Genomic DNA, 72,089 nt, shown 5'->3' on the forward strand with positions numbered 1-72,089 from the left:
AAATATACACGCCGATTATTCCAACTCCTGGCGTATTTTGAAACTATATAGAAACTAGTGGTCGTTTATTGAATTTTTTTCCTATATCCCAGATTGAACGAAAAATAAGTCGATAATGAATTAATATAAAGGAGGCGAATACACTTATGAAATATTTATTATATCCTTTATACCATGGAATTAATATACATATATTTTTTAGTGTTACTAAAAAAAATTAAAGCACTCACCGCAAAAGTATAGTTTTTGGTAACAAAATCTTCCTAATTTTGAGAATCGTTTTTGAATTGTCCATGTAGATATTAAGATTAATCTTATTCTAAATAGTTAGTGAAGAATAAAGAGAAAAATCTGGAAACAAACTCCAGAATACCGAAGCACACTTGAATCAAGTGAAAGCAAGAAAAAAAAGATGGTGAAGTACTTGATACGACACGACAATAAATAAAAAAAAACGCATTTCGGGGAAAAATTATAGTGAAGAAGCTTTTTCCAACAAATGAATGTGAAATACAATGTTAGGTGTCACAAAAAGATACAAAAGTGTAGTTGTTAGACAAAGGTTACAATAAAACAAAGTAAGTATTACTCCATGCGTTTTTTTGTATTACGTTTTATCGATTTTGTTAATGTACTTAGGCTTCGTCGAAAATAGTTCATGAAGCTTCTTTACAATACTTTGTATAAAAATGTTGTACATCACGATGCAAACTACGTATGTTGATAGTAGTAAGTTAACCCTACCGTAAAAGTCGATAAAGTTGTTTGTTCGAAATAAGCTAGCCAAGCAAACAACGCCTCTATAGAGTAATACAAGTGTTTATATACAAGGATAGAAAGTCTAGTGTGCTGCGAAGGGTTGCATTAGCTTAGCCTGTACCCAAAAACTCACACATGTATTAGAATATAATACACGTGATAGGCGTAGAGTATATTTACAAGAGAAACTCGTTTTTCAAAGGTTTTATCTTGTTCCGTACACTCTTTAGGGTTTTCGCGTGATACGTTAACTTAAAAGGTTTTCCTTCCAAGTTAGAATTTTGTTTTCAAAGTATTTACGTTATTGGTTTTCCTCTGAGCATTTTCCCAACTGTCATGACGTATTCTCTTGACTGTAAAGTCAATATCGAACTAATGCCTGAATATATTTGGAAAAAAAGATACAAACACATCCTGGGAAAGCTCCACCGTGACGTTGATTAGTAATGAAACACCCTCAAAAAGTACTTTTTTGATACGTGTAATAATACTTTTTGTAAAGAGCAAAATAAATCATTTTGCGATACTACTTAATACAATTTACACACTTGAAAATGAAAACGTAAAAAGAAAATTTGGTTTATTAAAAAAGTAGTGCAAAAAGACAGAACTAATTATAAATAATTATCACAATAAAATTTATTGATAATATATTTTTACTTATCGTTGGAAGTCAGATACCTGAATTCTCTATAGTATCATAAACAGCTTTTTGTATATTAAAAGCATTGTTAACATTGTGGTATAGTAATATTACACCCTCCTTATCATTCGTTCTTCACTTTGTGTAATACCACTTTAAAAAGTACCACATATAAATTTATTACACAAAATGAACGATTAAAGATGAGTATTAAATTGTTAAGAGCAATTAAATCGGATATTTGTCAATCAGAACAGTTGATATTTGATGTCAATATTTAATGTCGATGTACTTTATAATGAGTACCACTGTGTACAAAGAAAATACTCTATAACGTGAAATTAAATAAATAAAAAAAGAGTTATTAAAGAACCGTTTAACTCACAAACTTTTAAGGAAATACAAAAATATTTTAAACTTTCCTCTAAAGATTAACAAATAATACAAGTTATCAAGAACGTGATTTTTGTTGATTTATAAATAATAATTAAATACATCTTTCTTCCATATATTGTCTTGTTATTTTTGACCATCTTCAATAATAATGTTGTACCCGTACTATACTAGATATATAGATATATAGCAATACATCGTAGATACCATATACATGGATAGGAACATGTGTAGATAATACGGACTAACTAACAATTTTTACGCGAAATACAAATACATGTGAAACATTGCTTTAGAGATAAATTGTCAAGAACCTGATTTTTGTTGTTTCTGAAATATAAATAAATTAAAATAATTCTTTCTTCCATATATTGATAGTTAATTGTTGGCCAATTCAGTCATAACATTATGCCCGTATATGCTACATATACGGTATACCTACCTCGTAGGTAGGCATATGTGTAGATAATAGGCGTCACCTACCCTGGCCGTGAGGATGTGAGAGCAAACCGCACGCTGAAAGGCGGTCTAATGTTTTTAGAAAACACAAGATGGATGAGTTCGGGTGTCAGCGCAGTCTACACTTGATACCCCGTGTGTGATTTATTATGGTTGAAATCTCGGATGGCGCGTGCTTCGGATATGCGCGAATACATTAGCGATTCCATCTCAAAAATACAATGCCGCAAACCTAAACCACTATTGATGGGTACCTTCGAGATGGGAATGTTAAACCGAAAAATAGGCAAATTTTAGAAAAAAAGGTAGAGGAAGCAGCGCAAACCCATTTGGACTCCTGTACTGCATATGTTGTTCAGAATTGTAAATCGAAATTTTAACTATGAAATCGTTTTATCGGTCAGAAATGGTTACTTTAATGTCGAGAAAAATTATTTTATAAAATGCATATTGATGTTGTGCATATTTGATAGTATTCCGTATCTTATGCTTTTTAATTGTACTTACATGATTCTGGTTATACTATTCTCTCTGCCTACCCTTGCGGAGAAGAGGCGTAACGGTTCTTTAGTTTTTGTTTTAAAGAGAGATATTTTAATGATTTATATTTGAAGCAGTATTTAATAACTATAAATAACTTTTAGTGATTTTAAAACAAAGTTACATTTTAATTAAAAATATATTTGTGTTTTTATTATTCACAAAAATTCTTCAATTTCATATTATTTCTGAGAGCCTAAACGAGTCATTGTTGAAAATAGATTTCAAATTGTGGTACAGTGGGTTCGAAGCTAGAAACTCTCAATAATTCACTACACTAACCACGAGACCACAACCCGTGACAGTAGCATTAAACTTTGAGAGTAGCGTATTGAAATAGTTATTTTTTACTATGATTATTGAAAAAAAATTAGGGATGTGTAAAAAGCATGAAATTTCTTTTACAAATATTTTCAATAGGCATATTTACTTTTCCCTATTTGTAACTGATTTTTCACGTAACATATTAAAGGTAAATAGCATCACAAAAGAAAGTAATTCGGTTGACATCGTCGAACCACTCAAATCTATTACAAGGAATATTTCGAAATTGAAAAATAAAATCTAAACGGCTAATGGATTCGTGCCTCGCTCGTTTCGCTCTCGGGAGTGACGTAGGAAACCTCTTACGGTGACGGGACGCGGATTGAAGAACATCCTTCTGTCCCAGTCATTTCCCGACGCTGCCTAACGGGAGGCAACATAAACAATGGCGGCGAGTGGCGCCGACATGTTTGTCCCCCGTATTTGTATACAGTGAGACCCCGTTTTAAGTTTTTTTAGGGACTGAAGAAAAAAAACTTAAATGGAGGGAAAATGTAAATGCGGGGTATTGAAAAAACATTTTAGTTTTTTTTGTAAAAATCGTGTAGATGAGATTTTATTTTCATAAAAAAAAAACAAATTCGAGGGAAAATTTAAATGGTGGATATTTAAAAAATTAAATTTCATACCCTTTTGCTCACCCGATGGTGCATAGGGCATTGCATCATATAAACGTAGTGTTATCTTGATCGTTGACACATGAAGGAAAGGCGATCAGCCTTCCGCTTCAGGTACAAGTCCAAAGTAATATTGAATGAATATTAGAGTGTAAAAAATTGTTATATTTATTTCACCCCAGTAGAAATCGAACCCGGGATCACCAGTATGGCAGCCAACCATTACACTACGGAGGCGAATAAAAATAAAGGAATTGTAAATATGCCTGTTTACTGTACATTTTATTGCATTATATTTTACATTTTGCCCGGTGTTTTCTTACTTGTAACTTTCTCATTTGTTTTTCAGTATCGTTTGAAATGATGTCTTATTTGGCAGTCGTGTTTGAAACCTTAAGGCCAAGTATTAGTTAAACTTTACTTTCTCTAAATCCTGGTAACATTTTACGGAAAAGATTTTTTTTTAATAATTTTTGCATTGAAAAAATAAGTTTTTCTTCGAAATAATTATATGGTTTTGAAAAGCAGAGTTATTAAAAATGAAGGAGTTTAAAAAAATAAATAAAATATTTTTTTCTTTATTTATTAAAAAAAACAGAGGGGTATCCAATATTAATTCATTAAAAAAATCGAGCTTAAGGTCACGTCGAGCCCTGAGCGCGGCTCTGCGCATTCTGATTGGAACGATCTGAGATCTGGGCCTTAATCCTATGTCCCCAAATGAGTAATGGAAATTACTCATCGGGAATATTGTATATGTGAATGTGTATGTAACATGTTTAAAAAAATAAATTTAAAAAATCCGGGGACGTAAAATCCGGGAATTACTGTATTCAGTTTTTCTCAGTTCGCGTCCGTGCATGCGCCATTAGTCTGAGAAATGTCTATGTGTGCCAACGTCAGAGTGCTCCGCTAAATCACGGCGTTATTTTCGTGCCCAATTTGATATGTGATATACAACGGTGGGGCGGGCTTCATAAGCAAAAAGCAAAATAAACATAACGGCGGACGTTTATTCCCGAATGTTTGTTTCTCGGGGCGGCTGCCAAATGCAGGGATGCCAAAGTCTCAGGCATCCGTTTCCTCAAGCCCCATCCAGACGGGCGCAGAAATGCCGACATATCCCGGGCAAACAACTCGACGTAATGCAAACACTTTCCGATTATTTCAAAATTATTTCATTTTCCATATTTACATTCCGCATAAACTAAAAACTACAATAAAACATGAAACTGGTTAAAAATATTTGTTTTACATCGCTTAGTATTATCATTTTTTAAAAAAATATTTTTTATTCCATCAGACACTGGATTATTCACCCCAAGGACGATATCGTAGTCGTACAGGGGAAAGTGACCAACTAACAAAATGTAAAATTTCTTGAAACATAGTTATTTAACTTTATAAAGTTTAAAAAAAAACATAAACGTTCATGAAGGCCATTTAAGTCACTTTTGATTGGCAAGAAAATAAACATCAAAGCAGTTGGTCATTTTTAACAAGTCAATATATTATAGTTCTATGTTTAAAATCACTTTTTATTTTCAACTGTTGATTAAAACATCTGTTGGTTTTCGAAACTAGTCGTGTATAATAAAATAAAACTTACAAGTGGTTTATTACAAATGCTGTTTTTTTAATGATCAACATGTCATTCTACAAAGATAATGCCGAATCAATAAATTATACATTTTTTAGTTATTCTATTAGAATTTAGTGTGGGAAAAAACTGAATCGCTGTCTACCAGTCTTTATGTTCGTCCAATAAGCTTTGCCCTTACTGCTTCTGGAAGGAATTGAGTAATTTTTCTGTCAAATGAGACGGCGGAGAAAAGAGTGTGTTTACGAATACATATTATACGGAGCTGGTGTTAAATTTCTCGAACTAATATCGAATACGTCTGTTAAACTACTTAGGAAAATGAGCAAGTCGGAAAGGAGATTTATAAAATGAAAGACGAAATTAGCTCGTGTGGACGAAGCGGGGGAAATATATGGTGTTAATGTATTGACTTGCGAACCACCCTGTTTCACTTTGCTAACTCGATTTTACCATATATTTAGGAGAGCTTTTCCAAAACATTTTTTTTATATTGCCAAATGTTCGTCACAATTATTCTTTAAAGACACACTTCACTTAAAAGCAATAAATTGAATATATTGTACAGGGTGAAAGTAACCTAGGTACTTACAAAACGTAAAATGTTTAGGAAGGCTATTTAAGTCACTTTTGCTAGACAAGAAAATAAACATCAACGCAGTTAGTCATTTTTAACAAGTCAATAATATTAAACTTCCAAGTTTAAAGTCCTTTGGGATTTTTTCAGGGCAATATTAAGCTAGTTAGATATCAAATAGTCAATGATCACGTTTTTGTAAAAAATGCTCTTGGTCACTTACTCCTGTATGACTACGATACATTTAATTTAATTACAATTTCTAACTTACCAACTAATCCTCAAGAGAGATGAGAACGCTGTACCACTCTAAATTTGTAATAAAAGATAATACAATATTTGCCTCTTTCACATTCATGCATACCCGCCAGTTATTCTCCGACCCCTTACCCTATCGCTTTCAAGAATGTATTTGAAATACTTGATCATGCCATGTTTTCCTCAGTTTTCCTCTGCTCCCATTTCCAACAACATTCGAGTTTTTTTAGTATTCTACGTGAAAGTATAACTATTACAATTTGACTACCGATATTAAGATTATTCGAATCACATACGTGATACATTTAAAGTGTAAAAATATTTTGAAAATGTAATTTATACTAAACTGAGACAGCTTAGTGAATGTATTAAAAAAATATCAGCACTGGTTCATGAATCACACTTGTTAGTTCAATCCCCACCCCTACAAACAGACATTATCGCCTAGTGTCACATATCTTGAGTCTAATTCTTAACACTAAGCTATGGCGCAAGTCACAAAACATATCGTAATCTACACATAAGTAAAATTTACAATATTTCTCAACATGACTAGCAAAGGGCTATTTCTTAATTTACAATATGCATAATGCATATAATACCTAAATCAGAGAATTATAATATCAAACGTGACGGTTATTACACACCAAGTATAAACATAAAGCTATTTATATTATAAAGAGAAACGTATAAAAATTATGAAAGTTGAATATCGTTTTCTTAAAACATGTTCAAAGGTATATCGTCAAGTGATGAAATTAAGTGACAAATGTGTAAAACTTATGTAAACTTGTGAAAAAGTATTGTAAAACGATATTGTACAACACACACACAGACAAATAGTATGTGTATATATATATATATATATATATATATATATATATATATATATATATATATATATACATATATATATATATATATATATATATTATATATATATATATATATATATATATATATATATATATATATATATATATATATATATATATATATATATATATATATATATGCATATACACGAATATTTGTATGATAGGTATACATAATTGTCATAAATTTTGTAAATATCACGATACTATGTAAACTAGATGAGTTAATTAATTTAGGAATTCTGTCATTTTCTCTACTGAGTTGATATATTTATGTTAGGTACGAACTAGTAGGTACATATATTGGTACTTACCAAGAATCAAACATTACAATTACCGTGACGTAGTTAGGTAGACTCTAGAGAGAGGAACTGGCGTCGCGGGTTCGATTCTCGCCAATTACAAAATTATTTCAATAAATATTTATTTTTTAATAGATCTAAGTATTCATGATGAATTTTTCATATTTCAATTCCCTATTCTTACTATCCTATCCAAAGATACTCCTGCGTATGCGTGCAGTACAAAATGTAAAATTTTCCTTTCACATAAAAAATATACAATTTCACAAAAATGTAAAACGTGTAAAAAAATGTAAATCAATCATGGTTGAAAAGTTAATATCACACAGCTAGTAAACCCTGTAAATACCCAGACTTACATATTTTCATCTCTAAAAATCCTTTATCACAGACATCAATAAAATATTTATAATTTATTTCAAACAAAACCTTTGCAATATTCACATTTAAAATAGTTCATTGTGGTAGGTACACTAATGTAACAATGGTTATTTCGAGTAATCCTTTATCAAAATAGCCTGAAACTCTTTAATAACTTCATAAAGTTACGTGAAAATATACCTTACCCCTATATAGCTTACACCGCTAAATTGGGTATGGTAAGATTTTACATATCCAATACCTCTCGGTTTTATTTGTGCAATTTCAAACTTTTCCTTCTATAGTAAGAATAAATTTCAATAATTGCCCTCTCTTCGTGAACTATTCAAACTGCATTTTGCGTTTCATTAGGGGGAATTTATGCATTTTAAACGGCATGTTTTGTACGGAAATAGTGGGTCGCTACGCCAGACTAGAGATGCTTTTCAGTGATCCACGAAGGCTAAAGAGTATTTCATTGATACAATCTGAAAAAAAATCAAGTGAAATAACGATGCATCTTTTTACACGGAACATGAGATTCATTAACTGATGTTATTATAGCCCAAATCAGAGTTCCTAATTTTATCAATTACTTCATTTTCAATATGTTAATGTATACAAAACAATAGGTACCTACATTTATACGGTTTATCATAGTCAATATTTATAATTTAAAGGTATTGTATAATCAATTTTTTCAGTTTCTTAATATTTTTATGGAATAATCCACAAAGCGTCCACTGGCCTGTCTGCAGGTAGGATAGTAAGGATGAAGATTAAAATTAAATACCAAATTAAAAAGGGCAATAAAATTATTGCCCCTATGATTACCTATAGGTTAGGTTATGATTTTAATTAAAAATTGTGTGCATTATATTATAAGTACGGAGTATTAATTCAACTTACGTTTAATTAGATTTAAGATAAACAAATGTTACAAAACTACACTTAATGTTAATACAATAATGTTAAACAGTGTATATTTTTGTGAATAAGTTAAAAGTCACAATATTTTGTACGAATGTCAATAAAATCTCAGATTACATAAAAATAGGGAATAAATTTTCCACCCCTGAATTTTACAAACGCTACCTGAATATGTACGAGTATATTCTTTATAAAACCCGGGACATGTATGATTTCGCCGACTTCCATTATATGTATTCCGATGTTATTTTGCGAATAACAAGCGAGATTCGAATATTCGCTCCCACCAGGGTAACAATGAGGGAATTTTTCAGCTCGTTGTTGGGTACTTTGTTATGTTAACGAACCACTTAGGGCGCTCTTACGGCGGGTAAATATGTACCGGAGCTATGGCCAAACTAACTATTCGGGAAGCCAATATTGCTGAGAATTTTGGTATTCTTTTGCGAATGCTCCCGGTAAACCAAGTTTAAAAATATTTCATTCGATCTCATTATTTTTACATTTATTATTTTTTTTAAATACACAGTCGTAATTATCCACCAAAAATACCTATTTTGTTACGATTTTACGCACTATAAAAAAGTTAATAAGTCATAAAACAGAATATTTTACATATATATTATATATATATATATATATATATATATATATATATATATATATATATATATATATATATATATATATATATATATATATATATATATATATATATATATATATATATATATATATATATATATATTTTACAAATATTTTAATTTAAAAAAGTTTATCTTCGAGATTCTTAAACAATTTTAACAAAACTTCAAATATTTGGGAATTAAATATTTCAATAAAGTCCCTACAGGAATTTAAAAAAATTGAAGAAATACAAATTCTAAGTAAAAAAATTAATGCCCATTACATATAAATCTTGAAAAAAAAATATAAAAAGACTATTATACCAATAATTATAAAAAACATTAAACCTTAAGTGTAAGTCCCTCTCTAAGCACAAGAGCTCAGTCTCTTTTTTGGAGAGGCACAGCGAATCTAAAACTATAAGTTTGCCATATGTATAAATGTTTAGAAATTGTATTATGTTGTACTTCAAAATATAACTATATTAGAAAAAAAAATAAAAAAAATTTACATATCGCTCACTCCTTTCAAGAACGTCATAAATCAAAAAACTTGATTTTTCAGGAGAACGTTTTTTAAGTTTAAAAATATAACACAATGTATTAAAAATAAATATCAAGCCACTTATTGAACTTTTTACTATGCAACAGATCTTTTTAGGTAAAACCTAAAGGTTTTTTCAGCATTTGAAAAATATTTAGTATGTTTAAAAAAATAATTAAACAATACCTTTTCTTCAAAATGCAAAAACAACATTTTCTGCCCTGTAGCGGGTAAATATTAAGTTAAAAATATGCCTCTTTTGCTGGGATATAGTATATTTTATGGGCATTCCGAAAACATGTACAACTGGAAATTGACGTTTTTTGATTTATGACGTTCTTGAAAGGAGTGAGCGATATAATAATCATGAAATATGTTTAATTAGCGTTGTTTTCTTTTCAGTGCTTTTTTAATACAAGTGTAGCTTTTATTTATCGTGAATGTCACATAAAAATTGTTTATTTTTTCGGTAACATCGTTATTCTGTCAAATAGGAATTAAACAATTGTTATGAATCATATTGTAGATGTATGCTACATAATGAAATTACCCTTTTTGTTATGTAAATAAACACACGAAAGTTGTAGTCATGTGAAAAAATCTAATTCAACACACGCTTATTCATATCTCGTTAACTAGTTTAATTAATAAAATCCAGAATAGACGTTTAATCAGGTTTTTCAAATACTTCAAAGTAGACAAATATGTATGAGGAGATGCATAAATGTACAAAAAGCGAAGAATATTTACAAATTTAAAGTATTGTGGCTTTCTTTCAACGCTCTACATATGATATTCTGCGTAAAAGTGACGTAATGGTTAGTTAGTTAGAATCTAGGACCGTGTAGGATTCATGTCATAATGAGTATGTTTTTATCTCATAAACATAGTTACATATAGTTAAAATACATTTGATTATTTCTAGGTTTTTAAAAATTCATTTACATAATTTAGGATTTATTATTAAATATTGCATTAATTTAATGAGTTTCATTATTGTTATACTATGCAGAGAAATATATGCGACAATTACTAGATAAATTGCATTTTAATTTAACATTCTCTATTGTTGTTTTCAGAATATAATAATTGCAGGTGTTTAAAAATTCCGAAATTAAAAAAAAATATTAATTGCGTAGTACATTTTGTACAATTAAGCGATTACGGGCTGAATAATGATCGTAAGTTTATAAGTATAGTAATTTGAAAGTATGCGCTGTGCGTTATTGTACGATTTAAAACCTACATAGTTCTGTTTAAAACCTTAATCTAGGTACACTGTATAATCAAACCTTGTAAAAGCCCGCCCATTGATATCACGCATGGCGCAAACTCTCCGTACAGCCATTTAAAAGTTTTAAAGTAGAGTCAACCTCGCTATAAATTCACGAATATATTCATGAATGTTTTCGTGCAATATCAGAAGGATATATGTAATATCTACTACTTCAAATTTCTACAGAGAGTGAGGTTATAATTTTTTTAAATTTTTTATGAACTATTGATGTTTTAGAAAATAATTTAAAATAAACAGAAAAACAAAAAAAGTGTTAATGATTTAAAAGCGTTAACGAAAAAATGTAATGCGGTAACTGATAATAATCTGTTGATTTTAAAAAGCTCGTTTTTCTTGAAAAAATAATTGGTTTAGGTACTAAATATTTATATTTTGTCTGCTTCTGTAATGTCATAGTCAATACATTTGGCTACTGTGTTTGAGGTCTCGGGTTCGATTCCTTGGGGAGCCAAAATAAGAATAGGCGATTTTTTTACTCTAAAATAAGAATAGGTTTATATTATCCACTGACACTTCGTGATGGAATTGCATTTTTAATTTATTATTAGATTAAAACCAATATTTTTAGCTTTTCCACTTTTTTATTTGACCAGCGACCGGGTTTCGTCGTTACCGACATCATCAGACTGGTGAGAGGCTTTACAAATTTGTATGTTATATATAAAAGAAGGCAGGAGTTGATAACCATGATTTGATATAATTTTATGAGAAATTAATTTAATTTTAGTGAATTTAAGTATTGTATGATATTTTAAATATTTTTTTATAAAGGTTTTTTGTATTGAAAGCACGATTTTATATAAAGTTAAAATAGATTTGTATTTTTTGTAAATGAATTAATTCATTTACAAAAAATACAAATCTATTTTAACTTTATATAAAATCGTGCTTTCAATACAAAAAACCTTTATAAAAAAATATTTAAAATATCATACAATACTTAAATTCACTAAAATTAAATTAATTTCTCATAAAATTATATCAAATCATGGTTATCAACTCCTGCCTTCTTTTATATATAACATACAAATTTGTAAAGCCTCTCACCAGTCTGATGATGTCGGTAACGACGAAACCCGGTCGCTGGTCAAATAAAAAAGTGGAAAAGCTAAAAATATTGGTTTTAATCTAATAATAAAATAAGAATAGGTGTTTATAACACTGGCACTCGAAAGACAGACAGCACCTTGCAATTATAAAATTAACGATCATGATAATAAATACTGTTTCTTTGAGATGTAGTGCCCTATGCACCATTGGATGTAAATAAGAGTTGAAAGAATAAGTAGTGTTTGAAATTGTCATTTTTTTCTTTGTTCTTGCGTTATAAAATCAATCGTCGAAAATAATGACCCGTTTACAAATTTCTACCAATATGTACATTTTATTTTTAAATAACGACAAAAATGCTCAATGTTGCCATTTAATAATGGTTGTCGTTCATATATAAGATCTTATTGAAAGCGAGGTAAAATATTTTTCGCATGAAATATAATATTTCACAAAGTACTTAATATTTTGTACCAGGATCGCAGAAAAGAGAGAAGGTAACGAATTTGTTTTGTATAGGGAAGGGTTAAGCTGACGATCTTTAGTTTCTGACGTAACCATAGGAACGTGATGAAGCGCGCGCGTGGAATACATTAGGTAATAACCGAGCATATTGTGTGCTCCCTTATAGACATAAATTTCAACCGTGCCATAACTCACGCTAGAATAATCATATTTTATGCAAAATCGTTATGGCAGTATCGATCTGATATGTTCCAGCCTTTGTTCGCCTGCTCGTTTGTGCACTCCAACTTGGCACAGATTATTTTTTAGTTTATACGTACCGAATATACCTACCTAAAAGAAATATTCATAGGAGTAATGACAATAAAATCATATTCCTTAGCAACATACATACTTAAAAATGTGCTTTAGAGTAACAATATGTATATATATATACATATATATACATATATATATATATATATATATATATATATATATATATATATATATATATATATATATATATATATATATATATACATATATATACATTTATATATATATATATATATATATATATATATATATATATATATATATATATATATATATATATATATATATATATATATATATATATATATATATATATATATATATATATATATATATATACATATATATACATATATATACATATATATATATATATATATATACCCACTATGCAGCGTCTCTCGCGGGGGTGCAAAGAGGAGGATGGAATGCCGCATAGGCGCTTGGAATATCCGAGGAGGAATGGATAAGAAGATGAATGAGTTGTGCGAAAGTATGAAGAGCAAAGCTCTAGACATTGTGTGTGTAAGCGAATGCATGAAAAGGGGAAGTGGTACGTTGGAGCATAATGACACGCTTGTTCTGTGGTCTGGAGTACAGGACACAGAGCGGGCGAGTCAGGGCGTCGCGGCGCTACTATCCCCAAGAATGGTAGAGTGTATGAAAGAATACAAATGTATAAGTGCCAGGCTCATGTGGATCTCCTTCAAGATTGGAGTCACGAGTATCCTTATCGTAATAGGGTATGCTCCTGTGAACTCATCTTCTGAGGATGTGAAACGAGAGTTCTGGGAGAGTGTAAGAGAAGTGCTGACAAATAGAAGATCGAATGAAAGAGTGATTCTAGCAGGTGATTTTAACGGATGGGTAGGCACTCGGAGGGATGGCTTCGAATCAGCCTTAGGTATGTTTGGTGATAACAGAACGAATGGTAATGGGAATAGTCTGCTCGAGTTGTGTCTGGAATGGAACCTCTTTATTTCGAATACTTTTTTCGATCATAAGGGGATCCATCAGTATACGTGGGAGAGAGGGAATGAAAGGACCATAATCGATTATGTTGTTGTTGACTCGAGATTGAGGAGAAATACAATCGATACGAGAGTATTTAGAGGGGCTGAAATGGAGTCGGACCATTTCCTCGTCGTATCGAGAGTAATTCTGTTCCGTGGATGGCGGTCCAGGAACAAAACTGTTCCGGTTTCATCTAGAGTCAAAGTTGAAAAACTACAAGTCGAGAATGTAAGTAAGTCGTATGAAAGGGAAGTGAATGAAAGATTGAATGTAAGGAATATGGATATGAATGTAGACGATACCTGGGAGCACATCAAATTGTGTATGTATGAGTCAGCAAAGAGTGTATGTGGAGTTGCGATCCAAGGTAGAAAAAAAGGAGATGCATGGTGGGATGAGGGCATGAAAGGACTTGTCTCTGAGAAGAAGAATGCTTGGCTAAATATGTTAGCAGTTAACGATGTTAAGAGTGAACTTTTTAAAATAATGAAAGATCGGTATAAAGAATGTAAGAGAAAAGTGAAAATGGGAGTAAAAGAACGGAAAGATCGTCTAAAGAGAGAAGAAGGTATGAAAATGTCAACCCACTTTCAAGAAAACATTAAGCTTTTCTGGAAAGAGGTAAAGAACGCAAAAAATGAGACTGAAAATGGAGGTATGAAAGTTATCAAATCAAATGATGGTAAAATATTGACGAATGAAAGTGAAGTGAAAGAAAGATGGAAAGAATACTTTATGGAAATTTATGAAAGTAACGGCAATGTCTCCACCGAGACACCTATAGAGGCAAGGGTGAGTGAGGGTATGGTATGTGAGATAAGTATGTCAGAAATAACGAATGCCTTAAAATTAATGCGGAACGGTAAGGCTGTTGGGTATGATAATATTGCTATAGAGTTTGTAAAATGTGGTGGACTGACCACCCTCACATGGATTCACAGACTATTTAACCTGTGTCTTGAGGAAGGATACACACCTCTGGATTGGAGACGGGCAGTAATCATGCCTCTATTCAAGGGAAAGGGATCTCGCGCAGAGTGTGGGAATTATAGGGCGATAAGCCTGCTAAGCTCTGTCGGTAAACTCTATAGTAAGATTATAATTGAAAAAGTTAGAATGGTGACGAAAGAACGGATTTGGGATGTGCAAGGTGCTTTTATGAGTGGAAGAGGTTGCACAGATCAAATTTTTGCACTACGAATACTGACGGAAAAGTTTTTGGCTAAAAATCAGAAACTCTTCTGTGCTTTCGTGGATTTGCAGAAAGCGTATGATAAGGTTGATAGGATAAAATTATGGAGCGTGCTGGAAAAATATGGAGTAGACAATAAACTTATACAAGCAGTTGCTTCCCTCTACGAGGGCAGCACAGCTAGTATAAGAGTGAATGGGGACATTACATCATGGTTTGCAATATCCAAAGGCGTAAAGCAGGGATGTGTAATGTCACCATGGTTGTTTAATCTCTATATGGACCATTGTATGAAAGAGATTGAAAGTATGGGAGTCGGAGCGAAAATGATGAATATAACTGTTAGTTGCTTGCTGTATGCGGATGACGCCGTACTGCTAGCGAGCAGCGCGGAGGACTTGCAACTAATAGTGTCAAGAATGTACGATGTATGTATGGAAAATGATCTGGCAATGAATGAAGGTAAGTCAAAGGTCATGGTGTTTGAAAGAGAGAAAGATTTGACAGAATGCAAGATTATCGTGCACAATGAATCCCTAGAACAGGTGCAAGAATTTTTATATCTAGGAAGCATGTTCACAAGGGATGGAAAAGTGGATAAGGATATTGAGAGAAGAGTGAATGCAGGGAATAGAATAAATGGTGCTTTTAACAGAGTGATTGGGAATAAGAATATGTCCATGGAAGCCAAGCTAGCGGTTCACAACGGCGTGCTAGTACCGACACTAATGTATGGAAGCGAAACATGGAACTGGCAAAGGAAGGATGAAAGCAGAGTGAATGCTGTTGAAATGCGCTCCCTCAGACGAATGTGTGGAAAATCATTGTATGACAGAATTAAAAACGATGATATAAGAAAGGAATGTAAGGCTGAACGAGGAATAATTGAAAAGATTAGAAAGAGCTCTTTGCGGTGGTATGGACATGTGGAGCGAATGGATAGCGAGAGAATGACTAAGAAAATATATGTGGCGAATGTGAGAGGGAAAACAGAACGTGGACGACCGAAAAAGACTTGGCACGATCAGATCAATCAGAACCTAAAATCTGGCGGTGTCAAAAGTCTGCGTAATCGGAGGGCATGTATGACTAGATGTATGGATGTGAAGGAGGCTAGGAGTGTATGTCAGGACAGAAGAGTGTGGCGTTCCATCCTCTCTGCCTACCCCTGCGGGGAAACGGCGTGATGGTAGTAGTAGTAGTAGTAGTACATATATATATATATATATATATATATATATACATATATATACATATATATATATATATATATATATATATATATATATATATATATATATATATATATATATATATATATATATATATATATATATATATATATATATATATATATATATATATATATATATAAATATATATATATAACGTGGTAATAATTTTCTTTTGTAAATTGGGTGTAAATAATATGTTAAGTGGGTGTATAATAATAAAATAAACAATGTGTTGCTTTGTAATTAAAGAAACGACAATAAAAGTTTATTCTTAATTAATCTTTACAATAATTTTCTATCTATCTGCTTCTGACAGTTAACAATATTATATTTTTTCTGTCTGATGTCTTTTGTTTTATTCAGTGCGACGCATGCGACATCTGGTGGTAGAACTGTATTATGTAGGTACTAAGTACTTAATAAAATGAATAGGTAGGTACTTAATGTAAGTACTTAATAAAATGTATAGGTAGGTACCTAGGTATTTTATTACATATTTATATAAAACCCTTATCCGCACCCCAATAGTTCATAGGGCACTGCGTCATATAAACGCAGTGCTATCTTGATCGTTGAACGCATGAAGGAAAGGTGATCAGCCCCCCACTTCAGGTACCAGTCCAGGGTAATATTGAATAAATAAAACAGTGAAAAAAATCACTTATATTTATTTTACCCCCCTTAGGAAGCGAACCCGGGACCTACAGAACGGTAGCCGAGCGTGCTGACCATTACACTACGGAGGCGGACAGATATATGCATTCATACATATATGTCAACATTTTCTTATCATTTCATATATCAACTTTTTAGTGTACCAAGGATTTCCTAACATCTAATGCATGATTTAAAACAAACACTACTTAACAAGTATTTCATCCGTTATATGAAGAAAAAGCGCGTTAAAAAAAAGCTTAAAAAAGATTACCTTTATCAAAATGTAGCAATAATTGTGAAATATTATACTTAATATCTCAACGTTTTATTAACTTATTTATGTTGATTTAAAAATATATATTAATTTCATTATTCAGCGATTGATTTTCTTATTATTTATTGAAGATTTTTGTGATGATTTAATTGTTTTAAAACAAGTTTTTCGAATCACAAATTGATGATATACTTACTTGTAAATTTATTATCCAAAGAATTTTAAAAACATTTTTTAAAAATTAAGTACACATTTTCAGTTGATTTTTTTTTTCGTAAAATATCACCAAAAAACGAGTTAAATTAATAATTTAAATTATATAAATTTTAAAATAACAACGACAACATTAATTCAATATGAATAAAAATTAATGAATTGCCAATAGATTAATTTCAAAATTTCGATTTGATAAACTGAGTTATAAGTTTATTAACAAATACTGTTATTTTTACTTTCTCTAAACGCTTTTGCCTATCATAATATATTCCCACTAAACAAACACACACTGCATCAGATTTGTGTATTATTCGCAAATAATGCATGGCCCAGTAAACCACAAAGAGAAAATATTTTTATAATAACAAAACATGCCGAAAAGTGGATGCGCATATTTCTGTAACAACCTTTATAACAAACCGGGGACTCATTTATATTTTTATTGTATTCGGTTTCAGATACTCCACCCTTTTCATACATCCTTTTAAGCGAGCACGAAGGGCGAACAAAAATAAATGAATACGAGTATGCATGTCAAAGGCTGCTTAAAAATGTTCGGTTACGTTGTTTGCGTCGTAGAGATAAAGGTGTCTTATTTTCTGCGGTTTATTCATAAAAGCTCGTTATCCAGGTATTCTTTTTTACCTTTGTATATTTTGTTTATTTAATTCTATGGTCTTTTTAACCCTATTTGGAGAGTATCGCATCATTCTTACTTTTTGGGTGAAAGTAGACAGGCTCCTTAGCGTATGAAAATACTCTTTCATTTGAACAGGCGAACGCCTTTCACATTTATTGAATTAAATTTAATAATGTGATGTATGCTTTTTGTCCTTACGCTCTCGTTGCTCCTATTGTACAAACCTTTCAGATTTTATTATTTTTTAAACTATTTAACAAATCAATGCCATCATTGGTTTTATCATCAATTTGTACTTTTAATATAATATGAGTGAGCGATTTTTAAACTATTTTTTCAAATCTCATCAAAGATGAATAAGAATATAGAAGTCTGGGCATTTACAAGGCTGACGACCGTCAAGGCTGGTTTAAGTGATCACTTTACACACGTGTAACGTTCACCAATTCTACCCATTATTGTGCGATTTTTAAGTGAATAATCATTATTAAAATTTTATGGTTAATATGTTACCAGCAGAGGAACAGGTCAATCAAAAATATGGACCAAAGGCAAAATTAAGGAATGAGTAATCCATCAAGAGTAAATATTGTTAAAATTGCATAATTAGTTTAATTTGTATTTTTTGTGCATAATACGTTTAAATGTATAAAAATCCAATACAAAATATATGTAAAAAGAACTCCACCAATAAGACACATAAGGTGGCTTGATGGGTCTCCTTAATATAAATATTATAAGTGTATGCATGTATGTCTCTACCATGTATGTAGTATATAATTTTTTTTAAATTCAAATTTGAAAAAAAAATGTCTAAAATAATATCATCTTACCAGTTTATAAGAGCAACGGAAGGAGTACTTAAATTGTATTGACTATTATTTTATTTAAATATGAGCGAAATATATTTATATTGTTATTTACTATGCAAATTACTAACAAAAAAATAGTAAGGTTTAAAAAAAATATTGATTCAGAAGTCATTTTTAAGTAATATTTATAGATATTCAATTTCACTTTACTTGGTAAATCCCTCTATTTTTAGAAATCTGTTGTGATACGCTTTTTGTATTACCTACAACAAAAATAACAACATTGAAACACGTGTAATATATTTCAATAAAAAGTAATATTTAGCAAGAAAAACAACTTTTTTCGATCTAAAATTATGTAGTTTTCAAATATTACGTATCTGAGAACCCCGGAAGATGATGTTTGGTTTCACATTCGTTTCCACCATTTGTGTTGTGAAGAAAACATTAAATGCCTGAATGAGTTGTGGCCATCTGCATACTGCAGCATCATGATTGTTTAAACCATTTTAGTCGACTGTTAAACCATATTCCCATTGTGTAAAACAGACAGTTGGGTGCTTCCTTGTTTTGTTGAATGGGTTAGGTACATTAGGAACCCCCCTTTATTTTATGAATTATATTCATAAAGATAAACCACTGTTTATAACTCTTTATTATTTAAATGTACGTGTCTTTGAAGCTACACGAGTCGTAAAATTGGTTTTATATTTAAAAATATAATGTTCATACAACACGTAATTCCTAAAAATATTCATTAATATATTATGAGATTTGTTTCTCTTTATCTGCATTAAAATATAAAGATTCATTTAATTGTTTCGCAAACCCATGACTGTATTATTTTAATTTTAAATTAAAAACTTAACAAAATTAAACCTTTGATTTATTTATCACTTTTTCTTTCAGAAACTGGATTATATACCCTATGGATAATATTATAATAGAAATTTATAGGTGTCTCAACATGTGACAGTTCTAAGGTAATAATAATACAAACATTTTTTTCTTCATAATTTATATCCGACTAATTGGTAATAGTTACTTTTTACTATTCGGGATGATATTAATGATTTTTTCTAGGTTTATATTTTATTTCGAGCTAAAGTTTTTGATGTCGAATTGTCAAATATATTAAGAACTTGAATTGCGCAATAGAGACAAATTTATGCACTTTTTGATATGGCTAGATTTAAATTAATGATTTCTTAAAATCTATTCGTTATTTCATTAGTTAATATTATATTTTGTAATACCCACCAATAATTGACCTAATTGTGTATGTACCTATATATACACACATAATGTAAAATTAATTGAAAACGATGTTTAATTCCTGTATCATCTCACGGGCTCTTAACCCCAGATTACTAAACTATTCTAAGAGTGACTAAAGATTCGTAGAAAATACGACGTATAAAAAACGGGAATAAACAAGATAATCAGGATAATCATCTTTTATTATAAAAGTAATAGTTACATAATAATGAAAAAATTAAAGGTACATTAGGAAGGTACTGTGAAGCAGGGAGCGCAGGAACGACGCGAACATTATTTTTTACAGGAAACGTCACTTTGTCGTCGTAATTTTTACGATTGTCTAGTATGCTAGGGTTAAAATTATATTGGTAAGACGGATGGATAGATCTTTCTAAATAGGTAAGAAACACGCGATAGACCAAATATCCTTTTCACAGAAATCACAAAGTAATTAAATACCTCAACGTGAATTATAAATTTCCTTAAGTGAGTAAATGTGGTTAATTGATTAAAATAATCTTAAAAAGTAATCTTAAACTCGGAAATTTATTTTCTCATAAATACTCAATTACAAAGAACACGCTTTCAATGAATTATACATTATCAGATGTTTAGTTTTGTATGCCACCACAATGCCTTTATAATAAACCCCATTTAAACGATTTGGCGCTGATAACAGTTAGTAATTAGTATTAATCTCAAACGAATTTAAAAGTAATTATTTTAGTTACATTTTCAATTACGTTTGTTTCCGTATTTATGAACCAGCTATTAATTTCATTTTCGTTGTCTCTCTGGCTTATCTTCCTAATTCATTGCCACTATTTTAAATTGCTTTTAAGGGATTTTAAATATCGTTGTAATTTATTCACTGTTTTGACTTTTTTTCATTTCATCAACTGATAATGCTGATAATCTTTGATTTAATTACCTTATGCAAAACGTATTACGTTTGTTAATTGCTTGAAAAAACATCGATCACAACCCACTTTTGATCAAACGACGTATAATTAATTATTTTCTAATCTGTGGAAAACCTGACGTAATCAAAATTTACATGAACATGGGCAACTTTTGTATACGGAGTGTCAAAGATAGATCTGACTATGCGTTTATATCAACTGTGATGCAGTAAAGAATCATTAATGAATACAATTATCTGTTTTAACGTACCAGCCCTAAATTTCAATCGGTATTTTTCAATCAAAACTTAATACTTTCAAAGAATTTAATTTCTTTTATACTTTACATTATATTTAATGCAGTTTGAACCATCATGACCTCACAAGTGATGCTTCATTATAAGGCTTCACGAAATCACATACAAATTAGAGTTTCACCGGAACATTGAATATCCAAATTTTCACTTTAACTGATTTTAGCCATTAGCCGTTAAATGAGAAAAAAAATGTTTAATTTAAAAAAAACCTCTCAATTCAAAGACATGTAAAATCACCATTCTCCGTGATTGACAACCACATTACTCAAATTTTGGAAGTATTTATGCAATTGAAAACATCTTGCTCGTGCTACTTCTTTGACACCATCTACATACAATTGAATTTACTACGTTAAATCTTAAATTTATCTTATAGATAAAAGTAGATAAATCGTCACAAGAAAGACAATAAAATATAAAATTAAAGCAGCATACAGATGCTAATTAATATCCACTTATATTGAATTGGTTTTTGAGAAATGTATTATAAATTATGGTGCAACAGAGATACACTCGAACAGTTTATTTAGACTTAGCTAGGACGTGTAGTAAAAAATAAATACTTCTGATTTTAGGTGTATCCTTAATATAAGTCACACACCACACCTGTTCGCTGTGCCTATTACCAAGTTAGGACCATCTCACACTGAATCACCTTCGGACGATAAGCATCTTAATTTCACACTTCACACCGCATCCGCGTGAATGTTCTCTTCCACCTTTTTACCGGTTAAATGATACCATCTAAACAATGTATATAATTGCATCATAAATATAGGAGAAAAATGTCTGACGTTTACGGTAAGGCATGTCGCTAAGCAATTGTTCCCCTCTGCCAATACAAAATCGTCTAACCTAAGGTACTATTTACACGATACAACGAAACTCATAGATAAGGAAATATACTGATAAATAATTAGCGTAAAAATAAAGATAATACTAAACTGACTAAGTAACCATTTCGCCGGCTCCCCGTAGGCGTAGAAAGAGAGAATAGAACGTCACATTATTCCACAATCATGCATCTCCTCATACCTCATACATACCCACCGATAATTTCGATAATAGTCTACATTCATCCTTCTCCATTCTAATTTATATTTAATATTTGATAAGTTTTTATTTGCAATAACTAATTTAAAAATAATGCTAAATTTGATTACCAATATACATTGATTGTTACTAAAAACTTACTAAAGCTATCCGCTTCCGTAGTGTAGAAGTCAGCGTGTTTAGTTACAACGCTGGAGGTCCTGGGTTCGATTCCCATGAGGAGGGGTCGAAATAAGAGAAAGTGATTTTTACAATATATTGTTTCTTGATTTAGCATCAACTTTGTGGAATGACATTTTAATTATTAAAAAATAAACACTTGTATTAGACCATTAATTGATGTTTTTTGTTGTTTTTGTGATCACCTGTCGATGAAAACATTTGTAGTTTTCGAAACTAGTCGCGTGAATTAAATAAAATAAAACTCAATTAATGGTCTGTAATACAAGTGATTAATTTTTGATAAGTGATTTTTCACTATTTTATTTCATATTACTTGAAGCGAAAAGCTTCACCTTTCCTTCGTGTATTTACCGATCAAGATAACACTGCTTCTATCTGATGCTGTGTCATGGAAAAAATTATATTTAAAAGAAAAAACACAAAGCTCAAACATAACCTATGACATGCACAATATGCTTAGTTATATGTATTTCATTACTTCTTTCATTTTTATAAATTAGGTGTCTTTTTTATGTTGAAAATGCCAGATGACCACGGTCTTCAAATAAACATTCATACAAATTTATTCATCTTGTCAATGCATTAGACCATGACATCTGACGCATGACAGAATAAATAATATAATTCAAAAGAAAGGGTATAAAGATATGACATAAAAAAATCAACCCTATTTTCTTAATATGGAGCCAGAAATGTAAAAGTACGTGCCCCCAATATAAATATTTACGAACGCCCAAGAAAAAAAGTGTTGAATGCTTCTTATTCAACGAATTCGTATTGATTAAATAATTCACCCCTTTTTGCATGTAAACGTAAAATAACATTAATAATTCAGAAGTTGGATTTCTGAAAATATAATACATAACACCTTCAACAATAATTGAAGCATTTCCTAAAAAGGTACAACTTTTAAGCATCGCTATGTTTTCAGTTTGAATTAAAGCTCGTTACTTTTTTATGAAAGGCTCAACAATTACTTGTTTGTTTTTTTATGAAGTGGCAGCTGCCTTAAAAGTGGACCCTTATTTTTAATAGACGAGTGTTAAGTTCCTATTTGAAATTGTTTAGATAAAGGGCGAAACAGGAAACGGGTAAATTAGTTTTCCATTTTTAAATTTACATAATAAGTTAGTTTATTGTAATGACGGAAGTGTTTTATTATTTTCGAATTGTATGTGTGTTCTCTTTCTTACGAAACAGTGTATTTTAGAAATAAAACAAAAGCGATGACGTTTGAATGAAAAGACGATTTTTTTCTTAAGAATTGAAATTTAATCATATATATTTATTTATATTTCGTAAATTATGCTGAATTCGCATTTTAACCTAATTTAAATCTGTAAAATAAAACTCGAGAAAGATCCACATTAGATTTCTCCTCCTGTTCCCAACACAGATAAAAGATGTTTTTACAACATTTTGAGTGTGTCCAAATACTTGTTCACAAATCTGGATTATCTCCAATTACAGAAGTTATTTTCATACTATTTTTTGACATCTCATCAAAGATGAGGAAGAATATGGAAGTCTGGGCATTTACGGGATACTAATAAAAGAGTTTCTGCATAATAAAAAGCTACTTTTCATCTCGACAATAGATGTCTCTAGTGAAGTTCTAGTGATTTAAGAATAATGTTTCAAAATTGGTTCATATATATAGAACTTCCAAGAATTTGAGTAGTGTGGTTGTTAGTCATGGGTAGAATTGATAAATGTTACACGTGTGTAAAGTGATCACTTAAACCAGCCTATGACGGTCGGACTTCCATATTCTTCTTCATTTAAGTTGAGATGTCAAAAAAAGTAATAAATGCAACTCCCATCTAAAAAAAATCTCGAAAAAGAAGTACAAACCTGGTAGCTTGTGTGTTCATATATCTAACTTATACATGTACAAGTGCGGATATGCATCTTCGAGTACCCTAGCCTTTACTGCTATTCTCATTTTATATCCTGTTATGTCCTTCGTCCTGAGCTCCTTCAATTAAATGTATTTCGACGATGTATTTTTTCGTTTGAATTATCATGATTGATAAGAAGTACATAAAAAATATTTTTTGCTACTTTATTATTTGTGTTCTAGTCTTGTTAACCTTAATCCCATGTCCCGAAATGAGAAATAGAAATTACTCATCGGGAATATTATATGTATATATGACTTTTGTATGTAATATGTTTTGAAAAATGAATAAAATAAAAAATAAATTTAGTAAAAACAAGTGTTTTGGATATTCACAGACAGATAAAAATCATGGTTTATAATGACGCATGTACACCATTTTAAACAACACCTTGTGCTATTAGTGCAGCGACAGTGATACTTTATAAGCCGGGCAGATGCATACTATAAATGCATCGACAAAGTTCGATGCACTTTTGAAGGTGCCAAGTCATTTAAAAAGAAAACGAGTGTTAAATAAACAAAAGTCGTGTTTATCAAGCGACTTCAGATGTTTGTTTTTTGACGTTTGCATTTTTTGAAGTGTCGTTCTAACACTTACATTTTTAGGTGTCATATTCGAAAGACAGTGTTAAAAATAGTATGTTTTGTTAATATCATAATGGACACACAACTATATGAGTATTTCAATTTTACGTTATTTCAATCATTTATTTCCAGTTTTCTTTATTTCTAGTATTTAATCTGAATAAATGAAAATCTCATTGTTAATTTGTTCAAAATCGCAAATCTCCCAAAGGTTATTCACCGATCGCTTTGAAATTTTAACACGACGTGTGTAACACAAATATGTATATGACTGTTGTTTTAATTGTAACAAGTGAAAACATGGTTTTTAACAGTTTTTTAACGCAATGGCAGCGCCATCTATTAAACGTAACATAATCACATGCAATACTAAAAATTGCTGAGGCTGATTAGGTTAGTAATTGTACTTCCAAAACTACGAATTCATGATAATAAATAATACTTTTTTATTTAAAACAATATTTCACCATGGTAATAGCAATAAGACGTGGAATACCTACTCAATAGAAATGAATACATTTTTTATTATGTTGACGATACCAACTATCATTAAGCCGTTTTTCCGCAGGGGTAGGCAGAGAGGATGGAACCACTCTTCTGTCCTGACATACACTCCTAGCTTCCTTCACAACCATACATCTAGTCATACGTGCCCTCCACATGCAGACCTTTGACACCGCTAGATTTTAGGTTCTGATTGATCTCATCGTGCTGCCTTTTTCGCCCGTCCTCGTTCTGGTCTCCCATTCGACACATATACTTTATTAGTTATTCTCTCGTTATCCATTCGTTAGTTCCAAATAAATGTATTTAGTCATTGTCAACGTTTTACGAGTTGATAGTAATCAATTAACATATCTGTGAACCGCGGCGTAAAGGTTATCTCACACGAAGACAACTAATCACTAATCACGCAAGGGCCATACCCACTGCCCATACGCTTCGGTTCATAGTTCAAATGCCTTTCTCTCATTCTGCCAGATGCCGCGCTGAGTTGGGTCGCGGGCGCGGTGCAGAATGCGGCTCCAACCGAATGTGGAACAATCCACTGGCGTTTTGCAATATTGAACCAATCCGTATGTTAACAAAGTATCTATGATGATGTTAAATGATACCATGATAGAGACTGGTTGGACATAATATCGAGGCTTGTCCGTGGACTCGCTGTGTGACAGCTTTTTAAACTTTTTTTTGCGTGTGTAAAGTGATCACGTATTCCAGCCTATGACGGTCGTAAGCCCTGTAAATGCCCAGACCTCCACATTCTTTCATTAATTGATCTGGCAGTCACTTTGTGGTAAAATCTATCATGTTTTACTTAGTAAATACCACTATTTCTTACGGTGTTTGAAAATGATGCGGAATGCATCGAAACACGTGTCACAGTAGATTTTAAGAGATAGTGGTATTTACTAAGTAAAACATTAATTAAAAAAACTCAAGATATCGAAGAATAACTTTTTAATTCCATATTCAAAAACGCCAATCGTTTGGTTTTAGCTAAAAAAAACTTTGATATTTCAATAAATTTGTATGTCACAAGACATTATATATCGTTCACTTCGATCTTCATATTTTTCCTTGGATATATTGTTTTAAATGGACTTTTACATTACATAGGGTTATTCAGAAAAATATTACATAAGATAAATTTTGTGACCATTTTTTCGTCATATTTCACCATATTTAATATTTCACTGTGTTTAAAATTAAAATACTAATGAGTTTAAATCGTTTATTATGGAAGTATACATATATAAATATAAGTAGATCAGTATCGCTCTATGGGTGCCAGAATATCATAATAAAAATTACAAATTACAACATTAATTACGATTCCTTCAACCTACAATACTAATTTTAATGTTTCATTTTATGCCGTTTTGTTTCCAACACACTTGTAATAACTACCATCAAAAGTATTGTTTCTTACATAAGACATCAATAATAGAAGAGTATCTACGGTCAAAGAAATCGCCCTTTTTTAAAAGAATAAACCCGCAAAGCGTCTACTTTTAGAGGCTTGTCTGCTGGTAGGATAGTAAGAATGGAGAAGAGAGATGTGAAAAATACATAACAAATACCCAGACCAATTGAAAATTAATCTTTCATTAATTTATTTTGCTATTGGCGGGAATCAAACCCGTCTAGTGTCAACTATGCCACGGCATCTGTCAAACTGGAATTACTGTCGCCAAGTTATTCGGTAAAATAAATACGGAAAAGTTTGATCGAAAGCACTGTTTTGCACCAATTCTTTTTAGGCAATATAACAATTATTTATTATTTAGTATTTTTTTCTGATGGGTGGTATTTGCATAACTGTTCCCAACTGTCCCGTTCCCGTATGCGACTCGTTCCGTGCGAACTAAGGAAGTTTTAGTGTCCCTCGTGCGAAACGCCCGCACTCAACGTTCACCGTCCTGCGCTCCGGATAACATCTCGGACCGTGGGAGATGCCTCTAGCTCTTACCACAGGTGTGGTTCCTCCTTCCTTATTTCTATCTATGTACAATTTATTCGACAAATAAAAAATATAATGTCTTAAACCTTATGTTACACGTGTGTAGAGTGATCACTTAAACATGCCTATGACGGAAGTAAGCCCCGTAAAGGTCGAGACTTACATATTCTTCTTCATCTATGTTCGAGATGTCGAAAAAAAGAAACATATTGAGTGTGTCCAAATACTTTTGAAAAAAGTAAAAATAACTAAAATTTTAGACACCCAGATTTGTGAACAAGTATTTGGACAAACTTAAAATGTTGTTTACGCATTTCGATGCATTCCGCATCATTTTCAAACACAAAAACAAAATGTTGTGAAACATTATCGCATCAAAGCAAATATCAAATTAAAGGCAAATAATATTCCGAGTTCTATTGGTCATTAAATGCCTGAGATGAAGTCTCGGGAGCCAAAAGACAATAGAGATATAAACGTCCCTTTATGGGTGAATAATTTTAAGATGTTATTGTGATGTTCTCCATTGCGGTCGGAGACGAGAACAACAATGTGAAAAGTCAATAGTCACTCTAACCGGCTCGGGTCAACAGAGAAACTCCAGCGGGGACATGGCGAGACTTTCTTGCCTCGTAAACCATATATGGAGGTAATAATGATAGTTGCGCTTTTAATAATATTTTGCATCGAAGATGAATGACCAGTAATCGTCGTCAAATTTTGATTCTATTTTATTTATTTATTTCATAGATACATACATTTTTTTAAATACTATATGTATTACGGCTCTTTAGGCATGGCCTGTGTTGAGCCGAAATACTTACGAGATTTATAGGTATATTTTTTTTTGCTGTATATTCTGAACTGAATTTTAATGATAAAGTATTATGGAATACCGAAGAAAATAAATATCGTATCCTAATAAATGAACCTTATTCGAAAATACAACTTTTTAATATATTTTTTTCTCTATGATAAATTGAACTTTTATTACATATTTTATACAATCTTAATTAACCCTTACCATTGGTGTACTTTTTTTAAAAACAAATTATCTTTTCATTTTATTTTCCATCGTAATATTTAAAAATAATAAACACCATATACATACACATGTACCATGAATATATTTACACTTACATATACATGTACTTACCTGGATATTTTTAATATGCATATATCAACATATAATATAAATACCTACTATAACTAACAAACTCATATTCACGCCGCTTCTCCGTAGGGGTAGACAGAGAAATCAGTATTTTGCAAATAATCTTTTTCCATATTCATGCATCTCCACATATACACTCGACAATTATTCCGACTCCTGACCTGTGAAGTATTTGAAATACTTGATCTTGCCAAGATTTCCTCGGTCTTCTCCTGTTCCTATTTCCAACTACGTTCGCCACATACATTTTGTTTTTCTGTTCTTTCTTCACTGATTCTTCTCACATGCCAAACCATCTTAACACACCTTTCTGAATTTCATCGATAATACTTATCTTAGCCTTGCATTTTTTCCTTATTTCACAATTCGAAAATTTATAATACATCGTTTTGCCACACATTCGTCTGAGAGATGGCATTTCGACTTCATGCTTCTTTTGTAAACTCTATGCGTGACTACCATACATATTAGGGTTGGAACCAGAACCCCGTTGTGTACTGCCAATTTAGCTTTCACTGATAGGTTTTTATTTGCGTAAGATGATTGCAATGCAGTATTCTATGTTCCAATCGTATAGTTTCCTTTCAATATCTTCAAATAACAGTCTCTCCATCCCTAGAAATGATATTTCCCAAATATGTGAAATAATCTACCTGTTCCACATTTTCCCCATTTATAAGTATTTCACACCGATATCTACAGCAAATATTGTAAAAATATCGTCCAACGAATTTCACAAAAGCGTTTTTTCCCATTTATATAAAACGTACTTTAAATTATCGTTTAACAGTTATAACCCTTTCGTGAATAGCATATTTTTATTTATGAAAAATAGGCGTAACCAATTATCCATTTTTAAGAACGGTCATTTTTATTGAGGCATAATTACATTGTTTTATGTTATTTGTGATGGACATTTAACCCTTTTCATACTATCACTTCCGTCTTTACGCCGGTCATCTGTTGTCTATTGAAATATTATAGATAAAAAAGTATTCTACCTATTATATTTTACAACTTATCAAATTTAACTCGTCTCAATAATGATAATAACAAGTATAATAATAGAGAGTACTTTTATGTTTTGTTTAACCGTTATATTAAATTACTTAACTAGATATTTATCATATCGACAAACATGTTTTTGGTCGCACAAAATTAAGCACTTTTATTTTTTTTTTAAACTTAATAAAAGTAAACTTTTACAATTGGAAATACAATATTTTACTTTTATATTAATAAAGATTTATAACGTATTGTCCTGGGAATTTTTTTAAAAACTATTTTAATAATCTTTTTTTTCTTGTTAAAACCCTACATCTGCATTTGAAACAAAACATGTGGTTCTGTATAGAGCAGCATTTTGAAGTTACATTAATCAATTGATCTTATTTACTACTACTACTACTACTCACCCAAATCCGTACCGAATGATGCATAGGGTACTTCATCATATTGAGGCAATGTTCAGTTAATCGTCAATTATATAAAGGCAATGTGATCAGTCTCACGCTTCAGGTACCAGTCTAGAGTCTATTAATTAAATATTGCAGTAAAAAAACACTGAGATGCATGAACGTGGAAGAGGCGAAGAATGTTTGCAAGGACAGAGTGGTGTGGCGCTCTTTTCTCTCTGCCTACCCCTGATGGTTAGTTAGTTAGTTAGTTAGTTATGTTAAACCCCTTTGGCATCAAACCTGGGACCTACAAAATGGTAACTAAATGCGCTAATTACTACATTATTGAGCGGATAATTATTATACTAACAATATTTTTGCTTACAATTTTTAAGTAAGTAGTTATGTATTCAAATATTTTAATATGGTTCTTTTGCAAAAAAAATACCGCATTTTCCCTATCATCAAATTTAGCCCAGAATCAACATAGAAAATGCCATAGGCTAAAACTATCATCGAGGTACAAGACATTCCCCTACCTTAATTTTGTAATTTAATAAAGTAATTATCTTATTACGTTTGATATATAATAACATCGCTCTCCTAACTAACGGTCGAAACTGTCTTTTTTGAAGAATATCTGTTGTATCTAAAACAGTTTTATTTGATTTTTCTAAACTTAGTGTGCTCACCAAGTTTCACCATTTAAGAAATATCAACTTTTTGAACATTAACAGTTTTTTTTTATTTAATTAAGTAAAAGTCAAATTATATTTTTTTTCTCTACGAAGATAAATAAATATAAACTAAATCTATAAAAAAAATCAAACTTTCCAGAGGGCAAACCGTTTATATTTTCGCCTGTTACTGAGAACATTTGTAGTTCAAGAAATTAGTCGTGTTTACATTAATAAACTCAAAGAGTGGTTTTACATAAGTGTTTTACTTTGTTTTCAAACTAACACAAATAACAACTGACAACAGTTTAAACGCAAAAAATAATTATAATAAAAACACAACAACCTTGTTTTAGCGATCCTCATTTTTTCCCAGTTTTTACACCAAAAAAATTGTATTCTCGTTTCACTTAGATTGAAAAAAGTTTTTAAAATAGAATATAGTAAATTTATAACAGTTAGTGACTTATTTAAAAAAAAGTAATTCATTTTATATCTTCACATGTAGGGTAAAATATCATTACAAAACGAAAGATTTTATTTTTTGAATTTTTTTTATTTGGTTAATTTTAGGTTAAACATATCAAATAATATATGTTTATTGATTTGGTAAATTATAAAAAAAACTTGTTTCCATAATTATATTCGAAAATACTACATATAATAATTACAACAGAAACATTTCATATCAGAAACACTATCGATAAATAAATATATTACATTAAAAAATTACTTTTTAAAACTATTCACTTTCTCCAGAATAAAAATACACTACACTAAAAAAAACATTCACTTGATAAAAGTATAGTATGTTCCAAAACTGAATGGACTATTCCCCGTGGAGATCAAATGTTAACTGATCATCTTACCATAGAAATATTGTTAGGAAAGTGCAATTTGGAATCTGTCATTTACCTGCTTACTCCCTTGGCTATTATTGTAAGGGCAGAATAACGCAACCCCAAGGGGATGGGTCCATTGTATTGCAAAAAGTAACCCTTTGTCAGGCGAGTTTCTTTGTCGATAGCACAGGTACCAAATCAATAAACTGATGCAACTTTCGATCTTTAATTTCCGCTGTGAATCTGGACGGTGTTTACAAAACGTTGTTCACCGTTTAATGGAATTTGAGTATTTAAAATATATTTATATATATAGAGGTATATATATATATATTTTTTTATAAAATCATTTTGATAAAATATATTGAACCATATGTACATGTTTAAGCTATTCAACCCCCTAAAGTTATCTTCCTATTACACCGGTTACATTATGTACTAACTAATGTTTTACTTTTTTTCCAATTATCTTTTATAAATTCATTCTAAAATCTAACCTCTTCAAATCATTTAGATTTCTATCCGGTAATAATATGAATCCATTATTCATTAACTTATTTGTATTATTCCTTATTTCTGGTATATAATGGTTAGTGCATTTTATTACACTTCCATACATTTTTGAAAAATTATATGCGTATTCCTAATTTCATACTCGGAACAAATATCATTTCGTGAATAAGATAATTAATTATCATTCTCATCATTAAATAAAATTTTGTTAATATTTTTCCTTCATAAACGTTTTTTTGACTTGTGATTTAATAAATATAAGGTGTAATTTATTATTGCTTAGTAATTATTTCCATATAAAAATGCTCATTTCGAATCCGTTGTGAAACATAAAGATACTTCTATGTATGCATGTATATTTTTTGTTGTTTTCATACATACTAAACGATTATATCGAATACCTTTATATTTTCAAAATAAAGTATTTTTTAGTAAGAAACTTTTATACCACACTGTACCTAATGACTCACCTTGATTTATTCCCACATATTATCCTAACCTAACCCTATAATAGTATGCAAAAATTCGCAGGCAAATTTTGCCCCATCGGAACGAGTTCACCCTTTGATGTTGAAGACTTTTATAGATTAATTTTTCTTCTTGTATCGAATTGTGTTTGATGAATATGGCCTCTGATGATAAATAATGTATTCCATTATGCTAAAAATTTATGCACGAACCAGAAATCTTTTCAATGGTTCGATGGGGTACCCGTTAGCACAATATGCAAAATGATCTACGTAAAAACCCTGTAAGGACAGACCTAATTTTGCATACCTACGGAGGTTTTTATTTATCCCCGTTCGGTAACAAGGCAAACTGGAGTCTGTACCTACTGCTAAAAAAAATAACGGTTTTTACTATGTATGTCAACCTATTTTGAATATGAATGGGAGATTTCGATGCTGCTATGCAAATTAACTATAAAGCTTTTGAACGAGAATATATTATTATTATTATTATTACTACTATAAAATTGCATACCAAGGCACACAATTATACGTCAACGTCAGTACACAATTATAATTATTTTGGAATAATCAAAAAAAATATTTCGTTATATATATATATATATATATATATATATATATATATATATATATATATATATATATATATATATATATATATATATATATATATATATATATATATATATATATATATATATATATATATATATATATATATATATATATATATATATATATATATATATATATATATATATATATATATATATATATATATATATATATATATATATATATATATATATATATATATATATATATATATATATATATATATATATATATATATATATATATATATATATATATATATATATATATATATATATATATATATATATATATATATATATATATATATATATATATATATATATATATATATATATATATATATATATATATATATATATATATATATATATATATATATATATATAAACTCTCATTATAAATTAAGGTTTCTTAAATCTATTTATTTACTCCGACTACTTCTTTGATATATTTTTAATCGATGGATTGATGTATTATATAATGATATTCATTTTTCAATCATGTTTATTATGTCATGATTTGCAAAACATGGTAATTATGATAATAATCTAACCTAACCTAAAATCTGGTGGTGTCAAAATTCTTCGTAATCGGAGGGAATGTATGGCTTGATGTATGGACGTTAAGGAAGCTAGGAGTGTATATCAGGACAGAAGAGTGTGTCGCTCTATCCTCTCTGCCTACCCATGCGGAAAACGTCGTGACAGTAGCAGAACGTAATAATTACTATGTATTTTACATCAATTGAGGTTTATTGCATACTATACACGTATCACATCAAATCCGAATATATCGTCTTCTAGCCCTTACCCGCAACCAATAGTACATTGGGCACTGCATCAAATTGATGTTATATTAATTTTTATCATTTATTGTATGAAGGCCAGGTGGTGACCACTGCATTTCAGGTGTCAGTCCTGGGTTATATTAAACAAATTTTAGATTGAAAAAACACTTATATTTATTTTCCTTTACCCCGTCTGAGAATCGAACCCGGGACTTTCAGGATTATAAAACAAATGTGCCAACCACTGCAATATGGAGACAGATAAACAGAAACTTTATTTCGATTAAGAAATAATTCTTATTTTGATAGATAAGTCTTCAAAATACATTTTTAAGAAATGAGACATATTGTGTATTTCGCAGTATTGTGATTACTAAATTTAAGCCAGAATTTTTAAAACACTACAAATATTATTTATTTCAGATGTGTATTTTATGCGTAATTTAAATGTAGATTCAATACACATTTTCTAACCCGATATATAATTTTATGAATTATGTGGTAATATAAGCCATCATAAATCATTCGAAATCGTGCAATAAAATTTGGCATTCGATAAAAACAACATGGCCGTCTCCACAAATCAAACACGAGTCCGGCACACCCTCCCTCGCTAGTTGTAAATCTGGCTAAAGGAGAAAATCACGCCCCTCGATTGTTCTAGTGGTCACCCCCCGATGGCACTTATATCGGAAACTGGATATCTCCACGTTTTTTTTATGGCGATGGTCACCACCACCATGTTTCTGCTAGAACGCGGTATCCTTATACAGGTCAAATCTCTTTGTAGCGAATACCGAATTTACGAAATTTCCAGTATAAAGAATCTGCAATTCGTCCCCGGAAAACTTCCATATAAAATGTACTGAACCAAAATTCAATGTAGCGAAGCCGATCTCAGAATAACGATTTTTTTTTCAAAATTTTAAAATAATGTTGCAATTCATTTAAAACATTGAGAAGTCCAAAATAAAATATCTGTAAAATAAATTTAAACTGTGTCATATCCTATACATCCGATGTAACGAATTTTCATTATGGCGAAATATTTTTTTGGTCCCGTGAAGTTCGTAATACCGAGATTTGACTGTATTTGTACATTATCAGAAAAAAATCGCAACATGGGAAAAGGGTGACAGAATTTCGGTGAATAATGGTTGACAAGATTTTGAGTGTGTCCAAATACTTGTTCACATATCTGGATTATCTCCAATTGTAGGAGTTATTTTTCATATATTATTTTTTGACATCTCAACATATGTATATGAAGAAGAATATGAAAATCTGGGCATTTGCGATTCATTAATCCAGGATTCGGACCTCACATACAAATAAAAGAGTTTCTTCTCAATAAAAATGCTTCTTTACCTCGCCAATAGATGTCTCTAGTGAAAATTCTAATGATTCAAGTACAACGTTTAAAATTGGATCAGGACCGTTGGGTCGCTGTTTAGAGCTCCATAAGGCAAAAATAATTCCTCTAAAGGGATAGTCGGCGTCAGAGGGACTTGACATGACACGCACAGAAGAAGGGAAATACGATGGCTGAACATTTTCTGCCTTGGCTTCCGTGTCTGTCTGCTGTGCTGGTTAGGTTTTTGGAGGCGTCTGTGTATCGGCCAACGTCGGGTTGGAATCGGATCTAGCTGACTTACTGAACTTACTAACTACTAATATATTACACTGCCTACACAAGCTCGTATTTATTTACATAGATTGGCAGTGACAGTGTCATTGAAAGCTATATTCGTAAAATACTATCTCATGGGCATTTTTGGAAAAACTTTTTAAATGTGATTTGGTAATCAATTTTTTTTTCTTTCTTCAGATCATCTAAACGTAGTTTCTGCCTAACATATCTATATAAATTATACACATATTTTCGTTCAGATATTTCCGCTCACTTTATAAAAATAAACATGCAATATTTCGACAGTATCACTTGATTGTATTCTACCCCATTTGCGTGGAATGTTCTAATAAAATTCCAGTTTCCTAAGGGATTTCATCTATTCGCCATTTTACTGTATTTTGTAAGTCGGAAATTTCTAGTGCGGTAGTTTTCTACAAAATATATATAATATTCTAGGTTTTAGATATTTCATAAGTTTATCGCGAGGTTTTCCATCCTAAAAGGAATAATGAATGAAACAATGGAATATGAATATGGATTGTTTTTCAATTTACTATTATTAAATCTTTTGTAATGTTACTCTTGCAATAAATTACGTGACATAGTTTTGTTGTATTTTTATACTTTTCACAAACGTATGAACTTCGCGAACCGGGTAAAGTGGTTAATACGTTTAATTACCAACGGTAACTGGTTTATAATTTGGTAATTGCCGATAAGTTTCACAAATAGTGAAGTGGTTACAGTAATGACCCGTTATATGTGTTGTGATAAATAAGATTTTATTATAGCAATTAACAGGATTTTAAATACACAAAGTTTTAATTTTTATAAATAGAAATATTTCTGAAACCACAGATAAATACCTCGAAAAATATCTGTGAAATAAGATTTATTTATTTTTGAAAAATCTTTTACGAAATAAAATACATTGTATATAAATTGGGTAATTTTTTAAGATGCATTGCCTTTCAACCAAATAAAAACAGACTAGTGATACTGGTCAAAATATGCACCTTATACAGCTGATTAAAATAAGAGGGCAGATAGTGCTTGTTTAAAATTAAAAAAGAAAGATATCGCTTACTCCTTTCAACAACGTCATAAATCAAAAATCGTAAATTTTCAGTTGTGCATGTTTTCGAAATGCCCAGAAAATGTAGGTACTATATCCCAGCAAAAGCGGCATATTATAAACTTAATATTTACCAGCTACATGGCAAAAAGTGTTGTTTTTGCATTTTGAAGAAAAGTTATTGTTTTTTTTTTTAAACTAATTATTTTTCAAATGGAGAATAAACCTTTAGGTTTTACCTAAAAAGATCTGTTGCACAGTAAAAAGTTCAATAAGTGGCTTGATATTTATTTTTTAAACATCGTATTATATTTTTAAACTTTAAAAACGTTCTCCTGAAAAATCAAGTATTTTGATTAATGACGTTCTTGAAAGGAGTGAGCGATATATGGAATTTTCAATATCCATAGCGTTATTCTGAGTACAAAATGGGCATTGCTGAATATATCTCGGGAATTTCGACACCTACCACATTAAAAGTATTTAATCTGAATATTTCCTTAACTGCCCATTGGCCAACAATATATTTCCATAAAATTCTTGAGCTACTGATTCATCAGCTGGAAATATTTCCATTTATATTGGCACAAAGGGCTTTAGGGGCAGAAATAGGGGTTGTTCTTGTGTACTGCACGCCACATGTGGAACTAAAGCGATAGACTCCGCCCCCCCTCTATACTTATGGAGGGTAGTTTTTTTACCTTTACCCCCCACTCTAACTGAGTCGCCTTATTTCTTATTGTAGTGTACAGTTCGCAAATTTAAAATAATATTTCTGTATTAAATTATTGAAATATAATTTATTTGGTAGAATTTTAAATGTTAACAATGACTAACTATAATACAATAAATCAAACTGATTTTGTGGGTTCTAAATTATACTTCCAAAAGAGAGGCGAATACGTTAACAGTGTATGACTTTATTTATTAAATATTAAAATCGAACCCTGTTTAGAGTCTACTGAATTGTATTTTATTATTAAAAACACATAAAAATTTAATTTGTGACAGTTGTTTCGCCTTGTTATGGCATTTTCAAACTACTGTGAAGATTAAATGGACTCAGGGTCCTTAGTGTAATATAGTGTATTTATAAAGTAATGTAGTATATGACTTTTTCAAGCTTGTAAAAGTACGCGTATGCAACCCCAAACCTCCCAACTACTGCTTTTTCCCAACTATGGGAACTCACTCAATCGTTCCACATGTCCAGATCATCTCGACGCATCTTTATTAATTCTATCGATAATGTTTATCTCAGCCTTGCATTGTGTCCATATTTCACCATTCGAACATCGTCATTCGATCCCTAAGACGTACATTCGTCTTAGGAATCACATACTTTGCATTCTTTGTACTAAAAAAAACATATAACGCGAGACCTTGTTCAATTATTATATGCACTGTTGCAATAACTATATGTTTAATTAAAAATTCTCTATTTGTTCTACGATTCCAACGGAATATATAATTTCATGAATTGATTTGGCAGTCACTTTGTGGCAAAATCTTTTCGTTTTTATTTTTAGTTTTACTTGGTAAAACCACTATTTCTTAACAATAGATTTTTATAAATAGTGGCATTTACTAAGTAAAACTTATTATTTTTTGACATCTTTTCAAAGATGAAGAAGAATATGGAAATCTGGGTATTTTCGGGGCTGACGACCGTCAAAGGCTGGTTTGAGTGATCACTTTACACACGTGTAACATTCACCAATTCTACCCATTATTGGCAACCACACTACTTAAATTTTTGGAAGTTCTATATACGAGTATATATGAACCAATTTCAAAACACTGTTCTTGAATCACTAGAACTTCAATAGAGACATCTATTGGTGAGATGAAAAGATGCTTAAAAAAACGCTTACAGCTTTAAAAATAATATAAAAAATAACTCCTATAATTGGAGATAAATTGAACCATATATCTATAGAAGTTCCAAGAATTTGAGTAGTGTGGTTGTTTATCATGAGTAGATTTGGTGAATGTTATACGTGTGTAAAGTTATAATTTAAACCAGCCTATGACAGTCGTAAGCCCCGTAAAGGCCCAGTTTTCCATATTCTTCTTCATCTATGTTGAGATGTCAAAAAATAATTTGAAAAATAACTCCTATAATTGGAGATAATCCAGATTTGTAAAAAAGTATTTGGACACACTCAAAATGTTGTAAGTAAAACTTGAATATAAATGGAGTATATAATACTTGAAACGCCCGTACCATAATTACAAAGATCGGATAAATCATTCTGTGTATAATCGGTAACATTCCGAATAAATAATAAGATTGTAAAGTTAGAAAGTTGTAGGTACTGTAGAATTATTCACAGTTACCTTTTCTATTGTATTCCCCACCCCCCGGCCGAAGATGAGGCGTTAAAATGAATTATCGACAATGGAATAAAATGCCTTAAGAAGCAATAATTTTTCAATAAGAAAGTGTTTAAATGGAGATAAAAATTCCCCGCCCGCCATTAAATCACGCAACATTCGTAAATCACGTATTACCGTCACCATTATTCAAAGGGAACTATATAATTGGCCACTCTCGCTCCTTATCTCAATAAAACACCATAAAGATCAGTAGAAACGAATTTCTATAAAGAAATCGAATATTTACCTAGCTCGAATATTAGTCTAACCGTATTTCAACTACTAAAAGCCTATTTTCAAGAGTTACTCACTACTAACCTGTATCTTAAAATATTAATATTGATATTTTTTTTTTGACATCTCATCACAGATGAAGAGGAATATTTTAATAAGATGAATTTGAGAAGTGTGGTGGTTAATAATGAGTAGAATTGGTGAATGTTACACGTGTGTAAAGTGATCGCTGATCTATGACGGTCGTCAGCCCCGTAAATGCCCAGACTTCCATATTCTTCTTCATCTTTGATGAGATGTCAAAAAATAATATGAAAATAACTCCTGCTATTGGAGATAATCGAAGATTTTGTGAACAAGTATTTGGAAACACTAAAAATTTTGTTATTAATAATGAATTATTACGATGTTTTGTTATTGTTGCAAGGAACTTAAATTAAAATATTCTCAGTCCTATATTCTTTGTCCGCCTCCGTAGTGTGATGGTCAGCACGTTCGGCTACCGTACTGGAGGTCCCAGGTTCGATTTGCACAGGGATCAAATAAATAAAAGTGATTTTTTCACTGTAATATTTATTCAATATTACCCTGATCAGCGTCCGCTTAAGTGATCAGCCGTCCGCTTAAGGTACTAACCTTAAGCGGACGGCTGATCACTTTTCCTTTATGCGTTAATGATCAAGATAACACTGCGTTTATATGATGCCGTGCCCTATGCACCACCGGGTGCGGATATGGGTTTGAATAATGTATTAAAAAACTGGTTATCGAACGGAAACACTGAAATTAAAATACTTGTAAATGGGAAAATTTTGGAACTGGTAGATAACTAAATAACTAACTAACTATCACGCCGCTTCCCAGAGGGATAGGCAGAGAGAATAGAACGCCATACTGTCTGTCTTTACAAACAGTATTCGCTTCTTATACATTCATGTATCTCCTCGTACATATCTGCCGATTATTTCGACTCGGTCAGGATAATACCAAGTTTTTTTTAGTAAAAAAATTGATTTAGTTCTATCCTCTCGAAACCATAAGTCATGTCTATCTCGGATCTATGCACTGGAAATTGTACAGCCAAGACGAAATTACAATTATCACAAAAAAAAATTATAACGATGAAATCATTTTTCCAATATGTAAAATGGAATCAAGCAAGAATATGTAGTCTCGATTATCCGTGATTCCATCGAATGAAAAAAATAAAAATAATTGACGAAAGAAGGGTTAAAAGTACACTCTCAAACAGGGAACATTATTCTTACAATATATAAGCTTCGTTTCTTATGTATGTAAACACAGTGTACGTATATTTTTTTAATAGATATTTTTATTATTCGTTCATGTAACATAGTATTTATTTTTTATATATGCATTTACAATTCCACAATTTAAAGGACTCCGTGTAACCTGTATAAAAACTCGAGATTTCAAAATAATGTTCGCAAATTTTATGTAAATCTTCCCAGAGAATAATATAGCGACGCCTGTTGATATTTTCTAAAAGTTTTTATCCGAGGTTTGCGTCACGGCTAAAGCTTCCGACAAATTCCGATAGTCGTAAAGTTATCGCAAAGAGAAACATTTATACACCTCTTCATTTTATATGAATTATTTCTTATTTAAGTATATCTGTAAAATGTACGATGCGTGTTATATAGTGTATAAAATGCTTACTAGATATTAAAAAAAATATCGTTTATAAATCCGCAATTTATTCGATAATCTCGTAGAACGGATATTTGGCTTTTACGATATAAGTATACGGTTATAAATTTCATGCCATCAATAAATGACATCATTTACAATATTATTTTTTCCTGATTTTTCACACCTGTGTACGAGATTTATTATCCATTGATAATTTACATTATTTTCTTTTTATATGTATGCATTCCCGAATTATGTTGGTGAATAATAGATAATAATAGACCCAAATCAAAATTATATTTTGATAAAATAAAAATAATTAAAAACATAATTATTTGTATTTTTATTATTTACAATTTTTTTCAATTTCGTACTATTTCTGTGAGCCTAAGCGGCTCATTATTAGAAATAGGAATCAAATTGTGGTAGAGTGGGTTCGAACCGAGAAACTCTGACTTAAGAGTCCGCGACACTAAACACGGGACCACAACCCGACACTAATATAATAATACATTTGTTTTTAAAATATACAAATTATGAAACATGACTAGGTTGTAGTATTTATTACTTTTAGTTGAGGTTAAATTTAATCTGTTTAAATTTAAAGTTTTACGATAGAAAACAATTTGTGTTTTGCAGTGAGAACTTTTAAGATTCTCAATTTTTTTAGTGTATCCAAATAAAACATGTAGGTATGTATGTTCTTAGGAGTTATTTATATTGATATACTGGCATAGGCTGGTTTGAGTAACCACTTTATACACATGTAACATTCACCATTCTAACCATGATTACAAACAACACTTTACTTTTATCAAAGTTACCGAATATTTTTTTCAGGATGCATAACTGATTTATTGAAAATGTTATATATTTAATTTAGCTTTTGATAGGTATCTCAAATATTTGCCATAGAACGCTTGAGCGAATCTGAAAAATAAATAAAGCGATATTAATTCATATTATTTCTCGAAATAATATATCAATATGATCCACAAAGTTAATGCTTTCAATATTCAAAAGATATTAATTTAATTTAAATATTTACCCATTCCATTGACCGAATTTAAGACAATTGTTATCGCAATAAAATAAATCATATTTTATGATTTTCTTCGTCAATACATTGATTTCTTTAATTATTGTTGCGTCTTTAAAAATAAAAATGAACATAAAATACTCCCCCTCCGAGAGCTTTTAAAAAAAATTGCTATCTTATTTCCGTATCTACAACAAACATCTAACTTTTTATCACATTCTTTCAAATCAGCATGAAAATCGAAGATGAATCATTTCTTTGTACATTTATCTACTATTTTTTGTTTGTTTTATCTATCTTAAGTCTATATTGACACTTCGCATATCTCATAATATTATAGTAACTTAAAACATCTATCAAAAATTTGCTTTGTAATTCCGTTCTTGTCTGAATATTAATTTTCACCTATGCTCATTTTTTGTACTGTGGGTGCGCTACCGACTTATGTGCTTGTTAGAGTCATGTCCTTTTTTTCCGCTCATTTATGAATTTAAATACCGAGAGGCTGTTAAACCCAGCACTCCCCGTTCGATGAACCTCCAAAATGTAGTGCCATAAAAAATAATGTATCGAACATTCTCTGGAGGGTAGCTGAACCAATCATGGCACCAATTTGGTTTTAATTTAATAACGGTGAAACATTTTAATATGGTTTCATGAGGATGACTCCAGCAATGATGAAGATATCTTCATTATTTTTTATGGAAAATATTTTGATCGACGCGAGATATCAAATTGGTATGCTTTTCAAGGATCTACTTTGGTAGATATGGCTCTCCCTGAAGGCTTCGATCTCTCCAAAAAAATGTTATGAAAAGTCTTAAAAACATTACTTCATTACAGTACATTTAATTTATACTCAATTTTCGGAATCCCTAGATATATTGATAAAGTAGTGTGGTTGTCAATCATGGGTAGAATTGATGAATGTAACACGTGTGTAAAGTGATCACTTAACCAAGCCTATGACGGTCGTGAGCCCTGTAAATACCCATACTTCCACATTCTTCTTTATTTATGTTGAGAGGTAAAAAAATAATATGAAAATTAACTCTTATAATTGGGGATAATCCAGATTTGCGAACTAGTATTTGGACACACTCGAAATGTTGTAAAAAAACGTTTTTCCTTTTTCATAATTGTTTATAACACGTTTGTCGATTTCATTTCCAATTTTTTGTAAAGATTTTTTTTCCCAACGTTTATCACATCTATCTGTCCCCCTTACTGACCAAATTGAGTAAAATAAAATTAGTATATTCCATTTATGAGATGATATTGCTTTCTAGCTTACAATCGTTTTGCTTTTTCTTTTGTCCAAGCCTTATTTTATATACATAATTCCATGTATTAAAAGTCTGTACTATTTATTGCCCGTTCTGAACACTTTTATTGCATTCTCTCCACGATTAAATATTGTTGAATATTCTTTTTTAAGTTTTATACGTCTTCTTCATTGATACATAAAAAAAATGTTTACTGACTATTTCTGAATACCTGGAACCATATACTGTAAAGATTTCTTTTGTCGCGGTTCACACTCTTCATTTTTTTACTAAAGTAAATTTTATTACCAGTCAAATTTTCATTTTATTTAAATGTATAAATAAAACAATTGTATAAGACTACTTTTCACACTCTTAATGTGAACACGACTAGTTTTGAAAACTACGGATGTTCTCATAACAAGTAAAAATACAAAAAAGTATTGTATTTTGTCGATAAGATGTGAAGCTTACTAAACGCAAAAGTGATTTCATAAAAATGTTTTGTTTGTATTTAAATCATAAAGTTATTTCACAAACTGAATGCTAAATCAACACATAATAAAGTATTTTTGCAAGTCTGTAAAAATATATATTTCCCATATTCTCATGGTCTCTTTTCTTACATTCTTACATTCCTCTGGTCACGAACCTAGCAGCATTTTTGCTTGGCAGATTTTTTTAGATTCTGCAAATAAATTGAAAAATATATATATACTTATACCTGTTTTTATTTTCTTTTTATTAGATGGAATACGAAGATTTCTATGTAAATATTAGCGTCATATTAGGGACCACTTAAAAGATTCCCGCTGTGAAAATAATTATCAATTACGAGGTCTCGTATAGCCATATAGGCATTAATGACTATTTAGACGGTGTTCTTTCTATTCGTACGTGAGTTTAATATTGATTTAGCCGTGCGTTCAATTAAGAGAATGTTAATTAACTAACAAAAGGCACTCATTTTATAATAGGCGAAGGCATGTTAAAGCGATAAAAGTACGGGTTGGAACAACATTACGCCACGAACTCGTAGTGGCGACCTTTCCTCGCGATTACTCTTAGCGGAGAGCAAACATCTTCAGCGTAGAATGCACACAAAAAGGTAATTAAAGCCGTAAATTCCTTAGGTTTGTTTTTGTGTGGTTAACACTCCGGAGATGGACCTTTCAGGAAAGCGGCATTTCTAAATGTACTCGATTAATGGGCGCTTAAAAGCACGCAGTATGCGGTCACTATGCCGTAACGCGGGGGTCACTTGACCTCACTACCCTGCCTTCTTCCCCACAATGGAGACACGTAACAATACTACGCAGATAATAAATCTGGCTAACACTTGCTAGAGATTTCATTTCAGTTGTGTTATATACGAGGTACATAATACATTAGAATCAGATATCAAAATTCACCACAAAATTTATAAAAAAAAATTCCTAACCATGAACGGTTTTGAACTATTTTTGATCCAGTGAAGCAGTAAGATGTTTTTTAGTTTATGTTTTACTTGGTAATTACCACTATTTCTTAAAATCCATTATGACACGTGTTTCGATGCATTCCGCATCATTTTCAAACACCGTATGTAAGTCTAAACTTTACAGTTGTGTCCTTAGAACATTGAAGGAGCTGTTTCTTAATTATTTGTTTTTATCAGTGGGAACATAGATAATAGGGGGAGGCTTAGTCATTGTCACATTATAGATTTTAAGAAGCAGCGGTATTTACCAAGTAAAACTTGAATTAAAAACAATAATTTCTTTTTACTTTTTTAAATGACCTTCCAGGACGAGGCTCGCCTTTAAGGCTATAGTTTCCGGCTCAAAATTTTATAGTAAAAGTGAGAAATAGTGGTATTCACCAAATTAATTTAATATGAATCGATATGACCACAAAGTGACTGACCGATCAATTAATGAAATTAAAGTTCTTAAAAAAACGCATTACTTATGGAATGAACCAATATCGCTCATTTAGTACAACAATGACGTAATTACAGTTTTTTTTTAAAACAAGTTAAATATTACAAAATGTGCGGAAAAACTATTTACACCGGGAGAAACATCGACAGAATTGATTTTGTAGCGAAAAGCTGCGAGATGGCGCGAGTGTCATTGTAGAATTGAGTAAAATGGCGTCATTTCTGTTGCTAGAACGTCTGAATGGTATCTCCTGTAATACTTCTAAAAGTATAATTCGCCATTGAGCGAAATTATCATTTAAAAAAGTGTGATCGCCCCGCCACTGCAGAAATACGATAGTATCCCATGGTACGTTCGAACCGCACCTTCAGAATAGTGCTTCAACATATTCATCATAAATTTAGCAAATGGCCACGCGTGACTCCGCTGTGATCTCTGACCTAACCGTGAAGCGTGGAGCGCGAGCGGTGGCTGTGTACCGGCTGTAGCGACTATACCATACACCGATTGGCTATACGACGACCATCCACGACCAGAGAACACCTGCTTGATATATTCCATACTGCTAAAACCACCTAATTATTTTTTCAAAGAGATAGTTGGAACCCACTCAAATGAATTTTAATACGCATAGTTTGGGTTGAAGTATCAACTTTAAACCTGTAAAAAAATATACGTTTTTCTCTATTTCTTAGCTTGTTTTCAAATGATGCTTGCAATTTCATACTTTGATAAAAAATGCGACATTATTTTTTTTCATATTTCGCTCACACCTTTCAACAACGTCATATATCAAAAAATTGATTTTTCAGGATATCGTTTTTAATGTTAAAGAATATAATAAAATGGATTAAAAATAAATATCAAGCTATTTATTGAACTTTTTACTGTGCAACAGATCTTTTTAGGTAGAACCTGAAAGTTTTTTCTCCATTTGAATTTTTTTTAGTTTTTTTGAAAAAATAATTAAGCAATACATTTTCTTCAAAATGCAAAAACAACACTTTCTGCACTGTAGCGGGTAAATATTAAGTTAAAAAAATAGTAGATACATTTTCTGGGCATTCCGAAAACATGCACAGCTGAAAATTGGCGATTTTTGATATTTGACGTTGTTAAAAGGAGTGAGCGATTTGTCAATTAATAATAATTTACGTATAATATAAATGAATAATTTACGTTTAAAGCTTTAAACAAGATTTTTATTTTTATTTAGGCATTCCGAAAACATGCACAGCTGAAAATTGGCGATTTTTGATATTTGACGTTGTTAAAAGGAGTGAGCGATTTGTCAATTAATAATAATTTACGTATAATATAAATGAATAATTTACGTTTAAAGCTTTAAACAAGATTTTTATTCTAATAAATGTACCGTTTATAGCATTAGTACAATATAATAACAGTTTTAATAAAATACACATCTTGTTATACTTTTATATATAGTATAATGTAAATGGGAGCTTAATACATAAAATCAAAATTCTAAAATTTATAAAACATAAGAGACGACGTCTCTCATGTCTTATAAAAATTTGTCATAGTCAAATTTACTTACAAGAAAATTAAAATATTAGATATTTTTATTTTATATTGTACATGATATTGTTTTGTTCTTATATTTATATTTATATTATATTTTTTCATTCTCCATGAATTGTAGTGGTTAAAGCGTTAAACTACCGTTCTGGTAGTTCAAGATTTAATTCCCAGAAAGTTTAAAATAAATAAACCTAACGATTATTTAATTTTAACCTGGACTGGTATGTAGCGGCAAGACTGATCACCTTGCCTTCATATATTTAAAGATCTAGTTGACATTAGGTCTATCTAATGTTGAGTCTCATGCAACCTAAATTGGGCATTAAGGTGGGGACTAACCGGAGTCATTTCGTTCTAACGTAACACGTTACGATGCGAGCATTCGTATAGTCAGTACAGCGTTCCGAGCGCTCCATCCGAAGTCGGATGCTCGGCGCGAGCGACGTTACGACGAAATGCTCCGGTCAGTCCCCACCTTTAATTGATTATTCCATTTTATTCTTCTTTTTCTTTTTTTCTAGATCCTAAGGATCTGTTTATGCCTCCGCTTGTAGCTCTTGGATTGTTGACTCCCAGCTGTCTTTCCACCATTTTGGAGGTCTGCCTGGGGGTCTGCGTCCTTCTGGAATTCCTTGAAGGGCGATTTGTGGAAGTCTGTCATCTGACATTCTGTTTACATGATCATTCCAGTATCGCCTTCGTTGTCGTCCCCACTTCACGATATCCTCCGTCTTACACATGCTCCGGATGTCGGTATTTCTTACTCGGTCTCGCGATGTGTTTCCGATGTATCGGAGAGTTTTCATCTCGGAGGTTCGAAGTCGAGATTTTGTTCTAGAAGTATTTGCTCTTGCCTCAATCCCATAAGTGGCTATTGGTTGAACACATGTTTTGTATATTTTCATTTTACTTTCTATCCATTTTATTGAAATTTTTAATTTTTTCTCCATTAAAATGAGGTTCATTTCTGCCATGAAATCAGCTCTAGATCAAACTCGTGAATTTACAACGTGGATGTACAACAATTATTTACAACATTTTGAGTGTGTCCAAATACTTGTTCACAAAATCTGGATTACCTCCAATTACAGGAGTTATTTTCATATTATTTTTTGACATCTCATCAAAGATGAAGAAGAATATGGAAGTCTGGGCATTTACGGGGCTTACGACCGTCATAGGCTGGTTTAAGTTCATATATATAGAACTTCCAAGAATTTGAGTAGTGTGGTTGTCAATAATGGGTAGAATTGGTGAATGTTACACGTGTGTAAAGTGATCACTTAAACCAGCCTATGACGGTCGTAAGCCCCGTAAATGCCCAGACTTCCATATTCTTCTTCATCTTTGATGAGATGTCAAAAAATAATACAACAATTATTCTTAAAATATATTTAAAATTTATAACTATATATTACCTTTAAAATTAAGTATTTCTACATGCCATAATTCATTACAAATGGAATAACAAACGTATCTCAAATGATATACTGATCATGTATTGGATATAATGTTATTGAGCCATTAAAAGCATGTTATTATTCACTCCATTACTGTACATTGGGTATATTATTAAAATAGGGTTTTCGTTATAAAAGCATAAGTCTAGAACACGTTTAACCTTTTGACCACATTGCAAATAAGTATAATAAATTATGTGGCACGAGATATCAGATAGGATATTGCGGCTATCATCTCGCGGTCGGACTCCACGGGGGGCTGCTAAAAGGCACACTTGTCAATCTTTCGCAAACGAACAAGAAAACACTAAACATTAAACGTCAACAACATTTAGAGTGTGGCCAAATACTTCGCTCACTCCTTTCAAGAACGTCATAAATCAAAAATCGACAATTTTCAGTTGTGCATGTTTTTGGAATGCCCAGAAAATGTACTATATCCCAGCAAAAGAGGCATATTTTTAACTTAATATTTTCCCGCTACAGGGCAGAAAATGTTGTTTTTGCATTTTGAAGAAAATGTATCGTTTAAATTTTTTTTTAAATATACTAAATATTTTTCAAATGGAGAAAAAACCTCCATGTTGTACCTAAAAAGATCTGTTGCACAGTAAAAAGCTCAAAAAGTGGCTTGATATTTATTTTTATTACATTGTGTTATATGTTTAAACTTTAAAAATGTTCTCCTGAAAAATCAAGTTTTTTGATTTATGACGTTCTTGAAAGGAGTGAGCGACTTGTTCACAAATCTGGATTATATCCAATTATAAAAATTAAAATTAAAATTATACACATTTTAATTTGTTGCCGACGGATGTTAGAGGTCAAAATAAAATATGGAACAAAGGCAAAATAAAGGAATGGGTAAATGAGTAAGAGTTAATTTTATGAAAATTGTAAAATGTTTATGCTTATTTTTAATTTTTCTCGCTTTTTTGTGTGTATATTAGGTTAAAATGATCAAAAACAATAAAAGATGTATTAAAAAAGAACTCCACCGACAAGACACACAAGGTTGCTTGGTGGGTGTCTGCAAAATATTTTTTTGTAAAAATGCTAAAAATTGTGATTTAAATAAATAAATGTATACAATTTATGTTAATTACAAATAAAGAAAAAAGGTATTTTTCATTAGATTTTTTTGATATCTCAACATAGATGAAGAATATGAAATTTGAAATAGTTTCTGCTCAATAAAAAAGCTTCTTCATCTCACCAATAGATGTCTGAAGTAAAATTCTAAGCAATTGAAGTACAATATTTCAAAATTAGATCGTTTATATGGAACATCCAAGAATTTGAGTAGTGTGGTCGTAAATCATCGTAGAATTGGTGAATGTTACACGTGTGTGAAGTGATCACTTAAACCAGCCTATGACGGTCGTAAGCCCCGTAAATGCCCAGACTTCCATATTCTTCTTCATCTTTGTTGAGATATACACAAACAATATAAAAAATAACTCCTAATTGGAGATAATTCAGATTTGTGAACAAGTATTTGGACACAATCAAAATGTTGTGGATGATATTTCACTCACCTGGAATGCCCATGTTCTTTTGTATAAAAATGATAGGTGCTTGATCTCAGTTGAACCACATATACTATGTTTTGTATTTCTTAAATTAGTTCCTAACTTAATGCGTAAAAATCAAAACTAGATTAGATGTGCACAAGAGCAAAAATAACATTTCAAATGGATATATGAAACAAGAAAAGTTAAGCATGAAAAAGGGCAAAGATTTTTTTTCGTTATTGTAGTTTCTCTAAAATATAAATTTAATAACAAAAAAAATATAGTCAGAAAGAAATACTAAAAGTGACAAAAGCCATTCATTGGAATTACCAATATTTTGATTCAGTTGATTTTCACTGCTTTGGTTCTAAGCGTAGTTTATCTTAAATAGATCTTATAGATATTCCGTAAAGATTGCTGTTATTAATTGAATTCACATATTTATCGTCATTTTTCATGACATTCTATCCTGATACAAAACAGGGATTGAAAATCATGATAAGAAATAAATTGTTAATTTTATTATAATTTATTGCATTAGGTTCCTACAGTAAGGAAAAAGGATACCAAAATTACGAAATATTTTTCTCGCTAATTATTTTGCAAACATTTCATGTATAATGTATGCGCAAAGGGCGTTAGAAGCAAAATTAGAATTATTAAATTTAGTTTTATTTGAGAACTCCAACTTCACATCTCGCAAATGTACCTACATATATATATTTCATTTAAATATTCCATGATAAAAATAAATGTTTTTGGTTATATACAGGGATATATAATCAATATATGACAGATGTTCGAATGGTGAAGTAAAGAAAGAATGGTAAACTGAGATAAGCATTACCTATAAATTTAAGAAAGGTGTGTTGAGATGATTTAGACATGTGGAACAAATGAGTGAGAAAAGAATGGTTAAACAAATTTACGACCCGAATGTTGTGCACTTGTTACGAGCCGAGATTAAACGTGCATGTTTGATCTCGGCTCGTAACGCATGTTTGTGCTGAAAGATTTAGTGCATGTTGGTCATCTGGTCGACCAAAAAATCGCATATGTTAAACATTTTGTGCAGTTTTAAGTGTGTAAATGGTGCAATGGTGGTGACGGGTAGTATTGTTTGCATGCTGTGGTAGTGATTGTCCTGACGAAGAGACGGGTACGTCTCGAAACCGGTAGACATAAAAATCTCAGTGAGTGGTTTTATACTGATATTATTAACATTTTTGTAAAAAAATAAATAAGTAAAAATGACTAACCACAGAGTAAATGCTTTAAATATTAATAAAATTTAAAATATGATGTCAAATAATTATAATCGAGTCGAAATAATTGACGGGTATGTATGAAGAGATGCATGAATCTTTATGAGGCGAAGAACGATTGCAAAGACTGATTGTTTTGTCGTTCTATTCTCTCTGCCTATCCCTGCGAGGGAAGTGGCGTGACGGTTAGTTAATTAAATGTGTTCTAAGTAGTACGCACAACTCTTGGCATTGAATCAACTTTTTCTCTGTCACCAAGACTTTGAATATCTTTAGGGCTCGCCATTTGCGGCTTTACTTTATATTCCCACGACTGTCAATAGATAAACGAGCGGCCACTCCTCGTATCTGATATCAATATAATTAATATATCTTCCAGCGGGTACTCGGTAATACAGTACCAGCCCATCAAGGCAGTTGGTTTTATGGGCACAGGTTTTCACGTTACATATCGCTTATCGCTGAACCATTATTATTTATTTCATTACATATTTACTTTTAAAAAAAACATGGTTAGGTATACATGTATTTAAAACACGTTATCATCGAAAATAAATAAACGCTTTGTCATATTATTACAGTAAATACTCGTGTAGAATTGTTTATACAGATATTTTTTTTCAATTTCTTTTTTATATAATTTCAATCACAACATTTTGAGTGTGTCCAAATATATTCTTTACATCTCACCAATAGATGTCTCTAGTGAAGTTCTAGTGATTCAAGAACAAGGTTTCTAAATTGGTTCGTATATATAGAACTTCAAAGAATTTGAGTGGTGTGGTTGTCAATAATGGATAGAATTGGTGAATGTTACACGTGTGTAAAGTGATCACTTAAACCAGCCTATGACGGTCGTCAGCCCCGTAAATGCCCAGACTTCCATATTCTTCTTCATCTTTGATGAGATGTTAAAAAATAATATAATTTTAATCGACAAATTATTTTTTCTTTATCCGCCTCCAGTGGTTAGCACATTTGGCTACCGTTCTAGAGTTCCTGAGTTCGATCCCCAACGGGCTCAATATAAATATAAGTGATTTTCAATATCATATTCATTTAATACCGAATATCACCCAGAACCGGTACAAGAAGATCAGGAATGGTCGCGTTGTCTTCGAGCAATTAACGGTCAAGATAACATAACTTTGATACGATGAAGTACCCTATGCACAATTTGGTGCAAGTAAGGGTTAGAGAAGAAGAAGATTTAATGACATATACTCTTTAAAAATGTCAACATGGATTTCGTCGAATAGATAACACCCTATTTCTATCAGACATTACATATTAAAAATAAATATTAATATAAATAAATATAATAAAAACTATTTTTTAGAATTTATGGACATACGTATAAGTACTGTCAGTATGATTTTAGTATATAAAATTATTTTTAAAAAATATCCTTTAAATCATCTGGAATATTTTCTTGTTTTAGGGTTCTTTAATTTCTTTTTTGACAACTTAAGAAAATTGGTTCAATTAATGTTGATTTTTAACCAAAGTGTTCATTATATCACAGAAATGTATTTTTATTGTTTGAATTAGTGTTTATTTTTTTCAAAAATAAAAATCAACTCTTCATTATTTTCAATTTTTTTCAAGTTTCGTTTTTGTATTAAAATATATACACATTTAAGATTATCAAAAAATAAATAATACTGTTATACGTTACAATGATTAAAGAAAACACTTGTTTTTTACCACTTGAGTTTTATTATAGACTACATGTTTCAGAAGTTAAACTTCCATCATTCAGGTCTGTATAATAACTAAAATATAAAATATAAAATTGTTCTATAAATAAGGAGAGGGGAAAGTAAGGGGAAGGGGTTAGTCAAGGGACGGAGTTTGAAAACAAAGGAAAAATGGAAAGCAAAGGTGAAGAATTTTGAAACAATATATTATTTAATAAATTATTATTAGAATTTAGGTTTTTTTGGATTTCTAAATTTTCAAGATAATTCATAATTAAGGCCAAATTTAACTTCTGAAACATGTAGTCTATAATAAAACTCAAGTGGTAAAAAACAAGTGTTTTCTTTAATCACTGTTATACGTTAATGACACATTTTGCAAAAACTTCAAATACTACAATTAATTAATTATATTATCAAATATATACTGTTTGCGTTTGGCAAATGACACGATTGGAGTTGTAATCCGTTAATTCGAAATAACCATTTCCAATCCGACTGCAGATTAAACACATCTGGCTCACAGTTAGTGTTGCCGCTTTCAGCAATCTCATTATATTTATATCATATTATTATGGCAGTGTGGGAAACATTAGCAGCTAGTTGAGCTGAACCGGCAAAGTAAATTGCGAATATTGCCATATTTATTATGCACTTCTTATGTCAGAGTGCTGAAATTAAACTGTACTTGTCGTCGCAATACTTTACAAATGCAACTGGGGTAATCCGGTTAGCGTATGAAAAGATGTTGAAATGTCCTGGAACAGTTCTCTGAAGATTTACATTTCCTAATGTGTTGATGCTTCCAACAATGAAACGTCTACATTGTAAATTAATTTTAGAATTTTAAGTTATTGAAATGTATGTATTTTTATTAATATATACATATATTTCAGTAAAAATTTTAAAATAGATTTTTTGAATCTACTAAGTTGTATTTTATTAAAAAGCACATAAAAATTTATCTTGTGTCAATTGTTTCGCCTAGTTATGACCTTTTTAAACAATTGTCACATATTAATTTTCGTGTGTTTTTTAAAAATAAAGTACAACTTATAATAATAATAAAACCCTTATCCGCACCCCAATGGTGCATAGGGCACTGCGTCATATAAACGCAGTGTTATGTTGATCGTTTACGCATGAAGGAAAGGTGATCAGCCCTCCGCTTCAGGTACCAGTCCAGGGTAATATTGAATAAATATAACAGTAGAACTTAGTACACACAATAAATCTGTGTTTCATGTGTTCTATTTATCACATGTCATATATCACAGGAGGAATCAATCAATTTCGTTAAATGTAGTAACTTTGTGGTAAAATGTATTTATTTTTAATTTAATTTAAATTTCACTTGGTAAATATGTACATATAATTTTTTTCTCTGGTAAATAAAAGCTTTTCTCAATCCAACGTACTTTAATGGCTGTTGTGAACTCACATGTACTTTGTCATGATATTGATCAATATATCTAGGAATTCCAAAAATTTGAGAAGTGTGATTTTCTCTATCATGTGTAGAATTGGTGAATTTCGCACGTGTATAAAAGTATCATAGGTTGGTAAATCGCCAACCTTTAATATGTAGGTCGTAAGCCCTGTAAATCCTAGACCTCCATATTTTACTTCATCTATGTTGAGATGTCAAGAATGTAACTTAAATTCCAATTTTATTAAAAATTCAATCATTTAAATTTATATTTTACTTGGTTAAATTTTTTTAGTATTTCTTAAAATCTATTGTAACACGTGTTTCGACCCATCAACACCGAAACGAATGGAAAAGTTTTACTCGGTAATTAAACTTTCAGTCTAAAAGACATTTATTCTTGCATACTATATGTTATTACTATCACTCGAAATCTTGTTTTGTTTTTGATTAAAGTAACGATTATTATAAATCTCTTTGCTACATTCTGCCAATACTATTAACTTAACAAAGTGAACACATAATCGTTATCTCATTACCAAAGAATTTAAAAGGCTTAGTAGAAATGACTAACGTTCACTTCGAAGTTTTTCTCACAATGGCTCACCTAATCAGCGTACTATAAGAACAGGTATTACCATACCCCCTCTTTATTGACTATTGGAAAGATATATAAGAAATGTCGACACTTTTTTCTACAAGGATTTGCTGCTTGATTATGTACGTATTATGGAGATTAAATTGTTTTGCTCATGGGAACCGGGATTGTTAGCTCTCGTATGTTATATGCTTATACCGTGATGGCCATTTTTATAATATTTCATATATTTTCTGATAATTGGTAACTTTAATGAAAATAAAAATAAATTATAAATAATGGTTGTAAGCTTATCCAATGTTTGGAAGTGAAGCATGAAATTGGCAAAATAAGCATAAAAGTACACTGAATGCAGTCAAAATGCGATCTCTCTGACATGGCTCAGGTATGGCAAAACGATATGACGAAGATGTTCGAATGGTGATTATCACATTTATTTATTAGTAAATATATAAAAATTTTACTGTTACCAAAAGAATATTATTTATCTATCTATAAGGTAGGTAGTTTACATGGTATCCACACATATTCACTGGTATCGTTTATTCAATTTCTCAGCTCATACTTTTGCAAAAGTAGTAACCAACCAATAATTTTTACTAAGAAAAATATCTCTGGAAGTAATAAAAAATATAAATGTTGAACGTTATCTTAACTCAAACAAGACACGAACCTGGGATTTTCATAAGTGCCGAGCAAAATTAATGAATTAAAATTCTTACGTACTTTCGGGCATCTAAAATACTTAAAGTAGAGTCGAACCTCTCATAACGAACAGATTGTTAAAAACTATCCCTTAACGAACAATATTTCGCATAATGAGTGTCGCAGAAAGGAGTCTTTGTAAAACTAGTGTCTTTAACCAATACCATAGGACAAGAGATGAATTACAACGATATTGATGAGGTTGTGGAAGATCATAGTCAAAAGCTAATCACCGTAGATCTTAAGGAGTAACATTGTGTTTTACAGCAAAATGTTTTGGAAAATAGCTTCTTAGTGGAAGTAGGAGGAAGTAGCAGAGCAATTCTAAGAGAAATATTGGGAGCAAGAGAAACTAATGCATCGCACATTGAGAAGCATTACCCTAATAAGAAGTGGCTATGCGTTCAACAAATTTATTAAACGACAATTACGTGTCACAATCCTACCAAATTTGAAGCATAGGCAAACACTTTCATTAAATTTCTATGAACGCTTTCTATTAGAATATAATATATTATTAGTCATAATTTCATAAATAATAAACTGGTTACAACATTTCATTTATTTATTATATGAAATCGTATTCCAGGTTGTATTGCTCCTTAATATTTTATAAGTATGTTATTTTATTTCAATAAACTGATTTTAAAATTTAATTAATCAATAAAAAAACTGAATGTATTTTTTCGGCATGGAACACATTATCGTATTTTACATAGATTGATACGGGAAAAATTGTATCTCAAAACGAGCGTTTCACGTAAGGAGTAAGATTCTGGAAGGAATTATTCTCGTTATGAGAGGTCCCACTGTATTTCACTATTACCAACTGCTTGATTACCTGTAGCATGAGAAATCGTATTAATTTATTTTTAATAAAGTACACAAAGATCATTCATCGTTGTTGTTTATGACGCCCTCTTTCACCCGTCAATACTATTATCTCTAAATTCTACTCAACAACACTCGTATCGAAGTATTTTTAATTAGTTTAAATAAATATGCTCACGAAGTATACGCATTCCGAATAACTAACTTTAATTTATTGCACGAGAGAAAGGAAAAACTTATACAATGAAAATTAATACAAAGAAATTCTGAAAAATAAAATTCAAAAAAAAGTTTGTGAAATTAATTATGTTAAAATATATTACAATATTGAACATATAATCAGAATGTCTGAGGACAGACTTCTACGTATCGATTTTCAAGGGAACCCTGAAGGACGCAGACCACCAGGCAGACTTCCAAAAAGATGGAAAGATAGCTGGGAGTCAACATCCCAAGAGCGACAGACGGAGGCACAAATAGATCCTGAGGATTTATAAAAAGAAGTAGAAGAAGAAGAACACAATATTTTATGTAATTGTTATATCTAACAAAAAAAATAAAAGGTTTTTTTTTATTCTTTTTAGATATAAACCTGCAAAACTGTCAATTTTAACGTTAAATCAATATTTGCAATTTCAATGTATTCAATTGCAATACAGCTGGAAGAAGGATAAAGTTTAATTCACTCATTTGTACTACATACATCTTTTTGGATTATTTTTTTCAGACTTTCAAAGTATACCTACGGTAAATGATGAGTTTGTAGCGTTAAAAAGCGTAACTGATAAGAAATATCAAAGGTGAAAAACAATATTATATTATAATAATAGCCTTGATTAAAGGTCTGACTTTTGACTGTTTCCTCGTCATGACTACGTTTAATTTATGCCTATTATTTAAAAATGTCAATAATATTCCCATCAATATGAATACATTATGGCTTTCGAATATAAATGAAATCATTACTTGCATTTATTGGCAATGCAATTTGCGTAGTGCATATCAATCCGAGATATAAGAACAGGTACGGGTAGTACGATTGTTGCATTCTTTATTAATGCGTAAATGCAACTCATTGGCAGTCAATAAAGTGCATAATTGCCATGAGCGAGAAATATCTATTAGTCGTAATAAAACCATTTTAATTATCATAATAAAAGTATACGACTCTTTAACTTATTTACATTCCTCTAAATTATTTTATTTAAATGAAAGACTTATACAAACATATACCTTTTTTTAATTATTGAAACATAAGTATGGATTCTTATTTGCAACCCTGTTCACTAAACTTGTTCACAAACCTGGATAATCTCCATTTTGGATTATTTTTTTATACTACAAATTAAAAAGCTTCTACATCTCACACATGGATGTCTCTAGTGAAATTCTAGGGAATTCAAACACTATGTTTCGAACAATATACATATAGAAGTTCTTAGGATTTGAGTAGTGTGGTTGTCAATCATGGGTAGAATTGGTGAATATTACAAGCGTGTAAACTGATCACTTAGACCAGCCTATGACGGCCGTAAGCCCTGTAAATGCCCAGACTTCCGTAATCTTCTTCACCTATGTTTTATAAATATAATGCGCATAAATTTTATGCGCATTAGTGAAAAAAGTAATCATTTCACGAAAAACATAAAATATTATTTTGTGTTGTTAATTTGTATGTAGTTTGCATTATTTCCGCACCGTAAAGAAATTCTCATTATATGACCATAACGCGAGTAATAACTAACGGCTTGCGGTTAATTTACACTCGACGGCAAGTCGGTAGCTGTAATATAATGAGATTTACTCATTGTTTAATTGCATTTCTTTACTCTAAGTATTAGCGGTCAAAAAAATAACAGAATATTAGACGTAAACATAGAAAGTCTTATTTTTTAACTCCTTAATAATTTGACATATCGCTCACTCCTTTCAAGAACGTCATAAATCAAAAATCGTCAATTTTCAGTTGTGCATGTTTTCGGAATGCCCAGAAAATGTACTCTATCCCAGCAAAAGCGGCATATTTTTAACTTAATATTTACCCGCTTCAGGGCAGAAAGTATTGTTTTTGCATTTTGAAGAAAAGGTATTGTATAATTTTTTTAAAATATCCTAAATATTTTTCAAATTGAGAAAAAACCTTCAGGTTTTAACTAAAAAGTTCTGTTGCACAGTAAAAAGTTCAGTAAGTGACTTGATATTTATTTTTAATACATTGGATTATATTTTTTAACTTTAAAAACGTTCTCCTGAAAAATCAAGTTTTTTTTATTTATGACGTTCTTGAAAGGAGTGAGCGATATGTGTAAAAATATTGAAACATGAATAGGATGCATGAATAAGATAGATTGGCGTGCAGTTCTATTCTCTCTGCCAACTCCTGCGTGGAAAGGGCGTGACGGTTAGTTTGTTAGATTTATATTACTATGATGATAAGGTTGTTTTTATTAAACCATTTTCATGTATTGTATTATTGCATTTTTAATTTTATTTATTTATTTTGTGTACTAAACAACATGTACCTACAGAGTATTTTGTTTAGTTAGGTACAAATATTGAATAAGTTTTGTGAATTCGAGTATTATTCTGTCACATAGTTTAATAAGCAGTCCAGAATCAAATACGGTGGAACCTCTCATAACGAGTAATTCGCATAACGAGCAAAAAAGGTGAAAAAGCTGCTCCCTTAACTAGTTTACATTTCGCATAACGAGTTACAGAGAAAGGGCAAGTCGGTTTTTTACGACATTCATTTGTAAGCCGGGACTTCCGCGCCAGCCAAAACAAAACATGTTTCGCTTAATGAGTATGTTTCTGGAACGAATTATGCTCGTTATGAGAGGTTCCACTGTATTAAAATCATATCTAATGAACAAGCTGAATCTACCTTCTTGATAAAGTATAAACTATGTAAATTTTCTCGATGTAAGAAATTCAGTTTGATCAGGATTAGTATTTTGACATTTCAATATGCTTGTATTTTGTTTAGTCTGCAGATGAAATAATTTTCGCAGATCGTGTCGTTAGCGAACAGTGTGCACTTTATAAATGGGGATTTATGGAGGATTAAGAAATCATAATATCTATTATTGCCACAGGACTATCAAATATGGCGCTTAATTCGTGCGCCAATATCCTGCATCACTCCAAAGGCACGTTTTCTAATTAGTATTTAACATGACATTATTTACAATTCTTTCAAATTAACATATAAGTTATATACAACACTTTGAGTGTGTCCAAATACTTGTTAACAAATCTGGATAATATCCACATAGGACTTATTTTTCGCATTATTTTTTGATATCTCAACATAGATGAAGAAGGATATGGAATTCTGGGCCTTTACAGGGCGTATTTTACCCACTTGTAACATTCACAGTGTAACTCTGTATCGAGTTTAATCAATATATCTAGAAGTTTCAATAATTGGAATAGTGTGGTGGTCAATCATAGGTAGAATTGGTGAATGTTACACGTGTGTAAAGTGACCTCTTAAACCAACCTATGACGGTTATAAGCCCTATAAATGCCCATACTTCCATATTTTTCAAGTTCAATATTTCCATATATTAAGGCATTGATTGCGTGTTCATACTGCACTTCTAAAATAAATAAAAACAATGACATTAATGGATTTGTCAGTCACTTTGTGGTAATATCTAACCATTTTTAATTTAATTTTTTCTTGGTAAATACCGTTATTTCTTAAAATCTATTGTGACACGTATTTTGATGCATTCCGCAACATTTGTTTGAAAATGATTCTGAATGCAACAAAACATCGAACAAGTGATATCACCGAGTAAAATTTAAAAAGCGTCGAACAACTATACACCGAACACTCTTTTTAACGATTGCGAAATAACACGGTACAAACAAAGTTTTATTTTATAAAATTTTGAAAAATACTTTGATAACTTCAATAATAAAGATAATTAATATTGGGCTTATTGTTGGTATTTGAAAAACATACGGAATCCATCGAAATACGAGTTACAACAGATTTTAGAAATTGTGGTATTCATCAAGCAAAATTTAAAATAATAATAGACTATAAATAAATTAACTAAACATTTTTTTTTAATTTGGGATTTGTTAAAAAGATTTATTAAACGGTACAAAACTGAGATGAAAAACCGCCCCTTTGCACTACCATCGCTCATATAAACAATAACGAGATAATAACGCCTGCAAACTGGTTGCACAATGCCAAAAAATGCATCAATCAGATTATGCAGCGTGTCTTGAAATGTCACGCCTCCGCTATTACTGTTATTATAAACATGTATCTCTATATGAATCTTGGTACAATAAAATATTACTATTTACGACCCGATTGATCGTTTCAACGTATTTATGATTATATTAAACTATTGGAGTCCGAAGAGATCATTATAAACCAAATTTATTCACAGTATTTTGAGTGTACAAAAATTTTGGTTCACAAATTTTCGATTTGCTCCTCTTAGGAGTTGTTAATATCAATATTTTTTTATTGATGAAGATGAAGAAGAACATAGAAGTCTGGGCATTTACAAGGCTTATGACCTGTCATTTGCGGGTTTATATTATTAATGTTTTTTTATATAACATTCGTTTTTTTTTCTAGGAAGCATATTGAAGTTGCAGTGCACTGGCCTACGCAATCAAAAACTCACGTAAGTGCTTAATTATTATTTTTTTCTATACTGGACCTATTTTTTACATAAGTTGTGTGTATTTTTAAAATGTGATGCTTCGCGTTTCGCTTCAGATATTGGCTTCACAATATTTCAGGAAGTACTTACTTTTATGTTTGTCTTGTAATTTTTTAAAAGAATATTATACATATATCCTTTAATAAAAATGACGGTTATGGAATACCTATGTTATAATGATAACAAATTTGGATAATTTATATAGCGCCATTTTCGTAAAATACTACCTCCAGGGTGCTTCATGTACGTAAGTAAATACCGTTAGTAAAATAACATAGAAGGTAACTTACATATAGTTCACATATATCAAGAAAAAATTGTCGAAAATAACAAATCAGTAAATATTTATTTTATGTATAATTAATACTGAATTTTAAGAATATTTTGTAGTTAAATCATTATCATTAGTAGATTTGAAAAAAAAAAACAATTAAATCATGTTACATGTAATGGATTAAGAAATTTATATCTTGATTTTTTTTACGAAATGCCTTGTATGTCATCCGGAACGTTTTTTTTTTAAAGCAATTACGTACCGGGTAGATATTGACATTTATTTATATTTATATTATGATTATATTTAAAGTATTTGAAAGTTTTTTTTTTAAATATTTTTTGTGACTTTAATAACTGTGAGAATATGCCAAAGTATATCATAATACATTACGTCGTGTTATTATTGAATTAGTATTGAACATTATTCATCTGTCAAATAAGATAATACTGTGCCGAAGTTCGTGACTATTCCAGATTGCGACTCCTCTGGCATTCATAAGACCCAGAGAGAGGATGTCAGCTTCGACAAGGTCACCAGTCACCATTAAATCTGTCTAACTCAACATAAACCTACTTCAATCAGCTCCAGTTGTCAATTATCCAGTCAACTGTAACCGGGAGGTAATATCACGCAAATTACACACATTTGCGGCAGTTTTGTGGTTGAGCTCGATTAGGATCCCGATGCACCCACGCAACGAGAAACGTGCATGCACAATTATCATTATAGGATTATGTGCAATATATCTTGACTTTCAAATTCTCATTATATTTTGTAAATAGCCAGTTAAGTTGCATTTAGTTCTGCTTTTTTTGTACATCTGAGACGTGCATTATTGTGGCATAGGTTATTATAAAATTAAATGGATGTTTGTTAGTTGGTGTCCTTCAAGTATAATAATAATATGATAGAATGTGGGCAGTAAGTACATCACTTACAAGCTGTGTACTTTCGGTCGAACAAGAATTGTCTTATTCGTGACTTCTATTCAAATAAGGCTGCCATGTATCCATCTAAGTATTACAATTATAGATATTTGTTCACGTATCTTTGTCTCTTACATGTTTCATTTTGACCGTTGTAATAGTCGAAGAATATTACTCCTTTATATTTTAATTCACAATCAACAATTCACGTGATCAGCTGTTACCACCTTATCGAAAGGGACTTCCTTGTTCAGATTGTCTTATAATAATCATCGACGGTTGTAACTTTCTGTACCGAGCACGCTGAAGATTGCTTACGTGACTTTTTTTGAAAGTATGACGTCATCACAAAACTACATACTTAGGTACAGTCGTTCCATTTTAGTCAAAGAAAATATAGACAACCGATACAATCAATTAGATACTTACGTCTGGTAATATTTATCTGTAAATGTAGTATTTATTTTATATTTCTTGTTTGCTCATTTAGAAATTTTTCTAACCTGTCAAATGTGAATAAAACATTTTGTAATTAATTTGAATTGTTTCATTTGATAAGAATGTTGTCTCCTTAAGTAAATATATGATTGTGTGCTGTTGATGATCCACGCTTTAACACCCTGAGAATATAAAGAGATTTGCCCACCTCTGAGCTAGAGATTTAAATAATTAAATAAAAATATAGTAATTGTATTATTACACCGTAACTGTCGAATGATATAATATGAAGTTATAATTGTCCATCTTTCTATTGCTAGCTGGTACATATGATAAACAATTTGAAGAACCTTAAAACCATTAATATTATTTTTCCAATAGAAACTCCAATCAAAATAACATGCTGGATTTAATCCCCGAAGGGTTGTTATACAAAATCATCTCAGTAGTTTTTAGTACATGTAAAAATTATAAACTTACTGCAAATATTCTTCATTTAAACAACCTCAAAAATAAGTACAGAATAAACTTATGTCTTTAACGAGATATCAAATGCTTATGTCTAGAATTTTTCACTCATGAATAAGATCAAATTATAATAACTTTAATCATAAAAAGTAAACCGACTCACAGTTAATAAATAGGCTATAAAACTTATTGAGTTTTAGTCTAAGAAGGAACATCATACCCAGTGTTGCATAAGCCGTAGCTAGATTTCAGAGGCACTTGGACGTTAGGTAATTCTAAATAATGAGTACCAATCTCTAAATGTTTAATTTTTATTTCTTGAATGTTTTTCGCAGATACTTTGTGGCACATTTTATTAGTATTTTAATGTTTTAGAATTTAATAAACCCTGCTGATGATAAGGTTCTTGTCGAAACCGGTAGGTAAAAGTGTACTTATAATAAAAAAGTGGTTAAAACAAAGTTGTTTAATTTTATAAAATTTAATTTGTGGGTTTATTCGAATAGTTGAAAATCTTTCGAAAGAATTCTTACCAATGTTAAGAACAAGGTTTCAGTTGTTTACACTACAAAAATACCTCGTGACTACGATGTTTTAACGTTCCACGAATTAAAGTGATATGGAAGTTCTAGCATAAGCAGAACGATGTACGTTACAAAGCGTATTAAGTGATCACTTAAACCAACCAATAACAGGTCTTACGCCCTCTAAATACCCACACTTCTATATTACCTTTTATATTATCTCGTCATTGCACGATCAAAAGGGTGATGTCGGGTGGTGGTCTCGTGGTTAGTGTCGCGGACTCTTGAGTTTCTCGGTTCGAACACGCTCTACCACAATTTGATACCTATTTCTAATGATGAGCCGCTTAGGCTCAAAGAAATAGTATGAAATTGAAGTATTTTTTAAATAATATTAAATTTAATTTTTTTTTTTAAAGATTTTATCGTATATATACGTAGGTACTGAATAAATCAAAGTACATGTATTATTAGTTGTGACATCCGATCAGTAGGTAGGTGTTGATCTATAGATTACGATAATTCATTAAACATATCAACGTAACGACTTTGTCCTGGATTCATCTTCATCAATCAATCGCGAGCCCATAAATCTACCAGACTTCTCTAGATTCCAAGATGTTATGCGCGGTTTATTGGTACCTTGGATGCATTACCTCATACTGCAGTGGGATTCAAAGATAATACGCTCGTACTTCTTCAACTTTGTTTTGGGCTAAATCCGAATTTACACTACATATATATATCTCCAATATTTATTTACCAAATATTTTTGTCCGCCTCCGTAGTGTAATGGTCAGCACCCTTGGCTACCGTACTTGAGGTCCCGGGTACGATTCCCTGGGGGGGGGGGACGTTAAATAAATATACGTGATTTTTTACACTAATATTTATTCAATATAACCGGACTGGTATCTGAAGCGTAGGACTGATCATAACCGTTCTAGTGAGATAAATACCTTCAAACCCCTATCCGCACCCAATGGTGCATAGGGCACTGCATAATATAAACTCAGTGTTATCTTGATCGTTAGTTAACACATGAAGGAAAGGTGATCAGCCCTTCGCTTCAGGTACCAGTCCAGGGTAATATTGAACATATATTAGAGTGAAAAAATCACTTTTATTTATTTGAACCCCGCTGGGAATCGAACCCGGGACCTCCAGTACGGCAGCAGAGCGTGCTGACCATTACACTACGAAGGCGGACATTAAATATCAAATTAAATATATTCATCTTTTAATGCTTAACATACGCAAAGGCGAGTGGAGGTTGACTACATTGTTTCTATACAAACAATGTGTGATCTGTGTTTAAATATTATATTATTACATAGGATTATGTACTCTAGTCGTGTATTCGTAATGGTTAATGCAATCGATGGTGATGTTGCATAGAACTTAATCTAAGCACTGACATGGCGGTGTTTTGTAGAAATTGCACATCATCATTCCATAATAGAATAAATGTGATGTGTGGGTCTCTGTAAATGTGAAGCTAAAAGATTATACATATGTGTTTTTTTTTACTGTTGATACATGTATTTTCTGTGCAAGCTACTAAATTTTTAAATGATCTACCAACAATTATTTTATAACATATTCTCCAATATCAAAACGTCTGAAATATTAAAAAAATTAAATGAAATAACAACAGATAAATAATTTCATGAATTGATTCCGCAGTCACTTTGTGGTTAAATCTATCCATTTTCAATATAAATTTTGCTTTTAAAATTCCACTATTTCCTTAAATCTATTGTGACACGTGTGTAGATGCATTCCGCGTCATTTTTATTTCGGCGTTTAAAAATTATGCGAAATGCATTGAAACACGTGTCACAAAAGATTTTAAGAAATAGTGGTATTTACTAAGAAAAACTTAAATGAAAAATGAATAGATGAATACTTTACAACTTCATTAATTCATTCGGCAGTCGCTTTTCGGTAATATCTATTCATTTCTAGTAAAAAAATCATTGGCAATTTTTTTTTAAAATCTATTGTGACACGTGTATCGATGCATTCCTCATCAGTCTAAATTTTAGAGTTGTGTCCTTAGGACGTTGAAGGATGAACTTTATATTCATACTTCTCTCCATACAATTCCTTCCTTGGTCGTGTTTTCTGTTTTTTTCATCGCGTCATCATAAAATATACAAGTATTTTTGTAATTTTGTCGTTACGTAACAATAATAAATTGTATATTAATCAAACAACTAAAAGGATGCAAATCTTTGACGTTTTTTAAAATACAGTTTTGTTTGGTTGGAAAATATTGTGGGTATAAACAAGAATATATAAAATAAACTTTAAATATTCTTATTTGACAAGTATGCCAAAATGACTTTTTGATCGATTATGGTACAAAAAATAATGCTTAGAATAGCTGCTACAGATCCACTAAAAAGGTGAAAAAATATAATTTAAGTATACAATTCATGATAGGTAGAAAATCTTTAGGTAAACACATTAATGCACCTATATAATATATGAGCATGCACGTATGATCTATGTATGTATGCACATACATAATGTGTATCTACCTACTTACATTAAGATGGCCATATATGAGTACTTGTATGCTAGAGGAATTTTCGTATAAGGAAGTGTTTGTTTTGCATAAGCTATAGTTACCAATTATTCGCCAATTCGATAAGGTTTTGATTGCTGTAATAAATGTAAGATGTAGATATCATTAATGAATTAAACATCGGAATACTAGTTGTTATGGATATATACCTACTAGCAATCTATTCGTCATTAGTTGCAAGTTATACGTGATGTACAATGTCATTTTGATATCAATTTTAGATAAATTAAAATTAATGGTACATTAAAAATCTTTAATGGTTTTATAGAATAATTACCTATGTTCATGTGCTGATATTCAATATGTGTAATTAGTTGTCAGTGTGTTATAATCAGTTTGTTTTTTATTGTATTTTGTTTATAAAATACAATAAAAATACGGGTCAGGAGTCGTAATAATCGTCGGGTATGTATGAGGAGATGCATGAATGTAGAAGAGGAAAAGAATGTTTGCAAAGACAGAGTGGTGTGGCGTTCGATTCTCTCTGCCTACCCCTGCGGGGAAGCGGCGTGATGGTTAGTTCGTTTTTTTTAGTTATAAAATACAAAATAAAAATACGAAATATGACACAATCTAAATTATAACCTCTATTGTTATATTCGAATATCACCTCCAATTTTCAAGTCTAAGTCAAAATTTATTGATGTCAAAGAAAAAATATATAATCGCTAATATTGTGGAGAATTAAATTTCCCTTAAGTTTTAAAATAAACTTAATTCGATAGAAAAAGAGTTAGAGTCTCGAAAATCTATATTAAGTGTACAGCTAGTACTATCTATAGTCAAGTTTTAGTTTACCCCTAACGACAAAAAAATTGAAAACTAATATTTAATCTACAGCTAGTAATATATATAATCTAGTTTTAGTCTAACCCTAACGACTACAAACTTTAAAATCTAGATTTAGTCCACTGCTAGTACTATCTTTAATCTATTTTTGTCTAACAGTAACGACAACAAAATCGAAAATCTGGATTTAGTCTACAGCTAGTACCATCTATAATCTAGGCTAAGTTTACAAAACTGATGACTACAAAATTGAAAACTGCCGTATTTCATGAAAGCAACTTTATGGCAGGCAGTGAATAGTCTAAATCCCTGATTAGCATGTACACACATACCATACCAAAATAAATAATACACAGGCAACGTGATTACAATCTTCAAGTCAGTTGGCAGAAGACAGTCAAGTATGGCACGGACTGCACTGGACAATGATGGGCATACCCAGTTTTGTATGCGCGGAGCTGGCAACACACCGCGCATATAAAGCATAAGAATATCCAGGCGTAAATCTCAATTCGGTTTAATTTAAATTTATAAAGAAAGAATGTCACCTGTATCTGAATTTGGAATCTGGATCCAAATACAGAAATGTTTACTTACATATTCAATGCTTAAGAATTTATTCTACTAAACATTTTTTAGCTCACGAAGTATTTTTTTTACAAGCCATTCTAGCGCTAAATATCATACCTTACATTTACATTCAACCCTGACAGACCTAATATAAATTAAAATGGAAAATAAATTAAACCCAAACCCCGTTGCTTATGGCCATAGTTTAGAATTCAAATTTGTGTATCATTAAGATTAACATTTTTAATTTTCTTTAAAATATTGTTTTTTTCATTAAATTGCGATATAAATTTTAAAATATGAAATATACGTAATATAATCTTAAATAAAAATTATATTTATGTGCGAAATGCCACAAAAACGGTCATTTTTTATTTATATCTGACATAATATCTTTAATTGCGTTTATGCATAGTATCAGGTATGTCAAATACTTGAAAGCGGTCATGTCAGGAGTAAAAATAATCGGTGGGTATGTACGAGGAGATGCACGAACGTGCACGAGAAGAATAATGTATGCAAAGACAGATTAGTGTGGCGATTGTTCACTTTTCCTAACCCTGCGTTAGTTAGTTTTTTTTGGATAGCGACGAAAAGTATGTATTTTCAAATGTTGATAAAAACAAATATATGTAGTCTCGAAACTTAGTCTAGTGTTTACATTAACAAAATCAAAAATGGTCTAATACAAGTGTGTCATTCTTATATTTAAATCATTATGCCAACCCACAAAGTTGATTCCAATTCAATATGTAATAAAAGATAAGTCTAACCTTTCCTTGAAGTGCAGAATTTAAAATGCCCTGTAGATGTATAATGCCAACAAGGTTCGCACCCGTTATTATTTTTAATTATCTCCCATTCCTTACATTTTATAAGTAAATAGCCTTTAAGTGGGTTAGGGGGTTATACTTTTTTTAATCATTAAAATGGTTTAAATTCTATTAACATAGCATTAACGTTCTTAAAGACTTGCTCAATTATTGCTTAAAATGACTCCGGAGATGCACTAAATCCTTAGCATTTCATTTTAAATTGTAAGCAATTTAAGTAATTTTACAGAATCGAACTCGATATACAATATATGTTAAATTGTTTATTCAAATTAAATATGGGTTGATATTCACCGTTGTTAATCAATTAAATATCAATGGAATTAAAAATACTAGCTCCTTGTCACATTGCTGTTACAATACGGAATTCATAAATTAACTCATTGAATTATTATAAACTAAATATTTATGATACGTGATATTAAAATATTTTATGCCAAGCAAAAAGTTTATAGTTCTATCACTGAACTAATCAACGAGATTTTTTATGATATTAACCCTATGGTTATTATCATGATAAAACTGAAATATTTAAATATGTTATATTTATTTTATTTAAATATATTTATTTAAGGTAAATATCGCGATAAAACTATGGCACTATGGCGCTACATCATTTTAATATATGTAATATATATTACTCTAAATCTTTATTTAAACTATTTTCATTTATATTTATTTTTATTACGAAAACGCATTTTTTGTTGAACAGTTGAACCTGGATAAGAGAGAGCCCAAGGGACAGGGACATTTTTCTCTTATATGGAGATCTCTCTTATATCCATGCTTTCATTTAAAAGGGATGAAATTAAAAGGGGTTTCATTTATGCCCAGGTCTCTTATATCCACATTTAACTATGTTATTTTAAAAAAAAGATAAAATGTAGGCCCTTAAAATACCTACAAATTCTCAAAGCTCAAATTTCCATATATTTTTTTCGCGAGTGACAAGTAGCTTTTAAAAATTGATTGATTTGAATATGCACTATAAAAAAGGTTCATGGATATGGGGGGAAAAAATAATAAAAAAACATTTTGGATTAATAGGTGCGTTGATGCTTAAGAACGTGTCCTAAAATCATAGAATATTTTTCTTATTTTTTATCCGTCATTAATGTTGCCCGATGCACACCTTTCCTGCGTATTCCCACGTAGGTATGAGCACGTCGAATGTTCGTTTTGAAGTGAGAAACAGCACCGTCTGATCAGGCAACACTGCGCTTGCTCACCGGCGACTGCTAATAATGCATACCGCTCACAAGACATGAATACCAATTATTTTTTATTAACTTTATCATTCCATCTTTATTGAATATCCTCTTGGCCAGCCAAATGAGGAGGATATTATTTGGACGCCACCAAATTGGCGAGAACAAACGTGGAACAACCATACTAGTGCAAGCATTATAAATATCATACATAGTTGGTAATTTAGTTGACTTTTCTATGTATACATATGGTATATGACATTATTTTTGAATTTTCGTTTATTTTTTAAATCTGTTAGATACTCAAAATGGCAGTACGAAATCTGGGAAATTTAGTTAAAATATACATGATATTTTCATTGAAAATTCAAATTTTAATGAATACATTTATGTTAGCACATAAGCATTCAAATATTGAAAACAAAGACAAGATAAAATTTATTTATTGATTCCACGTTTAATTTATAGAACTCCATTTTAATTTTTGCGTTAAATGTCAAGGCAAACACAGATTTTTTTGAGTCTATTAAGTTGTATTTTATTGTTAAAAAAACACATAAAAAATAATATTGTGACAATTGTTTCATTGTGTCATTCGTTTGAAAATGACATAACTAGGCGAAACAACTGTCACAATAGTAATTTTTATGTGTTTTTTTAACAATAAAATACAGCTTAGTAGATTAAAAAAAATTGTGTTTGATTTAGTACATAAACAAGATATAAGTTAATAATGACGACAAATTGTTCTCATTATTTACTTAATTTCGTGAAAAATACGGATAAAATAATGCATTCCTGAGATCACACTATCGAAAAAAATAAGAGAGGTGTCTTGAGGTGATTTGAACATGTGGAACGAATAAGTGAGGAAAGAACGATAAAATAAATATATTAGGCGAAAGTGTAATAGTTGGAAAAAGGAACAGAGAAAACTTGCATGATCAGGTATGTCGAATGCTTGAAAGTGGTTAAGTCAGGAGTCGAACTGTTCGGCGAGTATGTATGAGGAGATGCATGAATGTGAAAGAGGCGAAGATTGTTTACATAGACAGATGGTGTGGCGTTTATTCTTACCTAACCTAACCTACCCCTGCCGGGAAGTTCTAAGATAATTTTATCTATCGCTCACTCCTTTCAACAACGTCATATATAAAAGAAACTTGATTTTCAAGAGATCGTTTTTAAAGTTTTAAAGTGTAATAAAATTTATTAAAAAACAATGTCAAGCCACTTATTGAATTTTTTACCATGCAACAGATATTTACGTGAGACGTGAATGTTTTTTCTCCACTTAAAAAAAAATTAAACAATACATTTTCTTCAAAATGCAAAAGCAACACTTTCTGTCCTGTAGAGGGTAAATATTAAGTTAAAAATATGCCGCTTTTGCTCGGATATAGTACATTTTCTGGGCATTCCGAAAACACGCATAACTGAAAATTGTCGATTTTTGATATATGACGTTGTTGAACGGAGTGAGCGATATGTACTCGTATACTCGTATATATGCACATAGTACCTGATATAATATGATCAGAATTATTTTTATTTCATCAAATTAATATCACGTTCAACGTTGTCATTCCATCGTCTTTTATGCAAGAGGTGTCCGGCACGTTCATCTAATCGTGTTGTGCCATTTCTGTCGGGAACTCCTCCATATCCAAATTATGCATTTCCTTTGATGAATATGTGCTTTGAAAAAAACAGCACAGTCATAGCCTAATATGGCAGTCCTTTTAAACCTTCCGGCTTTCATTTAATATTTATCTTTTACATGCACGATAAAATATTAAGATTCGCCTTTGTCGGAAAGAAAATTAGACCGGTTATTATTACCGCAGAGTACATAGTGTATTCAGTAGTGTAATTACAATGGAAAGAACGTGTTAATAACGGAGTATAGTTAAATTTATCTTAACTTTTTCGATAAATAATAAACAATTATTTTGGGTAAGTACTTACTTTAAATTGTAATTACATTTTAATTACGTTCAATCAGTGGAAGCTAAAATGGCAGTGCACAACGGAGTCCTGGTTCCTCTCTTCCAACTCTAATGTATGGAAGTGAAACATGGAGTTGGCAAAAGAAGGATGAAAGTAGACTGTATGCAGTCGAAATGCGATCTCTCAGAAGAATGTGCGACAAAACGATGTATGATAGATGTGCGAATAGTGAAATAAGGAAGGAATGCAAAGCTGAGATAAGCATTATCGATAAAATTAAGAAAGGTGTGTTGAGATGCTTTGGACATGTAGAACGAATGAGTGAGGAAAGAACGGTAAAACAAATTTATGAGGCAAATGTTAGTGGGAAAAGAAGCAGAGGAAGACCGAGAAAAACATGGCACGATCAGGTATGTCAAATACTTGAAAGTGGTCAGGTTAGGAGTC

The 72,089-nt window shown here is 30.9% G+C and overlaps 1 protein-coding gene across 1 annotated transcript; it reads left to right on the forward strand.

Annotated features, from left to right (window-relative positions):
* Positions 1 to 13,360: 13,360 nt before the first annotated feature.
* On the forward strand, positions 13,361 to 52,249 carry LOC148301309 (protein CFDP2-like). Its single transcript, XM_088273456.1, has 2 exons — positions 13,361 to 14,179; positions 52,070 to 52,249. The coding sequence occupies exons 1-2, from the start codon at positions 13,361 to 13,363 to the stop codon at positions 52,247 to 52,249; spliced, it is 999 nt and encodes a 332-aa protein (XP_088129582.1).
* Positions 52,250 to 72,089: the final 19,840 nt, after the last annotated feature.

Source organism: Brachycentrus maculatus, unplaced genomic scaffold (genome assembly GCF_059751285.1).
Source record: "Brachycentrus maculatus isolate JH-2025_06_01 unplaced genomic scaffold, ASM5975128v1 h1tg000582l, whole genome shotgun sequence".
In the NCBI taxonomy this organism is placed as follows: Eukaryota; Metazoa; Arthropoda; class Insecta; order Trichoptera; family Brachycentridae; genus Brachycentrus; species Brachycentrus maculatus.

Coding starts and splice junctions, on each gene's coding strand:
- LOC148301309 (XM_088273456.1), top strand. CDS start 13,361: ATGGAATGCCGCATAGGCGCTTGGAATATCCGAGGAGGAATGGATAAG. Junction 14,180..52,069: donor AAAAACTACAAGTCGAGAAT/GTAAGTAAGTCG, acceptor ATCCGCCTCCAG/TGGTTAGCACATTTGGCTAC.